Source organism: Notothenia rossii (assembly GCF_949606895.1).
Source record: "Notothenia rossii genome assembly, chromosome: 2".
In the NCBI taxonomy this organism is placed as follows: Eukaryota; Metazoa; Chordata; class Actinopteri; order Perciformes; family Nototheniidae; genus Notothenia; species Notothenia rossii.
The window spans coordinates 72164653-72236741 of NC_136904.1; the positions used below are offsets into that span (position 1 = coordinate 72164653).

The following is a 72089-nucleotide window of genomic DNA, read 5'->3' on the forward strand; positions in this document are numbered from 1 at the left end:
TGGTACAAAACTAATGCCTGACATGCCTAGGCAAAATTGCCAAATACATAACATATCAAGGAAATCTATACAACTCACTTATATCTTAATACATATTCAGTGAAATGCAAGATACCTAACATGTCAACAGTGGGTTTTTAATCAAACATTGGCAAACATAAAAAGCGCTTGTTTTTCTAGTTTCGTTTCTCTGTTTCACAAATAAAATCCTTTATGTAACATTCGCACAGGTCCTTTTCGACACATAACACTTGTCAAGCAAAGGTAACCAGCCATTATTGTTCATTGTCTTCCTACGCACAAAACAGAGCACTTTCAAAACATCAACCTGAAACATTTTCTGTGCTTTCCATGGTAATGGCTGTTGCATAACCCACTCTGACAAGAGTAGAGCATGGCCTTCCCCGTGGCAACCACGCAACCTCCCACAGCCTCTCGTTCAATAGCCCACCAGAGGCAAAATGAGGGGCAGGGGATGGGTGTAAAGGGGAGGAATCTGCAGTGTAAACAAAGTATCATGTATTAATATGTGGTCTCTTGACCAAAACCACAAAGAATATATTTTTTATTTATGCAGATCATTAGGGACTATGGAACATTTTCATCAGAAGTCATTATTTAAATCAGGAAATCACTATAGAAAGAGGGTTTATTAAAAAGATAACGAAAAAGAAAAGGTGTTTCGTCAAACTTCTGATAGGGTTTTTAATAAATGGTACTGTGTCTATCAGCAGAGATCGTTCATATATGCAGGTGCTTTCCGCTTTAACCATGGTAGTTGAAAACTGTTCCTCTGTCTTTTCTTTATTTTGCATTTCTACACCTGCTGTTCTGCTTGCCATCTTTCCAGACACTAACATTAAAGCTGCTTGGATGATATATTACTTGCCAAACAGCTTGATAAATACATATTTGTATTTCTTTATCACTCCGGGTTTTTTTTTTAATCGCAACATTTCAAATCCATCACTAAAGCATGACAGTGGAGGAAACAGTGCACAAGGCAGCATATAAATGGCTTCTGTTACTTCACAAATAGCAGGTTCTGAAGTAAAACATTAGTCGGATAAAGATTGGGTCTGAACAGCTACATATCTGGTGTGAATGAGGAATGGCATTATTGCAATGCGACCAACAATGCAGATAATTAAATAGAGGGCTTTGGGAATTTAATAAAACATGCAAGAAACACTGATTGATTCCTCTTGCTCACAGAAGATGAAGAGTCAGACATAAGAAGTGGGGCATCGGTTAACAGAGCAAGTTTCATTCCCTTTGATATTCCACAGCGTTATTGGATACATGACGTGCTGTCCCGCTGGAAAACAAAGCCATGCTTCTTCTGCTGCGAGCTGTCATATGATAGTTTTGGGGGTGGGGGTTGAGGGCCGTAAGGAATGATGCCTCATGAGGGAAAAATACATTCACATGCGAGGGCTCTACACCACAGATTTATTGGATAAGTATAGGCTTGAGTGCTTCTCCTGGTCATCGCTTTCGAGGTGCGGCTTACGCCACCAAAAAGCTTCCATTATAGACTTTAACCATTTGATTTACCTTTCCATTAAGATGCCATTTCTACTTTTACTTCATAGACAGTACTAAACAAAAAAAGGTGCAATCAGAAGTAAGGTTTTGCACCTCTTGGAGTAGCTTTTATTACCTAAATAATAAAAATAATGATTATTTATCTAGTTCCACAACGTTAAAGTCAGCACCATACAGGAAATAAAAGCTCCAAACTTTTTTGACAGAAAATAAAGGGCATCTGAAATGTGAAAACATTATTTCCTTTCCTCAGCAGGATGTGGGCTCCATCTCGGCAAAATACCCAGCGCGCCGCTAAGGAAATTAGCGCTGTATGAGGTGACATCATCCCTTTAGCCCTGAGCCATGTGAGCCAACAGCAACCAGAGCAGAGCTATAATCATGTTGGCTGACGTAGAGCTCAGCCAACCTGCGGAGAAAAAGAATCCACAGAACAAAGCCCAGAACTGATGCAGGGAGGATGGTTCACCAACCCCGTTTATTCTTCTAGAGATAGCCAGCTATAGCCTGCCAGTCGATTATTTTCCATGACCTCTGCATTATATGCCTCATAAAATAAAAATAAAAGGAATCATCTACATTCCTCTGTGGTGTAATTTATTGATTGGCTGGTTACTGCAGTCTTTGTATCTGCAACACTTCTGTAGCCAATACTTCAATTAGTGGGGGGATGGATCACAATAGAGTTATGAAAAGTATCCGAGTGAGTCCTTAGGGAAGCCATTTGTAATGACAGCCGAGAAGTGCAGAAGAGTCTAACACAACACAAGATTGTTACACTGAGTTCAGGCAAATTGGATCAAATCGATGGTAGACTTACGTAGATCTCATTGTGGTCAAAGCGGTTCCTCAGGTTCGCGATGAACGAGTCTTCAGACAGGGGTTCTAGGAGGACCATGTCTCCAACCCCGATCATGTTGTCTAGAAGTGACGTCTTCACCTCCATTTTGGCTGTAGGTGTGGCCCCCTGCACAGAAACACAAAGAAAGAGATACATTAAACTTTTTGATTTTTAGTTTTCTTACCACCAGTAGTGCATTAGGGCAATTTTGGTATGAGTGGAGTGGACCCCAGATTTGTTTGCATGACACAGAAAAATAAATCAAATGCACCATCACAAGCACTTCTGTGGCAAGATTTTGCACCATCATGCTAAAAAGTGCATGAATGGACCAGAGAAGCAAGTGCAGAAGAAAACCGCCAACAAACAAACATGGTTGTAACAATTATCAAATATCCTTTTAAAATCAGCTTAAAGAATAATCGCATAAAACTCATTTGTCAGACCCCAAAGAAATCCACACTTGAGTAGGTTTTGGTACTAACGCACTGGTTCAAGACACGCATCACCTCTTTACACCCATTGGGCCATTACTTTACGTTTGTTGTCCATTATTTCTGAGTTCTCTGGCAAGATCTGTTAGGAGGCATTCTCTGATCACAAAATAAACAGTCCTAAAGTTAGCCAATGCAAATAAATTCCGGGGGGGACATGTTGTTCAGCAGTGGTTTGACTCCAGCGGAGGAATCGGGGCCTTTTGATTGGCCATTCAGCCCTGTGGCATGTGAGAACGTCCCATAAATTATTACATAACTAAAGAACTTTGCTCTTGACCACATGGTGTCTGCTCCACTGGAATCTGCTCCTGTTTTTGGGGTTTCTTAAAAACTCAAAGAAATAGATCCCCAAAACAAGTAGATCCTTTTATTGCTTTTCTGCAACCCCGAAAATGTAATATTGCTGGATCTGGGCTGGGGTCGCCGTGACAAAGACACTGCTGGGGATGGCAGTTTTCATTCCAGCGTTGCCTCCCGTCTCCCTTTGGGACAGTAATCCCAACGGTATAGGGCAGGAGATAAAAGAGGGGCCTAGGATACATTCAGGGCCTTAATACAGGGCTTTGCCACGCTGAAAACCTCAACGTCTGCTGTCGCCACAACAGGCTAATAGATGAGGCCATCTATTGTTCACTGCTCTCCAAGCAACTATTCCTTTTATTTGCAAACCTAGAAACAGACACTGACTGCTACAGAATCTAATAAAGGCAAATCTACACGTCTCAAAGGCAATATGATGTTTAAGATATGCTTTAAAGTAAATAAAGCAGTGATGCAATGAACTTCTAGAAACCTCCAAACACGACACTCTGCAGGGGAAAATAAAACATTCCGCACAGATTTACATCACAGACATCTCACGATATCTGATAATGCAGCCACAGATGTGGCGTGTGAAGTTTGTGTCTGGGGGATTAAACAACTGGATCAGAGGATAATACAGTATGTGATCTGAAACAATTGGCCGGCAGCCAAAACACGATTTGAAGCTCCAACGTTTCAGCAAAAACCCCTTACTTAACCAAGACATAGCCCTCTATCAGTTGTCAAAATTGACTTTTAGCAGCAACATCAGAGCAGCTTGACATTCCTGGGAGAGAAAAAAAAAAAAAAAGGATTCCCTTAGCAGACTTCCACTCCACTTCACTTCCCCCCGGTTTCTGTTCCCCTGCAGGGCACAATGTTATTGGACTATAAAGAAGTTGCCCAGCTCTTAGTGGGAGGCAAGACTCGAGTTCCACTCTCACACTCCACATGAAAACAAATCTTTGAAAAGGTGGGCCATCACAGAGGGGGAAGAATGTTGAAGAATGATTGATGTCCTTTTTGCAATTAAGACGTTTAAACTACCGGACTTGCTGAAGACCAGCACATCTAAATCTCTCCGGTCAAAATAATTTCCCCTTAGCACAATACCGTATCAGTTGCGCCACTTATGTGACAGAAAAAAAGTGTATGTGACCGACAAGAAGAGTCCATTCTAATGTCTAACACTTAATGTGGAGAAAGAGATGTCCTGTATGGGTTGATTGTGCGTTGATCTGTTGGTAATGCCTCGGGTTCCGGTGGGCATGTAAACAAATGCATAATGCTGCGCTATACTTTGCGGCCTCACCCGGTAGCGACGCATATTGTTTAGGTGTCTTGGTAAGCAGTTAGTCCTACCATTAGCTAGAAGAACTTGCTAGATCTGATCGATATGGACATAAACACGAGTGAAGTCTAATCTGACGGGAGAGAGAGATCAGCTGCTGCTGACGAGTCAACACGCAGCTCTGCATGATCACCTGCAGCGGTGAATAATGTAGTTAATCAACTATAATTTCTTTGTTTAATATCAAATCATATCAATTTGTTTTAAAGCTCAATAAATAACAAAGAAGACCTTTAACCGGCACTTTTCTAATTTTGTCCGGAAGATTTCAACTTTAACGGACATGTTGACCGGCATAAAGAAATTCCAACGGAAAACTCTGATGCAAGTACAAAGCAAGGGGGAAAATATTTGCTTACTTGTCAGCCCACAGTTTCAGTGAGGTCTGGTACTAAGTGCCCGCCGACTAGTGCAATATGCCGGTCTGATGGCGTCGTGCCAAAGCATTCCCCACGACGGCTTATGTCTACCAGCTGCTTTAGTTGTCTGCAGCACAGTTTAGAATCGACTTGTTTCCTTTTCACATAGTTGCAGATTCTCTGGGGGGATGAAACAGCCATCACATGCTCCGTTATCATGTTAAATATAGGACTTCATTGTAGTGCTCTAGCATCCTAGGTTTTTACATTAGTTCAAGAGATTACTAGAGTGGGCCTAGGACGATTTGGAAATGTCAGTATTAACCTGGTCAAAAATAACGATAAGAAAACAATATTATTCAGATAGCCATCAAAAATTTCCCAAAAAGATAATACAAAACATAATCTGACTTCCGTCTGCAAATATTTTCTTTTGCATCCGAAATCTCCTTAAATCGTAATCCCTCAATCATCAATCATAATCCCAGCATGAATAAATATGTTTAGAAAAAGGCAACATTGTGAAGTATGTAACTTTTTTTTATGGAAATCCATGTTTTATTCAAAATCAGGCTCCATCGTTTTCTTCTCTAACAGCTTTTGAAGTATATTGAAGTTATTTTTTGTTATTGTATTCTGATAGTGGAAAATCACCACGATCAACATGTATAGAATTGATCCGATCTGTAAAAAAAAAAATCTTAAAACTAAATGTAACTACATTTAAACGTTTCATGCCCCTCATTGAGTATTGGCCATCCATTGCATGATAATGAATGTCCGCCACAATCAATAATAATCAAACCAATGACTACAAAGTTAACTACCCAGCTACAGCAAACGTACTGCCTGACAGTAAGTACATGCATGCTACAGTGGAAATGCTGAGTCAGGTCTGGTATGAACAAACAGGAGTTAAAAAGGACAAAGCCTCCTCCTCAGTGAAAACAGATGCTGTAGACTCTAATGACCCGGGGGGGAGGAGAACAGTGTGAACTCTGAGTGTCTGTGCCACACTGTCCAAAAAACATATTGCATGTGTCTGCGGCCTGCGTGCCCTCGGCTCCTCTACTGATAACCCACTACCCCAGATTTAAAACTGGCTTCTAGGCAGCCGCTGACACAATCCCATTAATAAGAGTTGGTGCCTGCTGTTAACTGGTGTACTGGATCCAAAGAGGGGGGGGGGGGGGGGGGGAACCTGACAGCCTTGATTAAACTCAGAGGATTATCCTCACCGCTGGGAGATGAGGAATATTACCAGTCTATGTCAGTAAAAGAACAGATTTGCTTCAATGTACGTATGCTAAAAAATAACTCCCAGTTATTATTTTCTCCCAAATAGTCATTTTCTAAATCAATTTGACCCCGGTCTGAACCTTTGACGAATGACTCTCAGAAAATGGATTAGAAGTGTCCCGCTTTATCAATCTCTCTGGTGCATTATGCATCAAAGATATTGATTAAACCTTTGTGATGCATGTTTAGGAGGGAAAGCGTTTGCAAACAAAGTTATGCTATTAATCTCAAATAAAAAAATCTCATTAATCAGTGATGTAGAAAAACGTATGGTCCAATACCATCGTCTGGATGCATGTCACTTGTTTTGAGTCTGCTTTCCAAAACCTGATGTTCGGACAATATGAATCTTAAAAATAAACATATATTTCTAAATGTCTGGATCTAGACGTCTTTCATTAGGATTCCCTTAATAGTTACTCTAGTTACATCTTCCTGGGTAACTTAGTCACCATCTGCCGCCAAAATATATAGTCAACAAATGATCTGCTGCTTGCACTAAACAACCCCCCTCTCCTCAATGTCACGCATGCTGGCGTCATCTAAAAGCAAAACATGAATGTCAAGAGAAGGACGCTACTGACTTGATGTTTTGATCCAACATACATACAGTACAAGTCACCGAATTGGATTGGAAATTAGAGTTGGATTTATAATTCCCACAGATTAAAGTGCTGTATTAAGAAGAGCCAAGTTGCTCAACAGGGAAAATAAAACCCAGAGGGAGAGATTTAATGCAATGGGGACCTGGATTTCAATGCAATATTATGGGACACACTTTGCTTCCTGCCGCTGACACTGACCTAGATTTCCCAGTCAGATCGAGCTCTAAGGGCAACATGAAAAAAATACCATTAAATGTACATACATTATTTACAGACCCTCGACTGAGCCCACGTGAATCTATCTGTCCTTTAGCGAGGAGGAAAAGTCACTGAACCAAAGGTCAACGACCGAGCAGGCGTTTTAAACTCATATTTAGTAGAGAGAATACAAATAAATTAAGCCAATAAACCAGCTGTTGTACTTGACAGGGTGCATATTAAAAAGAAGTCAGCTATTACTTCAAAAGAGATTCTACTGGACCCTAAGCTTTTTCTGTTGGGTTTATACCCGTAAAAAAATAAATACAGTATATAGCAAACATTTATAGACCTCAACTTGAATCCTGACCAAATATGTACTGAATTGTTTGCAAAAAAGCTTCACAGTCCAAACATTGGTTACATCAAGGTTATCAAGCCTTCCATAAGAGAGGATTTCCTACAAAATAAAGGCTGGACAGCATATATTTGAGAATATGGAGGCCATCTATTCATTTATTAAAGATTAGGATTTGACTGCCGATCACAACTAATTACACTGACAATTCTGTTTCAAAGCTTGTATACCTTTCTGGTAAACATGTTTTATTTGTAATCTTTAACAAATAGTATACTCTGCTGCATACTACATACATTTCCACTTGATTTTATTTCCAAAGTTTTTTTTCAAACACTTTAATAAGGCAACCGTGTGGTGTGATATATGTGTAATGCTCTATTATATATAGTAAAATACAAAAAGTATTGAGGGGTAAACAATAGAAGTCAGCTCAAAGTCAATTATGTAATGGTCAATATTGTCATCATCAACAAAGCAAGCTTACATTATATAAAATGTCATGATAAAGCAAATGAGCATTGTGTGAGCTACACGAAATGATGATTAGCGTCATTCTGCCTTGGGAGCCGTTGTTTGAGAACACAGTGTGTATATAGTGCAAACAAATGACAATAAAATGCATTATGCAGTGGAGTGCTCTGCAAAATTCCCTGCGGATCCAGTTTGGCCTTGTCGAATGGGGGCAGGAGTCACAACATCACAGGCTGCTGGCACTGATGGAGATTAAAGTCCCCATAATGGAGCAGCAGCAGGGCATGGGGCTGTGCCAAAGAGCAGGGACAGAGGTTTAGAGGGGCAGAGAGTGAGAGCAAGCTGCCTGACTAAGTGACCTGGAATCTAGAGTTTCTACACTGCTCCAGGTGTGAGCAAAGGCTGGCACACTGACAACTCCACTTGCATGCCAACTAAAAGACTCAACTGACCAAAAAGCCCTTACAACTTGCACTTAATGACTGCTGATTTCTATCTTGTGTCACACAGTTCGCGTGTCGAATGGTCTTTCAATGCCACGCCACCTTTCAGTCTGGTTAAACATAAACCTGTAGCCCAAACAAACACTGCTCTTTATTTACAATACAGCTCAAACAGCAGGTAGGCCGGAACATTTGCAAAACATGAGCCTACAGCCGGCAAACAAAATGACAAAGGGTTCAAACAACCATACCATAATTAATCCAGTTAGCAAACAAATTCTTGATTGAATAGAGACCGAATGACTGATAGGTACAACTCTGTGATGGGTTGGCCTTCAAGCCCCGAACATTTTCCGTCAGCTTCTTTCTATGAGCGTAAGTCAGAACAGTTCCAGTAATGTTAGAGGTTTCTGCATGTGGGGTTTTTTGTCTGTGCTTCTCAATTATTAGATTTATAATGGGCTCAGTTGGACTTTGAATAATAACTTCCAGTAAACAAAAACCAAGGTAAAAATAAACGTGGATACTAGATTGCGCAACACAGCAACTACGATAAAGTTCCTCCTTTTTGAGCTCTTTGGCTTCTATTTGCCAAAGTGGAAAATCGATGCAAGACTTGAGTTCGAATGTTAATCTTAATATTTGTAATTTCCCCCTCCTCTTTTCTACTGCTAATGCTGCATGATATGGCTTTTATTGTCTGTTTTTTTCTCTAAGGAGGTGGGCGTTCAATATATTCTTGAAAAAGGCCTGATCACATCCTGTCTATAACTGTCTACAAACAATTGCTCTTTTGGGGAGTTTACACTCCCACAGTGGAGGTTAAACACATTAAACTGGAGACCGCACAACATAGCTACTAAGCTAGCTTCCTCCATTTTGGATTTTAAATAAATATATAAATATAAATATTGATGGGAAAATGTTCACCATTTATTGAATTCATCCAAATGGAGCAGATATTATTTGTCATTTACCCCCTTCTCTTTATATGCAATGTGTCATGAGTGTGCTAAATTGTCCATAATATGCATTAGCCTTTGTTGTATAAACACATTGCAAAACACAAGAGTGATTTATACATAATACATAGACCAGGTAAAAGTTATAAGTCTTCAGCACTGATTTCAACTGCATCATGAAACAGGGGGCTCGACATTAAGGACTACCCGATGGCCCGGGGCCATCTAGTATTTAGCTTGGGCCATGAAGCCTCACCTGCTGATTGCCCGATCGGGCAATCTATTATACCAGTATCATGCAGCTCGCGGATCCAGTAATGAGTGACCCGACAGTAAAACTAAACATATCTATAACTAGTTTAGGTAGTTTGAGAGGTAATTAAAATAGCTACGTGTGATATTCTAACCTGAAGTGTGTGTTTTGTTCCACTCACCGCTGCATGTGATCATGCAGAGCTGCGTGTCGACTCGTCAGCAGCAGCTGATCTCTCTCTCCCGTCAGATTAGACTTCACTCGCGTTTATGTCCATATCGATCAGATCCAGCTAGTTTTAGCTAATGATATGACTACCTGTTTATTAAAAGACACCGTGACCTAAACAATAAGTGTCGCTATGCAACTGGGTGAGGCCACAAAGTATAGCGCAGCATTATGCATTTGTTTACATGCCCACCGGAACCCCGAGGCATTAGCAACAGATCAACGCACAATCAACCCATACAGCACATCTCTTTCTCCACATTAAGTGTTACACATTAGAATTGACTACTCTTGTCTGTCACATACTCTTCTTGTCTGTCACATAAGTGGCGCAACTGAAGCGGTGTTGCGCTAAAGGGAAATTATTTTGACCGGACATTTTGACCGAAGAGATTTAGATTTGCTTGCTAACGGGAACTCTGACGTCGCCATTGTGTGTGCTTCGCGGATGCACTCGGCTGCTCGGGTCTGCTCGGTCAGCTTCTGGATGAGGAAGCATTCCTTCGACCAATTTACAGTAGACACATTACAAACATTTTTAACAGGGGCCATAATAGCGTAAATAATGTTTGTTTTGGCAGTTATAACTGCATGTAATGTTTTCTACTTTTTTACATCTGGGAAGGCATTTGCCTTCATCAGATGGAAAGTGTCTTGACCAACAACTTAAGTATTTATTATAGCTATGCAGGGCATGCAAGCGAGCAAACACAAACAAGTGAAATGAAGAATACAATTGAAATTGTAATATTGTAGTGGTTTATCTTATAATTCAGTCTATAGAATGCACCAGACAGCATCTAAGACCTGCAAAAATCTAAATGTTCTAAGGGGAGGCCCCCCAAACCCTTCGTGCGTCATTTCGTCCGCGCGCATTTTTCAGGGCAATCTCTATTAGTGATGGGATTTACGGCTCTTTGAAGGGAGCCGGATCTTATGGATCCGTTCCTTTCAAAGAGCCGTTCAAAAGAGCCGTTTTTTTTGGTGGGGTTACTAGGTTTGTCTGTGAAATAATCACCAGGATAATGATTGACTGTATTGCCAGACCTAATGTCAATAATCTGCTTTGTAAACACGACACAAGGTGGCGCCATAATATCCATGTCATTCATGTCCGTGAATGTACTACTTTGAATTTACCCTCCGTATGTGTTAAGTAAATAAAGTTGCCTTGCCTTGAATGAAATTCACGCAACTCTTAATATTAGATACTGTGTTTTTAAGTGGCGATGGAGATCATTTGTTGACCCTGCTTTAAAAGGATATTTTGCCTTTACAAATGGTGCGCTTTTTTGGTTGAAGTGCATCCAAATGCTGCTGCGTTTTCGCGTTTGGCTCATTTTCCAAACGAAAAACGCGTCGTCTACCTGTCCTGTAGCCTACCACTTGTTATGACTTCTCTCTCTCGCGTATTCCGTTAAGACCCACCCCATCTCACTCCTCCTGCTGAAACCTACTAATCAGAGTAGGGGCGGGTCTTCACAGAATACGTTTGGGGAACAAAATCAAGCTTTTTAACAGGCGAGTGGATTTTGGCAGGCAGTGAGTGCGGACTAACAATTGAACGATAACAAGAACGGCTCTCACCAAGTACGACTCGGTTCCCCTCGTTCATACCAAAGAGCCGTTCAAAAGAATCGGCTCGTTCGCGACCGACACATCACTAATCTCTATTGGGCTCAGGGCCATCTGTAAATTAGCTTAGATGGCCCACAGGGCCATCTCCCAACATCCTTAATGTCATGCACTGGAGTTACCTTCGTACTTTTTCACACTTGCAGATGGCAATTTCGTTCGACCATATCTTGTGAAATGCCATGATGCTATTATCTATGCACACAGTCCACTCGTAAGGCTCTAAAAAGAGAGATATGGTGGTGTTTTATCTAAAAACAATAGTATGGTGCACAGTCCTCAGATCCTCAAGGTGCAAGCGTTGGAGTAACAATAGCTCTGAAGTGGCCTATCAGCTATCAAATAAACACACACAGGAGAACCCTGCAAGATTAAAAATGTTCACTCCATTACAGTACATGACTACACTGAAACGTTCCCCAGACTGCTGTGCATTAGCAGCTTTGGCGACTCCGGCACAACAGGCAACGCTTGGTCTGGCTCGGTTTATGAATGGAGAAACCAGCTGTAGTGGACTTAACATAGCAACAGTGAGCTGAATTATAATGTAAAGGGTTATTACTCTAGCTGCACTGGGAGAATAAAGACGTAGAGTTTAATGTGTGGAAAATGTGGAGTCATACAGCACAGGGGGAAGTTTAATGGGGAAGACATTAACGACAATATGCAAGTTAGAACCCTTTGAACTCCAAAAGTAGCATTTACTAGAAGAAAAAAGCTAAGGTGATGAGTAGGGGCTGGACGATCGGGACAACAATACATTATTTTGACCGATATTGCAATTGCAATATTACTTGCGATGGAGGAATTATCTTTTGTATTACATTTCCATTGAAAAAACCTTTAAATTATCATATTTTTTAAGATGATCTGTACCACAAAAAAACCTTTTCATTAAGACTGTAGAATACCATCTGTAGGCAGGAAATTCTCTGCAGCATCACAATACTCCATTAACACACATGCAATATTTGTAATGTACATATTTGGATACTGCACTTGTCCATATTGTGATTTCGACAACATTTTGATTATGTGTGCAGCCCTAGTGATAAGGTACTAAATTGGAGATGCAACTACAAACTACTAATCATTCACAGGACTATGGATGCTTCCTGCGTTAACAGAGGCTGCTGAAGGCTTTTCATGGTCCAGAAAATGGGGGGGGAGGCACCTCTGTTGATGCAGGGCCAACACAAGATGCACGCCTCATACGCTAAGCTGCACGGGCAGACAAGTGCAAACACTATTCATCACCATGGCACTGGCAGAGGGACTTTGGTCTTGTACAAACACCACATTATACCTCTGCATCCAACAAAAATAGGCATTTGGCACATTCAAGGAACTTGGTGTAACTTTTTAAAGAACACCAGCCAACAAGCTCACCCTGAGGAGAGCTACTGTAGAAGCTCTGACGTCTTCCAAGTCTGAGCTAAACGGTTGTTACTTTTTTCCAGGAGATTCTGTGCAATTCAGAAGGCTTACCACAGCGCTGTACCTTTCATAGTCCTCTTACATCACTGTTTGTTTGATCAGCGCGGCCGGGCAATAAAGTTCCCATCTGGCTTCCCAACTGAGACTCTGTGGCCAACAGAGGCGGGACATGTTTGAAGAACACGAATGAGTGCTTTAAAAAAAAAGAAAAAAGGCGGTCTGATCCTCTCTTGGGATTTGAAGTTCACGATTGGAATTAGGAGTTGAAAAACAAAAGTGCCAAGCATGGAAGTAATCTTCCATCAAATGAAAAGCTTGAACATTTTCCACTGAATCCATGTTTTCAAATCGGTTATGGCTCAATACTTAACTGCTATTTTTAGAGTGGAAATTATGGAAAAGTTTGGACTACACTGTTTCAGTCTAAAGTCAAAGTAAACTTGTGTTTAGTCTGAGTACAATCAGCAGTTTCTGAAGACCTTGAGTCACATGTGAACACAGTTGCTGTTTCCAATTACAAAATGCAGACACATTCAAAACCCTTCCATTGGGATTTTACAGCAGCATTTCTCCTTTGGTATAACCATCTATTCTCATCCAATACCAGAGTTTAATAATGTAGTGCGATGTAGCTTTTTCCTACATCTAGAACCGTCTCTCTTCCCATCAAGGCATTCCTCTCCTCCTTTGATTTTACAAGTTCCCACAGGGGATCCCGGCAGAAAGAAAGAAAGCATGCAGGACGACTCCTACAAGAAGGAACTTTTGGGATATTTCTCAGAGGTGAATAGCTGTATTCATGCTGAGCAGTAATTTATTCCATTCAGCTGCATTAACATTTCTGAAAACTATTAAGAAGATTTTGAAACCACCTTCAGTCAGTTTAAATACCTTTTTTTATCCTGCAAGTGTATCCACAGATCATATAGGGTAGGTCTACATGGTTTTACTTGTAAAGATCCCAACATGGGTGTCTAAGTTTACTGTTGGTGCATGTCTTTAAAATTAGAAAAGTGCTTTCTGTTCACTTTTGTGATGATAAGATTATTTCCAGTTATGCAGCCTTACTTTATCATATTGCCATTTGATAAGACTGGATAAGACTAAACTTGCGTGTGTCTGCTACTGTCCTTGTGTCAGGGGTCTGCACGGGTTTGACTCTTGAGTGACAAAAATGGTGCTTAAACCCGCAGATGTATGCAATTAGCGACCGCACTTTACATTTGCATTGCTTAAATGAGCCTTGGTTTGGATCAAAATATTTTTTTTAAACTGCGAAACTAAACTCTGACACACTTTATCTTACTAGGATTATCCTCCAACTATTACAAACCGTTCACAAACAAAAATAAATTTAAACAAAAAATCCCAACCCCCTCCTGCACGAAGTGAGGAGGAATGAATGAGTTGGGGTCTTGGGGAGCATACGGTCTGAAGACAATGCAAAGTTAACTTTGGAGAATACAAAGTTTGAACAATGTCAAGAATATGACCCAAACGATAAGTAAGTAGTGTTACATTTTACAACACTTAAACGATAAGTAAGAGAAGATGTCAAACTTGCCTCTTTATCTCTGCAAGAGTTGCTCCCTCTCGTGCTAAATCCACTCGGCGGGCAAAAGTAGGATCCCAGAAGTGATTCGCCCAGTGTGGAGTGGCTCCTGAAACCCTTCCCGGCGTGCCTTTAGTGGAACTCGGGTCCGCTGTGGTGGATGAGGCTGAACGTGGCTCTCATCCGGATCTCAGCACTATGAATGAAGCTCTGGATGGGCTTGAGCGTGCAGTCTGCCTGGCGTAGGGAGTGGCTGAAGCGGCGTCTCTGGGCTAGTCCAGCGTCCCTAATCACCTCCAGCGCAGGGGGAGGTGGGATGGTGACGCGTTCACATACTGTCGGAAATATTGGTGTTTATTTTATTTTTTATTTTTTTCCACAATTTATCTTCAGTGGAAGAAGTAAACGAATTACTGTGAGTAAAAGTAGCAGTAATTAATTGGAAACATTATCTCTTATAAATAGCAGTCATGAATTACAAATCTGACCTTCGAAAAAGTACAAAAGTACTCGTAAAGGATGATGGTTTACGGGATTGTGATTATTGATGTGTCTATCACAGCTGGTAAAAGTGGAGCTAATTTGAATGACACACTGCTGCCGGATATGATAACCTACACTTATATGTAGCCTAAATATTTATTTGTAAGTCGATGTACATTTTTGTATTAGCTAATAATCTAAATATGTAAAGTAACTGAGGCTGTCAGATAAATGTAAATGAGTAAACAAGTTAAATATTGGCATGCAAAATGTAGTAGAAGAGGGGTATAAAGTAGAATGAACAACTTGATTAAAGTAGGCCTACATAAATGTAAGACTTGTAGGCTTCTATATTACATTGCACAACTGCTGTGTATCTGTTTAACTGCTATATCAAAACCATAGACTGTGATCAAAAAAGGTTTTCTAATAAAAGGTGACACTTTAAAATTACTTTTAGACGGAAGCACTGAGATGATGGGTTTTACTTTGGATGAGTGAACTGATGGTGTAGTTATGCACAGTTCTTATACAGTCATGCCTGACGAAGGCATTTAAGTATGTTCACTAGCTTTTGGCATAATATCAATTATAGGGCAAACATTTAAATGTTTGTTCGGAATTATTGAATTAACCAAACATGTTAATGCAGTTATTGGAATTACAACCAAGATGTACGAGGTGAATGTTAACGCAACATTAAAGTTTCCGTTCATCCCGTAGACAGCTACTCCATCCACCCGACAGCCCAACACCTCCCTCCTGTGTCTTAATGCTAGATAGCAACGACTTGTTGGCCCATTATTTATTAATATTAACTTTAGATCAGTTTGGTGGGTCAACAGATGGTCGATGAAGAAAATAATGCAGCCATAAAAACCCATTTTAAGTTTTCGGGGGAGATGAAACTGTCTCCCATTCATTGACTCTTAAATAATATCCTTTCTAAATGTAGAGGGGGTGTATACACTGATACGTGTTACCATACTCCATTTTAGACTATACAAAAAGAGTAAAATCAACCATATCGCATTAACTACTTTATTTCCCACCTAATTGGTCGTAGTTATTTCATTACAACCGCATTTTATCTATTCTTTTACAGTATGTGAACTTTACACACCCCCACACCAGTGGAATGACCCACGTAGACTCCGTTTTAATGCGCATGTGCTGTTACGTCCACAATTTCCTCTTCCCTGGAACTGATAGTAACGTTATTGGAGTCCAGTTATATTATTCTTTTATTTCACGGTCTGTTTTTGCTCATTTAGAGGATTTCGGTGAGTTTATGTATGTATTTTGCTTAACAAGATGTTAATGTGTTGACGGTCGTACATTTAAGCTTATTAAGGCACTGCGTCATGCCGACTCTTGTTAGCTAACCTAGCTTAGCGGTATCCGGTGTTGTCTGAAGCCAGGCATCCGTGGCTTTAACGTATTCAATTCGGTATTACCACAGTTTTCGCTTTATTTACAGACCATGCTAAACCAATATTTACGTAATGTGTAATGTTAACGCCAAATACCACGTGGTTTGACCGATTCGCATCACAACCTTAAACAATGGTAGACACACGGCGAATCGTGTTGCTGTAGTATCGATGCCGAGTTACTATGGTGTTTTTATTTAAGGCAAGCAACTTAACATCACTACATGGCCCTTAAAATATGTCAGACCATGAAGTAAAAACGATGGCTAACTGCTAGCTTGTTTTTCATTGCATATATGTATGATCGTTACATCCACTTTAAAAACGACAATGTTGTCCCATTGTTTGTTCCCATTACAATTCTCTTTGGATCAACGGCCATTTAAAACGACCCTCACGTTTTAATGTTGTGTCGCACTATGTTAAAACCCGTTGGGGATAACTGGACTAGTTAATTTCAGCCACGTGCATCGCCATGCATCCCTTTTCAATGCACCGTAGATCAATCGAATTTGAAATAAATTGTATTTTATGTCCTAATCTTGTTTTATTTTCCCTATGTGTCTCCTAGAGTGTCTTTTATGAGTAATCAAAGGCAGCAGAAGCCTACGCTAACAGGCCAGCGTTTCAAGACCCGCAAAAGAGGTGAGAAAGTTTAAAGGATCACACTTTTATGCACACTATGATTATAGCCAGCTTGACTTTGTTCTGGATTTTTTTGGTGGTAATTATTTATTGAACAAATAGGTACTTTAACTACTTAAAATCACATACACATAAATGTGATTGTATTTACCGAAAGTCAGTCATCTGTTCACTGAGTAGATATAAAGTATATTTTAAATTGGCACTTTGTATTCTAAACCAAAGTGTCTGTTCCAAAAACTGTGTAAAATCTCCCTATATACTTGAAGATCTAACTTGCAAGGGGGATCAAATGTGACTTTAGATATGGCTTTCGACACGTCTTGTAGAAATGATTTGATCAGCTTTATTCAATGTCTCTTTTTCCACAGATGAAAAGGAGAGATTTGACCCTACCCACTTTCAGGAGAGCATAGTACAAGGTCTGAACCAATCTGGCACTGATTTGGAAGCCGTCGCAAAGTTCCTCGATGCCTCTGGTGCCAAGCTCGACTACCGACGCTATGCTGAGACTCTGTTCGACATCCTGGTGGCTGGTGGAATGCTGGGTAAGAAACGGGACTCTTTTTTTAAATGTAATAAATCGTGAAGATGAAAATGGTTTGGCATGAGACTTGTGGTACCCAGAATATCTTTAATACTAAATAGCAAACACATGACCATGCAAAGTAAAATTTAAAGGTCCCATGTCATGCTTTTCTGGTTATTACCCATCCCCTTGTGTGTTATGAAGGTTTTTATGCATGTAAACGGTCTGCAGAGTCAAAACCCTCAAAGTACACCCTGTAGCGAATAAAACTCTAACACAGAAAATACCTCCCCAAAACGCCTCGTTGGAGATACATCACTGTCCATTGATTCTTCCGGGTACCGCATGATGTCATGCGTTACCCGGAACCAAATGGACCAATCCGTTGAGCTGTTACGTTACGTTAAGCCCCCGCTGATTGGTCCAAATTGACCAATCCACGGACTTCCTCACACACACACTCAGTGCAGGCAGCTCTGCTGATCTCTCCTCCCTGGCTGCAGGCTGATAACAGACAGTTGGGATCGTGGCGAAATTCTCTCTCCAGACCCATTCTCACAGCGTTGCTCAACCTTTTTTCTTAATCAATATCAAGCCACACTTATTGTTTTTACTTCGGCTGTGACTTTGTGTGTGCTCAGGGTGAGTTTGGCTGTGTTTCGCTGTCGCTAAACAAGGAAACCACACCTCCACGGAGCTCAGTGCGATTCACAACGTCCCGACCAATCAGAGCACACTGTGCTCACAGGGAGGGTGGGGGCTGGTGCTATTGGAGCTACAACGAGCCGTTAAAGGCAGAGAGTGAAATTCAGTGAATATACATAGTTTACAGAGATGCTGTATGAGAAACCAAAGTGATTTTGGAAAATTGCGCAATATAAATATATTCTAGTGGACCTCAACAATGGAATTATGATCAGTGGAAATGGCCATGACATGGGACCTTTAACTCATTGGTGCTATGAAGCATCATACTGGCAGAATATAGCAAGTGTCCTTTATTTTCTTTCTTTAGCCCCAGGTGGAACCTTGTCGGACGACCTGACCCGGACAGAGTTTTGCCTCTTCAAAGCACAAGAGGACATGGAGACCATGCAGGCATATGCCCAGGTGAATACCTTCAATTTCCTGCTAATTTTTCACTTTTATCATTGCTTCTTTTATCATTGTATTTTATTTATTTTTTATATATAAATATGTCTTATGCTTCCCGTAGGTCTTTAACAAGCTCATCAGGCGTTACAAATACTTGGAGAAAGGTTTCGAGGAGGAGATTAAAAAGGTTTGTCTATGGTAGTGCATCTTTACAAGAACACAACCTGTCTAGGTCCATTTAAAACCATGTTATTCCAACTCAAATGTAAACAGTTTGCTCATATTTCTGACTCGATTCAGCCTTGAGAATGTCTTTATATATTTGTTTCTCTTCGTCAGCTGCTGCTGTTTCTCAAGGGCTTCACCGAGTCTGAGCGCAACAAGCTAGCCATGCTAACAGGAATTCTGCTTGCCAAAAGCAATCTGTCTGCAGCTATTCTCAGCAGCCTCTTCAATGAGAACCTGGTCAAAGAAGGTACATACTTTTCTTTCTGCAGGCATGCATAGTTTGTTCATTGTTATGTTTTTTTATGAACTGAGATGAAATAATACGATGAGAAGAGGGTCGATTCACATCATTCTGTGTTGCTCTTTTGCCTTTACTTTACCAACATCTTGATGATTTATTCAGTTATAAAACATTTCGAGGTTAAAAGTGAACATCTATGTCAGGTTACACACTTATATGTCTCATCCTAAATCTATTTCAAACATAATCCAGCAATGAAACAACCAACATTCAATTCAAGTTTGAATATAACGGGAGAGAAGTAAATGCTAAGACATGTTTCATTTATTTTTAGTTAACGCTAAACAACATTACCTCAATTGATAGTTATCATTGGAATCCACGCTCCAACACATTGTACGTGATATATTAAGAGTTCGGACAAATCTCTAAGCAGTTGAACAATCATACAGACAGAGGGTGAAAATATGTGCTCCAGCACAGGCAGTATGAGAAATAAAGACATTTTGGAACATTAAAGCATGTGAACATGTCGAAGTAGAGGCACAAGATAAAAATATGAACCTGGAATTTAGCATAAAATATTCTCCTTAAAATGTAAGTTGTACATAATGATGGCTTGATGTTTTAGGGCTTTTTCCTTGAGCTCCCCTTCAGAGTTTCTGTTAGAATTTTCACTTTGTTATGTATTGAGCTTTAAAACAAATGTATATGATTCGATATTAAACAAACTAATTATAGTAGATTACATTATTCAAAAGTGTACAGTGACTTATAACACGGGAATAATAAACGGAGCGCTCTCTCCCTCTCCTGACAGCCCGTCAGTATCATACAGCTCGCGGATCCAGTAATGAGTGACCCGACAGTACAAATGAACATAATATAACTAGTTTAGGTAGTTTGAGAGGTAATTAAAATAGCTACATGTGATATTTTAACCTGAAGTGTGTTTTGCTCCGCTCACTGCTACAGGTGATTATGCATAGCTGCGTGTCGACTCGTCAGCAGCAGCTGATCTCTCTCTCCCGTCAGATTAGACTTCACTCGCGTTTATGTCCATATCGATCAGATCTAGCTAGTTCTAGCTAATGATATGACTACCTGCTTATCAAAAGACACCTAAACAATAAGCTTCGCTATGCAACCGGGTGAGGCTGCAAAGTATAGCGCAGCATTATGCGTTTGTTTACATGCCCACCGGAACCCAGAGGCATTACCAACAGATCAATGCACAATCAACCCATACTTTCGCCATATTAAATGTTAGACATTAGAATTGACTCTTCTCGTCTGTCACATACTATTCCTGTCGGTCACATAAGTCCGGTAATTACCGGCTAATGGAAACTCTGCTCCCCTTATTGTATTTCTCAAACACAATTACAATTATCCTTTGCTATTCCAATGATGACAGCATAACTCCATAAATATACTCTTTGGACGTAATCAGTTGGCAGTGACGAATGCACTCTTTGATTCAATAGACAGACATGCAAAACTGGCTTACAGGCTGACACGCCAAGCTAGCCTCAAAGAATATGTGTCAACGAAGGGAAGCTGATCAAACTATAGTGCAGATTTGAGGCCAATCTTTTTGTTGATATTTGAGTTTCGAATTGTTTTTGTCTTAAATGCAGGACCACACACACATTTTTGATAAGGGACCCCATAACCTGTTAGGCCCCAACAGTGCCGGACTGGGAAAATAAGTCAGGCCGGGAATTATAAACCCAGCCAGGCCACTACCAGTTTTTTTTTGTGCCATTTTCCTGGATTTATTTGTCAATATTTACAGCGTTGCTGCCCATAGTGATAGCCCTAAACTTTAAATCTACTACCCCAGAATAAACATATGGACATGGGTTACTTTTTATTAAAAAAATGCAAATCTATTTAGGAACCTAAATGCTCCCCCGGTAAGATTTTTTTGTTTTTGTTGTTGGACTTGAATGCATCAATCTGGTGCACTTTGAGGGGGAAATAGACCACACCCACATGAAACTGAACTGTATACATTTAAATAATCATAAGAACATGGCCATAACCAATAACATACCATCTCCAATATGAAAAAACATTGAAACTTATTTATTTGTTTTTGGTTCATTTATAGTTGAGTGTCTGGGCTCCTGAACCAACCTCACCCGTCTCCCCCCTGCTCCTCTTTGAGGTAGCAGCAAAGACTAGTTTTAGCTCTCAACAAGTTTTTTAAAAGTTTATCTTACCTTTTTTCACCTAGTTACATTTTGTATTACTCATGCGTATTTTACGAAACACTCCCCCTTCAAAAGGAAATATGTGTTTACATAAATGGTGACCAAACCGTTTGAGACCCACAGAGCACTTAGACTAAGTTAACTATCCAAACACTCAGAGTCCTTTACCTCACCTGAGCTGTAGTTATCAGACTGAAAGGAGAGGACTCTCCTCCACCTTGTTGACAGCTCGTTATATCCGTTAGCGCAGCTAGCTAGCACCAGATGCTAACAACAACAATACACGTAACCGGTGCTCGCGCCACACAGACACTCCCGAGCTTGAATGACACAAGTACAATCAAGGGCATTAGTATGATCTGTATGAAAGTGGCCATGTCGGCAGGCCACATCATGTAGACAGCCAGTCACCCTCTGTGAGGCAGAGTTAGACCCACATTTGTGCAGCGTTGCGTTCACAATACATAAATAAAAATAAATCCTCAGGCCACTTAACAGTCCAAGCCATCAGGAAACCTCCCGGTCCTCCCGATGGCCAGTCTGGGCCTGGGCCCCAAGCCTGTTTTTCAGGTTTCAGGCTCGAAAATGACCATATCTTCCCTTCTAAAAGGGTTAAATTAATAATCTTTTTTCTCAAAGTAATGATAAACCTGTGAGTTGGATGTAGAAAAGTCAGAATCAATATAGATGTCTTTTATTTTAAAGAAAATTCAGATTGAACATGGTAAAAAAAACTGTAAATTATAGTGTCCGTCCAAAATATATTTTGTACTTCTAGTGAAAACTAACCTTGGATGATGGGTTAGTAGACTAAAAGCTTTACAACATATAAGTACCCTGTATCGAGATTGATGCAAAACAAGTGATATTTGACCTTTTTTAGACAGATGTAGCAACAAAAAAAAACCTTCTGGGGCCATTTGGGTGGATTTTCCATATTTCTGTCCCCCCTTGTTCGATTTTGACATGTGACATCTCTTTCTGACCATTAGAGCCAATAGAATCCAAGAGAAATCGTCCAGCACACATATGTTTTAAAACAAAAAGGTGGCGTCTCTGCGCATGCTAGCTTGCAGCAAAGGGGAAAAATATCCCTGCTCTGATAAAAAGCAACGGAAAAGCTACCCGGAGTAATCTGCGGCCGTGAGCTGTTATGTGCCATCATGACACGCATGGTGTTTTTTTAAATATATTATAATGAAGCATGAGCTGTGTGCTCGAGTCTTCCTGCCTGTCGGCTCTGCTCATGGATGTATAATAAGGTTCTGCTGCTCCGACATGATGGTCTAGCTTCAGCAGCTACATTACCTACGGGTGCGTTCGTTAATATTAACTGTGCGTCCGGAGTCACTGTGGCACAGACTGGACCGCTGGTGAACAGCTGTTAGAACGGGGTGTTCAGAGCAGAGCTCCCTGTCTGAGCGGCAGAGCGTGATGTGCACTGAAAAGTTTTTCTTTTGCAATATTATTTAATGAATCGTTGAGCTAGCTAGCTAGCATACATAGTCACTATCTGCTAACTTTAGCTTTCGCCTTCGTTTTCTTATAGTTTTTTTCATAGGCTATAAACGGAGGTGGTATAAGTATATATCTTGTACTTGAGTAAAAGTAGAAGTACTCAGAACGTGTACTTCAGTAAGAGTAGAAGTATCAGAGTGTAGGAATACTCTGTTACAGTAAAAGTCCTGCATTCGAAATGTTAAAGTAGAAAAGTATTATCATCAAAACATAGTTAAAGTAGCGACAGTAAAAGTAGTCATTGTGCAGATTGGTCCATTTCAGAATAATATATATGATATGTTTTATAATGATTGATCATGAAAGTGTTCTCAAAGCTGGTAAAGGTGCAGCTAGTTTGAATGACTTTGTATACTGCAGGGTAGCTTGTGAATTTACTCCAGGTAGAACTAAAGTCTGATTTAACACTTGGTTATATTTCACATCATTCATCCACATCTGTAAAGTAACTAAAGGGATTACATTAGGGCTGTGCATCTTCACTGGTCTCACGATTCGATTACGATTATCCTGTCAACGATTCAATTCGATATCACGATTCATATCAATGCGTTGCATCCTCAATTTTCTATATTACTGCACATGGCTTATTTTTCATCAATGCATATGAACATTTTTCGTAAATACATATGAACTCTCTTTTTATTATTTAGAAAGTGCTTAAGAAATTAATAACATAAATGTCTTGACATTGATTCATAAACCAAAAAAAAATAATTGTATAGGTCTAGCCTCCCTATATCTGTGTGTGAAGTGGTTCCATCCTCAGAAACAAAACAAAAATATTCTTCTGCAGTCTAGCTGCAGCTTCTAGCAACAGTCTTCTGTTAAAAAAAGGACACTGAATGTCCTGAATGTGGCATCACACACAGGACTTGAGTCTGAACACAGCAGACAACAGGAGTATTTACAATAGCATATACAAACAAAAATACTGCATGTGGGTGCACACCTACATTCTCTGTCTTACTGTTACATAAATCTCATGAATGTATGATATTAAGTTAGCTTCATTATATCTCAGTGATTAAGTGAATAATAAAGTTTCTATCAGGTTACTATCAGCCTGTCACTCATTATTTTCAGGGAGGGGGCGGGGCTTGGAGGAACAGAGAGGAGACGTGATCGCGCAAGCTTTTTTCCTCCTGCCTTCACAAACTTTACACACTTATATATCGTCTGAAAATTGCTAGAGGACATTCATACTCTGCAATCCAAGACTTAATTAAATCCACCAAAAACCTGACATGATTGTAATGCGATTATTTTTTGAAAAACATAAATCCCTGTGTCTCTGAGCTGCAGCAACACGGAGTGATTCAGAGCGGGTCTTTCTGCTGTTGGTTCTGGACTGGTGTTCTTGTGTTGGTGGATAAAGCAGACTGCTCCGTGTTTGGTGTTGCTGTGCTGCTGTCACGTCTGTTCCCTGATCTCTGCGTCACCGACTGATTTGATATTAAAGTGACAGGGAAAAAAAACGTTATAGTAAAGCCGCGGCCGGAAAATAAGGAAGCAATGTTACTACGCTATAATCGATTATCTTCCGTCACTGCATCGATACCGAATTGTCCGCATCGCAATGCAGCGTAGAAACGATTATTTTCAACACCCCTAGATTACATACATGTTGTGGAGTAAAAGTACACCATGTACCTCTGAATTGTAGAAGAATAAAGGAGCAAAATACTTAAAAGTACAAGTATCTCAAAATTGTACCCAAGTATAGTACTTGAGTTTATGAGCTTAGTTACTTTACACCACTGGCTATAAAGATAAAAAGACCAAGCCTTGCACAGAGGCATGAAAATCCATTTTCAAAATGCTCAACAGTTCTGCCAACATTATAAACTGACTGCTACACAATTAAAATAAATGCTTTTATACATTTCTATTAGATGTGACTCTTTGACGTTTCTGTTATTAACTGCTTTAGTTGTTCTGACTGCTAAAATCCTCGGTTATTCCTCATTTTAAAGCCGATATTCCGTGGGGTGGGGGGCTCGGATCCTTGTCGCCTTTTTCATACCTGATGAGTTTGCATCCGTGATTATAATCTGTGCAAAAATCGTTTAAATACGGAAGTGAATTAAAACAATGTTTGCATAGATTTGTGAGCAGATGCTTCTTTCGTACTGTCGTATGATGGTAAATCATAGGTAATAGTCTCTATTCCTAATCAAAAAAAGAAACCTGAAGACTTCAGATTGAGAAAAGATAAAAATAGCTAAAATATCACATGTCATTAGTAGGGATGCTCTGATCAGGGTTTTTGGGGCCCATCACCGGAATCAGTATCGGCCGATCCGATCATAGGGTGGGCGGGGCCAATGGGGATCTTCCATTTAAAGTGATGTTTAAAATTCAGTTAAGGGGCTCATTCACTGGCGCTTCCAAAAACAACAACCAACATAATTATTACATTCACATGAAGTACATTATTCAAGTTTACATTCACTTTGGATAATAACACGGGAGAAATGAGCGGAAGCGCTCTCTTTTCTTCTCTCGCTCTCCCTCTCCTGACAGCCCGTCAGTATCGTCTCATGCAGCTCACTGATCCAGTAATGAGTGAAGAATAAACATATTTATAACTAGTATAGCTTGTTCCAGAGGTAGATAAAATAGCTAAGTGTGTTAGGTCTAACTCTTAGTGTGTGTTTTGCTCCGGTCCTTCACAGCGGGCGGAGCTGCAGGATTTCTGCTTCCCACACGTTGCATAACGCTATTTTACGGTCTTTTTCGGACACCTTCAAATACTGCCAGACCGTTGAAGCCATTTTGGCGAGCTTTTTTTGCCGCGTACAGAGAAAAGTGTCATGTATTTTACGTCACCTGATCAGCCTTTATAGAGAGCACCGATCGGCCGATAACGATCGGTGATCGATCGCCCGATAACGATCGGTGATCGATCGCACCATCCCTTGTCATTAGTATGAATAATATATAGACTTGTTAAAGGCTTGGAGTATGGATTGATAAATATCTGAACAATTATGAGATTGGCGCTTTGCTTTGATCTGCTGTCTTCTAAGTCAAATGAAAAAAAGCTGATGGATGGCTTTAAATAAATCAAAATGGAGCCCAATTATCGCCGTTTTGCTAAATCAGGGTTCCCGCGGGGTCTTAAAAAGTCTTACATTTGATAATATGAATTTAAGGCCTTAAAAAGGTCTTTAAATATGACCAAAAAATAAGAAAGGTCTTAAATATGATTTAGAAGGTCTAAAAAATGATCGGATTTGAAAGGAACTTCTGTGTTGCAATCGCGTCTAAATGTATTTTGGGGGAAATGTCCGGGCTGCAAAGTAACCAGTACAGTAATAGCCTTTCAGTTCCCCCCAACAATTTGTATTGAAATAAATCACCATGGAACCAGTAATCACTAACTTTGTTTCCCCCGGCTCCTTGTTGGAGAACACCCAGCTAGTAACCTAGCAGCCAAGCTTCAGCTGGCGGCAGTCAGAAATTCAGGTATCTTCGAATCTACTTGCAAATAAATATGGGGAAGTGTAAGTTCAACCGTATTTGGTTGGAAAACATCGAACTTAGGGCTTAGTCGAAACCAGTGGAGGGGAACGTGTTTGAAGCCCGCTGCACCTTTTGCAAATTAATTAGTGTTTGTTTAGCTAATGTAGCATTAGCTAGTGCAGCGTTATCTAGTGCAGCAGCTCCCGCAACAACACCGGGGGACCTCCGGGCGATGTCAACCCTAAAAGCGGAGGTGCTGTGGACCTATATGGCGACGCTAAATACCGTAGTTAAACACCAACCATACAACAGCAACGATGAAAGATTTTAACCACGGCAGCAGAGCTCTGAATATAGCTCTTGAAACACACGCACGCACGCACACTAGGGCTGCTCGATTATGGCAAATCATGTTAGAAATCACGATTATTTTGGTCAATAATTGATATCACGATTATTAAATAGGATTATTCATTGACTTTGAAAACATCCATTTATTGAACTTTAAAACAAAATAATAATTTGAACAGTATCTTTTTAACTGTTTACCCTGAACGTATAATTCAACGGAAAAACCTATACAAAAATAAATTAAATAAATGATAATATCAAAATAATAAATACCAATAAACAAGATCAATACATATTTTGGAGCGCACTTCCACAAGCTACTAAACATATAAATGATAAATAAAAATAAATTAGACTAAAATTAATTGGATCAAATATGTTTCAGTGCACTGTCACAACCTAGCAAAGCTAAATTATCGTTTTTCGATTATGTTTTCGTATTTGTGGCAGGCCAAAATCGTAATTGCGATTTAAAATACGATTTTAATTGCACAGCCCGAACACAGACACACATACACACTTTGTCTTACGGGCTAACACAGTTCTGTGTACTGTTATGTTCTTATGTTGAACATGAATTAATTTACTTTGTAAGTAATTATGGGACATATTTCATCTTTCATAGCAATTTTCCTTCATACTTTCTTGCCGTGAAATAGGTCCTAAATTCTATTCAAAGTGGTCTTAAAAAGTCTTAAATTTGAATCGACACCCTCAAGATAGATGAAAAGGATTTGTCTTTTTCATATTTGCAACCTGTACTTGAAATGGTTGATTGCTAAACATTTCACTTTAAAAAATATATATTTACTACACCTGTGTTCCAAACAAATTGTTGTTCCTTGTTTTTATTATTGTATAGCTTAAAACCTGTCTGATCGCCTCCTGTGGCGTTGTTTACCGACGCATTACCCAGGCCTAACTTTATCCTGGCAGGTCTGTCGGCAACAGCTGACTCCCATTTTTATGCATTTGTTCAGGTGTTTCTGCGTGCTTCGCGGTGAAACTCTTCAGATCCTGGCTTACTGAGAAGGACATCAACTCCGTTTCTGCCAGTCTCCGAAAGGTTGGCATGGACAGCAGGCTCATGGTGAGAATTATGTCTAGTACAAATTCTTTAACACGGCTCAGGTGGGGGCGTCCCAGAATCATTTAGCATCAGCAGCCTGCCTGTACACTCTTAAGTTGTTTTATGAAAATAAGATTAATAACTAGGGATGGGAACGATTAATCGAATATTCTAAAGTTCTAAGTTTATTCCAAATCAATCAATCAATCAATCAATCAATGTTTATTTATATAGCCCAATATCACAAATGTTACATTTGTCTCAGTGGACTTCACAGTTTGTACAGAATATCAGTATGACAATACGACACCCTCTGTCCTTAGACCCTCACATCGTACAAGGAAAAACTTCCAGAGAAAACCCCACAGTTTAAAGGGAAAAATGGGAGAAACCTCAGGGAGAGCAACAGAGGAGGGATCCCTCTCCCAGGACGGACAGACGTGCAATAGATGCCGTGTGTAAATTGAAAAGATAATACATTTGCAACATAGGTAGTCCAAATGTTTGGAAATGAATGTGTGTATAATAGGAAGATGAATCCACGAGGATATCCATCCAGGACTTATGATCCAGGACCACAGCCACGACTCAAGATCCAGGACTCGCGATCCATGACACAGGACCGCAAGATCATCCATGACTCCGGATCCCGGCGTATATAGACACCAAAAAGAAAGAAATTTGGGGAAGCTGGGTTAATCGGAACATGAGAGTACACAGGTATAGACAGACAGAGAGAAGGAAGAAGTAAGATGTCCCCCGACAAACTAAGCCTATATCAGCAAAACTAGGGGCTGAATCTAATCAGCCCTAACTATAAGCTTTATCAAAAAGGAAGGTCTTAAGCGCACTCTTAAAAACGGATAGGGTGTCTGCCGTCCAAACACAAACTGGAAGCTGATTCCACAAAAGTGGAGCTTGATAAGAAAAGGCTCTGGCTCCCATTGTACTTTTAGAGACTCTAGGAACAACCAACAACCCTGCATTCTTGGAACGCAATGCCCTAGTAGGAGAGTAGGGTATAATGAGTTCTTTAAGGTAAGATGGCGCCTGCCCATTAAGGGCTTTGTAGGCGAGAAGAAGAATTTTAAATTCTATCCTGTGTTCTATATGGAGCCAGTGTAAGGCAGCCAGAACAGGAGTAATGTGGTCCCTTTTCCTAACTCTGGTTAGTACACGAGCTGCAGCATTTTGAATCAACTGAAGCGACTTGACTGACTTCTTGGTACACCCTGATAATAAGGAGTTACAATAATCCAGCCTTGAAGTAACAAATGCATGGACTAGTTTCTCTGCATCGTTTTGAGGCAAGATATGCCTGATTTTTGCAATGTTACGTAGATGAAAGTAGGCGGTCCTTGAAATTGATTTTATGTGGGCGTTAAAGGATAAATCCTGATCAAATATAACACCAAGATTCCTTACAGTCTCACTGGAGGCCAAATTAATGCCATCCATATTTAGTATATCTTTAGATAATTTGTTTCGTAGATTCTTTGGGCCAAGTACAATAACTTCAGTTTTGGTCGTGTTTAACATCAAAAAATGTAAGGTCATCCACGTTTTTAAGTCCTTGAGGCAGTCTTGAATTTTATTTAGATGATTTATTTATATTTATTTATATCATCAAATTGAATAATTCAGTGCGTGTGTATATGTGTGTGTATGTATGTGTATATATATGTGTATATATATATGTATGTATATGTATATATATATATATGTGTATATATATATGTATATATGTATATATGTATATGTGTATATATATGTGTATATATATGTATATGTGTATATGTGTATATATATGTGTATATGTATATGTGTATATATATGTATATATCTTTCTATGTGTATATATATGTATATATCTTTCTATATGTATGTGTATATATATATGTATATATCTTTCTATATATATATATATATGTATGTGTATATATCTTTCTATATATATATATATATGTATATATATGTGTATGTCTATATGTGTATATATATGTATATGTGTATATATATATATATATGTATATGTATATGTATATATATATATATGTATATATATATATATGTATATATATATACACATACACACACACGACAGTGCCATAGCTAAATGTGTTAGTTGACTTCTAAAGGTGTGTTTTGCTCCGCTCACCGGTCCCTCACAGCGGGCAAAGCTGCAGGTGCTGGTCTCTCTCTCGCATCTGGTTATACTTCACTCATGTTTATGTCCAAATCCATCAGATCTATCTAGTTCTAGCCAATGATATGCTGCTGCTCCTCCCTACACGCAGATCACGCAGACTCAAACCTCATCTTAGGCCCAAATGTGGTGCAAATGCGCTCCGCAGACGTTGCGAGGTTCCGGCGCTAACAGTTCATGAGTGTGCTCCCTCGCCCCCTGTCAACACTCGAGACACATGAGTGGCCAGCCTAAACAAGTGCTGCTTGGCAACCGTGTGTGGCGGCAAAGTACATACACATTTTGACTAGAGATTTAATTTTTCTGGTATTCAACATATTTTACCAGTCATAGTCTGGTAATTATTTACACTCTAAGAAGAGTCCTACACAACAGACATGGCGTCAAAAAGGAGTAATGTGTGGAAATATTTGGACCAGGTTAGTGAGTGCGGTGTAGAGGTCAAACTATGCCAAATTAAAGTTATGCATGATGCACTTATGCTCATACATGCTATACCTTGCTATACCCGCAACCTCCGTTCCAGCTGAGAGGGTCTTCTCTACAGCTTGGCTGATTGTGAATCGCACATGAAAGCTATAGGCCTATAACTGTCAAACTGTGATCACCAGTTCAATACATTTGACAAATTCGACTTGGTTTTTACACTTATTTGAACATGTATGTATTTATTTCCAAAAATTAGGTAAAATTTTTTTGGGGAAACAGTTAATTTTTTTAAAGGATATGTACATTTCAGTTAACCGGTTGACTGTTTTTTGGGGGGTCGAATATACATTTGCTTTCAAATTCCCATCCCTATTAGTAACCCACATGATTGACAATGTCCCAAGCTATTGTAGCATCCAGCCCTCTAATAAAGAAAGCTTCTTTAATTCGAGGAGCAGAATTGGTGGAATTGTAAACAAATATTGTATGTATTTGATCAGTCTGCTGTGAGGAAACAAAAGAAATTCCCAAAACATTACCTGGTGCATTCTTAAAGTGTGGTTTCATCTGGGCTTTAAAAATGTGGACAACAATTAGAAATATATATAATTCTTTACCACGGTTTGAATTGAATAAAAAAAGTGGTTTCCGTGAATGTCTGTTGCAGCCTTAAGGACTAGTCTAACTCCTTATTTAAAATGATGGTCCAGTGTATCCCAAGTTAAAGGAACCTTGATGCTCCTTTCATCTGGAGAACTCAAACGAGACTTATCATGGCTAGCACAAATACTTCTAGATCCTTCCACTTCAGTAGGAACCTTCCTAAGCGAAAAAAGACGAGTGCACCGCAAGCAGGTTTTGCCTTAATGTTTGACAATGTGCTTTTCTTTTTCAGGAGCTTTTCCCTGCCAACAAGCGCAGTTGCGAGTACTTCTCCAAGTACTTCTCCGACGTCGGCCTGAAGGAGCTTGCGGACCATGCCAGAAACCAGCAGTCCATTGGTGCTCGCAAGGAGCTTCAGAAGGAGCTTGAGGAGCAGATGTCACGCGGTGACCCCCTCAAAGATGTAAGCCTCATTGAATTTTCCACTAACCGAGTCCCACTTTGTTTACCGACCCCTGAGGATGCAGTTGATCAATGAAAAGTTCTGGAAATCCTTTCAACCCTCTGTGTCCTCCAAGTGTTCCTCAGTCTTATGCAGCATAAGCTGTCCGCAGTTTCCACATTTTCTCCAATAACATGCGTTCCATCTCTGGACTCGTTTCTTGCAGATCATCCTCTACGTCCGAGAGGAAATCAAGAAGAACAACATCTCCGAGCAGACGATGATTGGGCTGATTTGGGCAAGTGTAATGAGCTCTGTGGAGTGGAACAAGAAGGAGGAGCTGGTCACGGAACAAGCCATCAAACTCTTAAAGGTGACAACTTTGATACAAAAATGATTAATACAATCTAGGCTGCTGTAAGATTTTAATTTAGCAGAGAAGATAATTGTCTAACTTAACCACATTGTTACCCTGCTCAAAGAGAAAGAACTCATCAAATTAGATTTCGGTTTCTAATTTTTATTCTCCCCCATTTTACTTACTCAGCAATACAGCCCACTGTTGAAGGCGTTTACCTCCCAGGGCCTCTCTGAGCTCACCCTCCTGCTGAAGATCCAGGAGTACTGCTACGACAACATCCACTTCATGAACTCTTTCCAGAAAATTGTTGTTCTGCTCTACAAAGGTAAGCTCCTTTTTTCCATCTTCGCCTTTTGTAGGAAAAGTTAAGTTTGATAGTGTGAAGCCAGATGGCTACGGATTAGATCCAAAAGTTTGTCTTGATGGATGTTGTCATCCTGCCTGGAGACCACCTGGGCAAATATTTGTGCTTTTGGCATCATGGATTATAATTTCTTCTTTTTCTTGAAACAGCGGATGTCTTGAGTGAGGAGGCAATTCTAAAGTGGTACAACGATGCCCACACTGCTAAAGGAAAAAGCGTTTTCCTTGAGCAGATGAAAAAGTTTGTCGAATGGCTCAAGAACGCAGAGGAAGGTAAGCACCTCAAGGTCTTTTTCCTACCTTGCAGCGATGAATGGTTTTTTACTGGTATCCAACCTGGAAGTTGGCTTAACAATGGTTCCATCTAATAGTAGCAATGGGATTTTCATTGGATTTTGGAAAAGGATAATAAAATGTTTGGCAAACATACGTTTTGAACAGACATACGGCATGATCCCCACATAGTAACAACACTTTACAAAAGTTGAAGCGTAAATGCCACCACTCGAAGAAGAAAACTAGCGTTTGGCTATAAACAAACTACATCACGGTCACATGACTAAGCTAAAGGTCAAGGTTTAAGCTAAATGGTCGACGTGAGGCCGTTAAGTAGTCTCATTTAGCCATTTGTATGCCAGCTTCAGCTACGAGTGGTGTGTTTACTGGCAAATTGTCGTAGAATAACGTGAAAATATCGTAAGCTTGTATTAAAGATGGACCTTATTTCTGGAATGTAACATAAAACCTATTAAAAAAAACAATGTCTTTGAGACATTGGAGGCTGGTTGTGCTAAAATGCTAACTCATTTCTGTGTTTAAGATGTGTAACTCATTCCTGCGCCACTCTATTTGCACCTTCTTTCTGATCCATATCTAAGGGTTGATGGTTATTGTGAGTCATTGTTTTAATCTCGTGCTAACTTTTTTTTCTTCTTTATTCTTCAGAGTCCGAGTCTGAGGAAGAGGAGACAGACTGATGACCTCTGGCTAAAACTACCATCTTGATTTGTATTTTTACATGATCATAGCAGCAGATGCAGTAGACTTATTGCAGAAGTCTTGTCTGTATTTAGTCTTTTCCTTCTTTATTAAATCCCTACCTCCTAATATCTAGTTCAACTGTAATGTAAGGGCTTTATTATTGGTTTCATTTTTTTCCTGTCTCAATCAATACTCTTTAAATTCCTTCAGGAGCCGTGCCGCATTTCGCTAAATTAATCAAAACCCCTTTCCTGTGACAAAAGGGGACTTGTTTTTTTGGACACAGACGGTTCCCTCTAAAATGAGCCAGTTTGGAGGCATATTTCACAGCTATTGTCTTTAGTCATGGAACTCTTACTAGCCAGAGGTCCATCTGTGTAGCCCTGATATTTGAGTCCTCTGAGGCAAACCGTTTTTGTAACCTCACTCTACATTATACTGCCAATTATGTGACTTTTCCCCGGCAGTTTTTAGATTCTGTCTTCCCTTAATGGTGATGGAGGTGTGCCATGTTTAAAAAGCAATGGTCACGGTTGCAATGCCCCATAATATGAACTTCAATTTTGTTTTATACATCTTGTGTAACAACCATGCAAGCGTTGTATTTGTTTGTTTACCTTTACCATACAGTTTGACTTTTTAAATAAAGGGGAATTAATGGTTTTCATTACTGCTGGATATATTCTCACATTCACACCAAATTAGAGCATGACAGAAATATTATCAGCAATTAGAAGACATTTGAATAATATTGAAGTCGTATTCACACGTCTAATGGTATGAAAAGGTTATTGTAGAAATTTAGAAAAATCCATCTGTTTGATTTTCCGATCTCCTCTAGCCTCAGCCTAATCAAGAAAGGCAGCCTAGCATGCGTGACCTGAGGTGCAAACAACAATCTCATTCACCCCACTTCTATCCCACTTTAAATGGTAATTATGGCGCAGTCAAGCATGCAAAAACCGGAGTGAGATGGTGATTCAAGATGTTATGAAAACGCAGGTCCGTGCACATTCATTATGACGAGTCATTTTACATAGTCCTAGAAACAGCCCGCCTTTTTACTGACTTACTGCTGAACTAATTCTGAGTGAAATGTATCTTGTGCGTCGGGCAGCTCAAGTTGTTGGGAAACTTGTATTTCTCCAACCAACGACAGAAAAAACACCCACACGTATAAACTTTTTTTCCCCTACTGGAGCCAATATATAATTCCCTGAAAACATCCATTCATTCTTGAGCATTCGTTTGCATTTTCTTAAGAAAAATTATTCAGTTCGGTAGCAGCCGTCATTCATGCATTTACCCGTGAATGTGTGAAAAGAGTGGTTGTGGTAAGAAGTATAATGGGTAGGTAAAGGGGAAGCTGGAAGACCTTTGTTATATTGCCACAAGTGTCTCTACAATGGCCTTGCTCCATAGAATGCGTAATACAGTTCAAGTCGGCATGCATATCACCAATGAATAAACCGTAGAGTACATAAACAATATTGACTGATTACCAGTTTCCCTCAGTACCAACAGATGGCAGTAAACCCTTTAGAGCTGCGTCCTCCTTCCATTTAGCCTCCCACAGTTTAAAAGAGTCAAGCTCAAATGGAAAAAGCCATTTTGAAGAAACCAGACTAGAAAGCATCACATGCAGGCACAACTACAAAGTATCCCGACACCAGTGTTTTCTCTGGAGGATTTGTTTCCCTTTTGGTTTTTATTTAGTCACTCTGAGAAACATGAAACAATGAGAGTGACATGCGGGAAGGGAGGGAACATGGCTGCTTTTAAGATTACGCTGTGTGTATTCGTGTGTGTAGCTCTGAATGGCAATGATGCTCCCCCATCTCCTTGTGAAAAGCGCTGGCGATGCCATCTTGGTGGGATTATCTGCCTGTCACCAGTGCCTCCACACAGTTATCTCCACCCTTTGCTCTTCATTTGTTGTACAGGCACCGTGTTGAAAATAGACACTGTGCCCCTGACATGTTTGTTTGTTTTGCCCCCGTTTCTAAGAAAGCAGCTGGATATAAAGCAGGTGTCCCCAGGCTTAGCTTTTTCACAGACGTTCCTCCAGAGTATTTTCGTATTCATTTATTTCCAATGACATCAAAATTGTCAGAGGAAAAATAAAAAGAACATTTTTATTTTTGGAAATGTCTGCCTCGCTTTGACTTCCTGCTTGACTTTAGTAGACCAGAACACTGTGCCAGGGGAGTTTTGGGGAGCAATTATTCTGGATTTCACACTGCGGCTTTGGTCAGTAAACATGACTCAGACTGCAATGCACAACTCATCTGAATAATGCTGTCAGAAAACAGAGGGAGACGGGGCAACAGTGCTTTGAATGGAAAAAGAGACTTGCGATGATTACTCGCTTCATGACAAAAAAAATGCAAATCGAGCGGTTGATCACAAAAGATGCACTGTTTTTCGTTTATGGCTAATTGAAAGAGATATCTGTTTGCTTTGCATTTCAAGCAGCATTTTGTTGCAGGCCAGTTTCTTTTTGTTTTTCTTTTGTGTTCATGAGAGACCACTCTAATGCTTGGCTTAGCATCCAGGTGAAATATGGAAATGAGGATCAACATGTTGACTCACTAAATGCTGCAAATACTGTATGTCCCTGGATCAACTGCCAAACATCTGAGCGCAGCACAGCCTCAGTCAAAACCTTAATGTAGTCATACTACGGTCAACTGAGCACCTCTCTGACAGGAAATAGCTGCTAAGCTCTTAAAACCAAGCGGCCTGATTTTTTTTTTTTTTTTTTTTTTGGGGGGCTCTAGGCTGACAGCCTCTGAAAACTGCCACCCTCACCAGCTTGTCTCCTGGCCGCAGGTAGCTGCCTTTTTGTATTGTTGTGGCCTTGAAACGTTATTCCCATGGTTATCATTTATCAGAGGCAGCTCCAAAACTAAGATTATAAACCTTTTTAGAATATTAGTTTTGTGTATTAGTGAAAGTTTATTTGAAAATAATGATCTTTTGGGTTACCAAAGTGAACTGAATCACTTCTAGAAATGAATTTTCTTTTTTTTAGGTAATCTTAACATTTTAACACTTGCCTGAAAACAATCACCAGAACAAAAAAGCTCATGTAATGAACGACTACATCCAGGTCACCCCCACTAAGCTAAAGGCGGACTATTGCTAGCAACTGCCTTATTATTTTTTTAGAGGCGTAAAAGCTTCAGACATTCACCAGCTGATGTTTTTATGTCGTAGAACAAAATGTGAGAATCTCTTAAGCGTCTATTAACCACAGAATGTATTTCATCTAACCAAAAGTCTATTAAAAAAACCTTTAACTATGAGACTAGGGAACCGGAAGTGCTTACATGCTAACTTATTTCCGGGTTTTGGGAATCATTTCTTCAACACTCCACAAACAATGGCTGCTCCATGACTCGAAGCACTATACTGGCCGTTTCTCAATGTCGAGTAAAGCCGCTCCAGAGCCACTATTTCAAGCATACTACGTCATCAAGTGGCGCCGAATCACTGTTTAAATGCCCAGCATACATGTGCTACCAAGCAAGCCTCCTCGACATTGAGAAACGGCCCCAGTGTTTGTGTTTAATCTCTCTATACCTTTTTAAAGGTTGAGGTTATAGTAAGATATGCTTAGCTAACTATCTAATGTACATGCAGTGTAGTAGATAGGGCCCAGGTTTGTGTTTTTTAGTTGATATACCCATGTAGGTTTTTTCATCTGAATTTTCAGGCAATGCTGGCATGATAGATTTTAATCAAATTTTTGGAATAACCTGCTGTGTTCCAATCTGGATGCAACCAGGCAAAAAAGCAATGTGAAAACAACACATATATTGAGCATAAAGGAGATGTAGGAGACATATAGATGCATGCAGCTGTGTGTTTTAATACATTGCAAAAGTTACTATTTATTGCAAATACCTCACCTGAGATAGATTTGATTTTATCAGAAATATAGAAAACATTCAATAAAATCCTACCAAACATGAAGAATATTGACCTTTTTCATAAAATTCAAAACCACCCCAAATGATTTTATCTTTGCTATGCTTTTTGTCTATCAATTTTCTGTCTAAAAAAACCTCTCCGGTCCTGGTAATGCCAAATCTATATTTCTCTTAAAAGGAAATCAACAGGAATCCGAACAGTCAGTGAAAGACAATTTCATGACCCAACTTTGGCTTTTGTGCTCCTCTAATAGGTTGTCCCAATGCTATTCAAACTGATAGAGATGAAGCAGGAAAATTGCTTTTCTATTCTTTAAAAGAATCAAACAAGACAGCTTAACCAACAGTGGAATAATAAAAGGTGAGCACTGCAAAATTGGTTGAAAGAAGATATAATTGAAAGGGTGAAAACGTGCAAGTTGTGGAGACAGGGTTCATTGAACTGGTGCCCACCCCCACAGCCTCAAATAAGAGCATCTTGGCCCCCTTAAAGCCGCTCTCCCGGCTTATGTGGACCACACCGAGTGTGTGTAATGGCCTGCTGGTGGGAGCCAAGGGATTTAGCAGCTAGACTTGAGTCAACACTGAGGCTCATCACAAACATCATTACTTTCTCCTGGCTTGTCATTTTCCCTCTTCGGTGGCCCAGGTTTGAGAGCTGTGTACAAAAGATTGGGAGCAAAAGGAATGGATGGCCTGCTTTGATAAAGAATGATTGACTTGAGGGCTGCTGTTTACTGTGAACGTGCTCGTCTCCGGAATCCGTATCCACTGGAAAAAGCTCTTAAGGGCATCTCGAGGAGCATTTCTGTCTCACCTTCGCCATCTGTCATCGATTACTCAAGAGCTTACTAATGATTCATACATCTCATCATTGTCATCAAGGCTACAAGGCCACTGTTGCAGGTACAGTAAGTGCAGATTGAGATGCGCATGAAGGGAATGGGAAGGAGTTGGCACTTTGATGGAACCCTCATGGGAACACCATAGTTACATCACAACACTTTGGCTGTGACAAACTGCTCTGATAACTTGCAAATGGAATGAAAGTTTGCATCTCCAGAATGTTTTTTAACGAGTCTCCCTGGAGTGTGTGTGTGTGGCCCGTTTATGCACCAGTGGCTCTAGGGACTCAGACAGGCTGTGGATAGACATGAGAAAGCCTCTACAAAACTGTTTGTTTTTGCAAGGAATGGCAGAGTAGGCATGGGAGGGGGAATCCACTTAATATTAAATACAGAAACTACTTTTTTGTTTATCAGAAATGTAGAAAATATTCAATAAAACCAATCCAAACATGAAGAATATTGACTTTTTCAAAACTGTAATTAGCAAAGCCCCTCGAGGGAGAGATAAGGTACCAGGGAAAGCTCTCCACTCACTTTCCTTTGAAGGTTCCGAGTTTTGTTCACTGTACATACAAATATTTTAATTTCTTTGGCTGTTCATATTTATAAAAAAATATTTCTCCTCAATACAAATTTGATGGCAATAACTCTCCAAAGGAGAATCACTCATGTCATCACAAGGTCATTTCTCTTTTTTCATTTTACTACGCTAAAGGTACTTCTTTATTTATTATCACCCATTAAGGCAGGGAAAAATCAATGATTGTTCAAAAGAAAAGTTAAAATAAAACAGATTTAGATGTAGTATGCTGGTACACAACCCAACAGGGATTGTTTGATCCTGCTTAATTTTAGTAGGGATATCATATAAGTTTTTAAGGATATATTACAAATCATTTATACATTTAAAACGTGGTCTGAAAGAGCAGCGGACTTCATGTTTTTGTCATTATGACCATCTGTCACTGGAAACTATCCTAAAATCTAAGTTTGATTTGCTAATTTTAACAATGTGATCACATGATCCCTTCCGATATTATTGCAGATCTGCTGTAAATTAGCAGGAGCATCTTGATTAGTATTATTACAATGCCACATTCTCAACAATGTAACGACATGACTCCCAATATTAATTGAAATACTTTTATCGATTTAAGAAATAGCTGTAGACCGATCATGTATTGAATTCAATTGACATGCATCCGCTAAGAAAAATAGTCAGTTTTTACCGTTTGAAATACGTAGCAACGGCAGGAAGGCGGAGCTTTTTGATTACAGATTTGAAAATATCGTTGCCTGCTTTAAAAGTAGCACAATTCATTATTTCAAACCTTGGAAAGTGTCTAGATATCCCTGCCCTAATGCTAAAGTAACTGGCAACTGAATATGTTTTGCTGTTTGATTTATGTCTGGACCGCTGCGTAAAAAGGAGGGGTCTGTCCGTTACTTCTCCGCGGTTTTCTTGTCGCTCTTGTCTTGTCGATTCGAAAAGCAAACTGCATGCAGTTTCAGCCAAACTGTATGCAGTTAAATCGACCGAACTTCTTTCTGCAGATGTAAACATCCTTAACAACGGTCAATAAATCCATGACAGCGGTCTGTACTACTGCAGAGCTCTCTAGGGCTCTGTAGTTCTACTGGATTTAACAACGTGTCACATGTTCTGAATTGACCAATCAGAATTGAGTATTCAACTAAACCATGGAATAAAAAGGTTATAACACCTCTGCTTTATGCATTTTGAGGCTGTTAATTAGTGGTGGACATTTCGAATCCCTTCGGGGACACAAATCTTTTGATTCAGTTCACTTTAAAGATTCGTTCACTGATTCGTTCACCGGTTCGCGAACGACTTCTGGTGATTTGCACGTTCGCGAACGATTCGTCTTTGTACTTAATTCGTTCAGTGAGTCTTCACTACTGCCGAAGTCCGTACAAGAAGTTTGCTGGCGTAAAATGTATGATATTAAAACACATTTTACACCTCACCTTGTTGCCCCATGAATTATGCTTAAGAAATATAATTGGCCATTGTTAAATCTCATAAATGTGTGCCTGACTATACCATGTATTAAAGCAGGGTAGCACGTTATACTTTCAAACCCATGCACGTACTATGTAGCCTAACTTTAATCCCAAAGCATTAAACTCCATTTAGCCGAGTTCAAAGTGAACAAAAAAATATATCCTCTACATCGGTGACGATTTATTCGTATTCTATGTACCCATCTATGTTTGTTTACCTTTAGCTAGCGGCTAAGCTAGTGGGACGCTACGGAGCCCAGCTATCCGCCCTCTGAAGCTTTTAGGGCCGACAGGGGGAGGAGAATGTCCCGCTAACTGTGTGTGTGTGTGTGTGTGCGTGTGTGTGTGTGTGTGTGTGTGTGTGTGTGTGTGTGTGTGTGTGTGTGTGTGTGTGTGTGTGTGTGTGTGTGTGTGTGTGTGTGTGTGTGTGTGTGTGTGTGTGTGTGTGTGTTGATTACAGTTTTAATCCTCTGTCAAACTGCATGTTTTCTGCCATATTTTATGAGAGATACAATGATTTTCTGCCAGAGGAGTTTGACAGAGAATAACTGAAAAAGTACACAGTCAAATAACTTCATAGTAGCCTACTTGTGGTAGAAGTCCAACTAGTACGGAGTCCAACAATAAAGTACTTCATTGTATTTGTGGTAGTTGTCTAACTGAGTCCAACTCTGTGTAGATGGAACATCCAGTATTTTGGAGGGGCCCTAACGGGACCCTCCTCTTGAAAGAAAGGGATAAGATAAAATAACTGTAGGAAACAGTTCTGAACTGTTTTCTGCTTCTCTTTAGCTTTTGGCGGAAGGCGGCAACTCAAACAAACGAATCGTTTTGTGGGAGGAATCAGTTCATCTCGTTCACTTCAAAGATTCGTTCAAAAAGAGAAATTGAATATGTTGTTTATTTGCTAATATATTTATGTTCCACGTCACGTTTTCAGTTTTGGCGGCAGCTCTTCCTGTTTGTCTAGAAGTCTTCTCATCAGGGCTCTATAAATAGAGAACTACGGCAGATATGTAATGTTTAATGCAGCCGAACCGTGTATTACAATGCCATTATGTGATGACTTTCAAAGAGAAAAGCAAGCACACTCAGAATAAAGTATATATATATTTTTTAAATGTTTTTGGATTTCACATCGCATACACACAATTTCCAAACGTGCATTGCGGCTAAACCATCGAATCACCGAGCTGAGGACGTTGCCTACGCCGTTTTCTGGTATTTTTTATGACTGATGTATTTTGTTATACACACATTCCTTCACATTTAAATTTTAATTTACATTAAAGTATTTTGTGAGGCCTTCTAAAATGTTTTTAAATATAACTACTGTTCTAGTTGAAGAGTTTGTAAATTAACATGAACCGAAGCTGTTGCCTGGCAACGCAATCGCACAACGTCACGTCCGTTAATTCCACATCCACACACATGGATTAACATACATTTAATACATTAATGTAGCCTTTGTTTCTGCTAAAAGAGGTGTCGACCAGCTGGGCCAACAAGAAAATTTGCGAAATCGAGTGTGACTATTAAAAAATAAATCATTATTATATTAATATTGACAATAACAACCGACCGTCGGGGTAACATTTGCGTGGCATTTCCGGGTATATCTCCACTGGTTGGGCCATGTTAACAATACCGTGTAACTGTCACGTTTCAAGGGACGAAATAGTGGCATCTTCACGTCTCCCAGCATGGTAAATCCTCACATGTTCACGTCTTGCCGTGATACCGGGTTGTGCAAGATAGCCTTTTTTTCTAGATCAAAGACAGAATAAATGTAAATAAAATATAGGAATGGTATTGCTGGAGAAGTTCCAACGAGGCTGGCTTATTTCTGATTATATCGTAAAGGCAATGATTACCTTTACCAAGCCTAATCACAAAAGGACCTACCTGCTTTTCTGTTAGATGCACAGGCCATTAAAGTCTTTTCCCTGCAAAACAGAGCTTGTTTTTCAGGTTTCAGGCTCGAAAATGACATTCCTAGAACAAATGACCATATCTTCCCTTCTAAAAGGGTTAAATTAATAATCGTTTTCTCAAAGCAAGGTTACATCTGTGAGTTGGATGTAGAAGTGTCAGAATCAATATAGAGGTTTTTATTTTAAATTAAATGTTGATTTAACACAGTAAAAAATTACATATAGTGAAAACCACACTTGAATGATGGGATGGTAGACTAAAAGCTTTAGGAATCCAAACTAAAACATATAATAAGCGCCCTGTATCAAGATTGATGTAAAACAAGGGAAATTTGACCTTTTTAGAGGGATTTAGCAAAAAAAAAAGTGTCATTTGGGTGGCTTTTCCATATCTCTGGCCCTCCCTTGGTCGATTTTGATGATTGATATCTCTTTCTAATCGTCAGAGCCAATGAAATCGAGGGGAACTCCCACATACACACACACACACATTACTGAATAAGGAGTGAGAGTGACGTATAGCCAAAACCGTAAGCTGCGATAACTCTGGTGGCTACCCAGGCCCGGCTCCAGGATGAAATGACTGAGGGGACTGTTAAAAAATCAGAGGGGGCGATTTTTTTTCTCTCACAACAACGAAAAATATTGGCAATGTAATGAATTGACACACCAAGCTTTTTTCCTTCTCATTGCACAATTTCTTTGCTTCTTTATTTGTATTCCGGATTTACCCCTCTCATTCTGTTCTTTTCCTCTGATCTTTAATAACAGATAGTACATTATTAGATGGCTGCACTTTGGTTAACAGACTAACATTGATTTCCTCCATTTATAAATTGGCTCTGTAATTATACCATAAACTTTTCTCCTCTATCCCTTAACTTGTCTTCCTATACAGATGTTACTTACTTACTATCTATCTAGAAAAATGTATCTGGTTGATTTTTTTATTTCCAGGATTGAATGTTCAGACCAAGACCTAAACCTGGCCTTTCATAAGAAAGTGACTAATATATAAACCAAATGTAATATTGGATAAAACACTACACCAAATGGACAGACACAGATTAAAAGTAAAGTCCCCTGGTGACCTGGTGACCTGGACCTGGATCTGGTGGTCACTAATGGTTTATCTCTAGAGTCGAACTGCCATGAGAAAATCAAATCAATGTTCCACAATCTGCCACTAGATGTCGCTCATTGTACCAATACGGTTTATATAATACAGATTACCACAACAGAGTTGTGCAAATGAATTTCCCCCTGGGGACAATAAATCTAATCTAAACGAATGTAATATTCAATCCCATACTTGCCGATTGAGAACATACGTAACTTACCTCGTTTAAAGTACTTTCGTTGTAATACTATGGATTTAGTTGACACTACTAGCCGAGTTTCTTTTGTCGAAGAAGAAGAAGAAGAAGAAGAAGAAGAAGAAGAAGAAGAAGAAGAAGGCTACACAACAGTGTTACTCTGTTTTTACTGACATGTAACATTATATTTCACCTTGCTCTGTTTTTTTTACACACATTCAAAAACGGGAACATTTTCGGGAGTTTCAACCGGGTACTGGCCACCAAAAACGGGGACTTTGCCTGGAAAATGGGGACGTTTTGGTCACCCATCCGACTGTGTTTACAGCTAAGCCCACACGCTAACATTAAGACTACAAGCTCACTTATTGTTGAGACTTGTTTACACGTTGCTTGACCCACACATCTGATCTAAACATAGTAACGTGTGTTGGGGAAAATAATTATTTAAAGTTATTTAATAATTGTGACATTTATTGTGCTTTTTGATGGATGAATGATGCTCAAGGTGAAGGGGCAAATAAGACAACTGAGGGTGCAATGCCCCCTTTTGCCCCCTCGTGGTGTCGGGCCCGTGGCTACCATTAGCAGCTAACTTTTACTCTCCAATTTTTACAATGGAATCATAGATTATAAATATTTTTTTCAAAGCTACAGACACATTATCAACCTTTGGATTAACCGATTCAGCCACATTTTTTCTCATTTCAATGCCATTGAACACGTCTTTTGATCAGATTGACAGCTACGGTGAGACGATCTCCCATAAAAGCTCCGTAAAGGTATGTGTTGTGATGTCTGTGTTTGCTTCCCCTGTTGCGAGTTCGGATCGCTCAGTGATGATACTTCACCTATATAATCTGTGGAACTTCAGTTTTAATCGGATATCTTGTATGTACAGCTACGATAAGTAATAAGGGTATCTTTATCTTGAGTTCTGTGCCAAAGTGCATTTGCATTTTTCGCTCAGGGGTCATTTAGATGCTTCTTATGAGACTGGTTTTTTGTTTTGGTAAAAATGGTTTGTATCATCAGTTAGCTGAGATTATTCCCGTTAATCTGGTATAACACATTAATAGGTTCTTAAATATTAATATGCCCTGAGAGACACAGTGTCGTGAACAAAACAAAAAAAGACCCGCCGACGGTGTCTTTGGGGCTTAACAGAAGGAACCCGTCAAACGTCATGCAGATTACAGCTCCCTCTCTGTTGATATTTGGATATGTTTTTAAAACAAATAACAAGGATACTCTTTTCTAGGAAGTGCAATTTTGTCAAGGAGGGTGTATTATGCAGGACTCCAGGAAATTTCACTGAAAAGCTGCACGCATCATCCTGTTTTTAAAGAGCACTACTCTACTTGTGAAACTAAACTAAAAAAATCTACATTTTATTATTATACTTCACCAGGGTATCTTTCCCTGCTTTGGAATACCTGATTCGAATTAACAGCAGGCTTCCATGAAAGCCTTAAAAACAACACTCTGTTCTTTGTTGTAGTTTGAACATCATTTTAATTACCTCTCACTGCTAAAGAAAATGATTTTTTTTGTTGTTGTAATCTTTAAATCTGGATAACCATTCATGGAAAGATACCAGGTACATTTTATTTTCCTTGAACCTTTAAAGAGGTGTAGGAAATAGGCTTATTTGAGATGAAAATACTTTCTTTCATCCAACTCTCACCAAGAAAGCAATTAAGGGCTCTTCACAAAATGTCTTTCTTCCTATTTAATGAAAACCCACAAGGACATGATGAATTAAAATGTGTAAAATGATCACTGGTAATATACAGATTCTCTGCTTTTACCTGATGCTGACCTCTGACCTCTTAAGTCCCGGACACACCGGGCCGATTTCGGCCCTCGATAGAAGTCTGGCCATCGATGAGCGTCCAGTCAACCTACTCATTGGCGTGTCCAGCACCGTTGTGTCTTTTCGGCCGTGCCGATACCTTCCGCTGTCGGCAAAATAAATCACTCTGATTGGCTGTTCAGCTTAGCGAATCAGTGCATGAGAAGCAAAATGGAAGTGAAGAAGGCACACACAGACGGCTGTTATTTTTCATTCTCCAGTACCGCACTAAACATGTTTTTGATTATAAGTCGTTTTGTGAAACAGTCTGTGAAACAGACTGTGATGGACGAGAGTGAAAATAGAACGCACTCTATTTATTGTTTGTATATATCACGCAGTCTGTCTTCCGGTTGCCTCTTTTGAATTAAGAATACACACTACCGCCGCTTGCTGGTAAGGAGTTATTGCCACTCATGCATGCGCAGTGCATACGTGCTACTTGGCCGTCGGGTCCGTCAGGACTTGTTCTTTGGTGTCAGTTTGGTGTGTCAGGGCCCTTACCCCTGACCTCCTTGTGAATTATAATAATAATAATAAAGCTTTATTCATATAGCACTTTTCATGCAACACGTGCAGCTCAAAGTGCTTTACAAAATGACACACATCACAAGTTAAAAATAAACAACAAGAAATTCCCCTCAGATCAGATGTTATGACCTTTACAGATACATGCAGCAATATATAACACTTTAACAGGTTAAGAGACACAAGGAGGTAAAAGTATTTTACAAATAAAATACAATAAGATAAATAATGATTTATCTCAACATGGACTTCGCTTAGCACTGACTATTCGAAGTGCAACCAATCAGATAAGAGCTGTATGTCCACACAAGCTAGCAGAGGAGGTAGCCTTAGAAACAAACGAGGGATATGTATTGTAACCCTAGTTCTATAAGCACAGACCGAGCCCTCTACTGGACTCTACGGGTACTACTCTCAATGATACGCGAGTGTTCACACACTGAAGTTGTATGAACGTAGCCGGCCAATCAGGGCGAGCCTACCTGAATGCGCGCGAATATAAGGCAGCTACACCTCCTGACTATCATCTTACACCCTCTTCAGCGAGCGGCATAGGAAAGACAGGGCCCCTAGGTAGAAGGCTCTGCCTGTGCTTATGGAACTAGGGTTACAAGACGTAACCCCCCGTTCTATCTCACACAGGCTCCACCCTCTACCGGACTCAATAGAGAGGCGAAGTCCCTCCCTTTCCGGTGGACCTCCATGGGACCTTATTTCGGAAAAATTATGTATTGAAGTCAATGGCGAGAGAAAGGTTATCTTTCGATCCCGTTTGAATTGTGCCACGAATTACACATATGTGACCCGCTCTATCGAAATCAGTCGGAAGTCGCAATGGCTCATTTCAAAATAACCGTGGATTTGCGTAAAAAACTATTTTTTCGGGGTTCGTCACAGCAGGCATAACAACAGCCGGTGTTTCTCGTGAGGGTTTTCCCCGGGAAATAAACGCAATACATACAAACGCAAAATTACACAAACACACACGCGCATATACACACGCACACACACTCGCGAGCTTCCCCCGGACCAGTAATCCAAACGAAAATATCTTCCCTCCGTAGTATTTTGATCATTTGCTCCGCTAATAATCAATCAGATCGATGGATTCCAGAGAAGAGAAAACATTGAAGGCCTTTTTCTCAAAATGAGGACTCGGTGACAGTCATTATATAATGTGACATATTTCGCTTAATATTTGGAGTACAAAAACAATCCTGATATCATTAGAAAGCTAGGAATATCCTCTTTCCAGCAGTCTATACAACTCAAAATGTGTCTTCGGGTCAATGCGACTGATTTCGATAGAGCAGGTCACATATGATGTTTGTCAATTTAAAAGATAATTTTGCAAGTCAAAAAAATAAAAATGTGTCGTAAAACTGTGAAGTAACACATTTTTTTGTGTGAAACGCTCAATGAACTATATCTCTTGTCTCACACAACAACACACGTCAACAAGATGGCCGTCACTACTGTCTTGCTAAAAAAGGGATTGACTATCCTCACTATCACCACAATGAAAAACGTCCAGAAGAATGTCATGCAAAGCTGCCTGCCTGCCTCCTTTCATTCTCCCTGAACTTCCTGATCTTTTGAATGTTCAATGTTAACCATTTGTGCAGATAGCATGAAGTAGAAAAGATCGCTGATGCTAATGCAGCGTTAGCCTGTCTCCCTCGGGGGCATCCGGGCTCAAACGGTGTATTATAGATTGATCACACCGGTGTGACAGTACTCTTCAAAAGGTTCACGAAGTATGACTACTACTCTTACTGTTTAAGATTTTGGGTTACTTAATGTTACTTCATGTTAAGGCTAATAAAAATGACAAGGCTAAGGCTGTAATGCTAACTAACGTGCTTGCTGCTAGCTAGGTAGCTAACTTGATCCAGCCACTCCTGGTCCTTTCATCAGACGGGAAGCGAAATAACGAGCAAGACCCATTGCTTGTATGATTACAACCTGGTACAAAGCACACAGACATCTTGTTAAAGTTGTCTTATCTTAGCTATCTCTTATATTTAGCGGAGGAAAACAATTATGACATCAGTTATGACCATAGGCGAAGTTTGGGGGGGTTCCCGGGGTGCCCGGCACCCCCTGGTGGCCGGAGTCTTTTTTTAAATTTTTTAGTTATGATGTACAGATAGTAGGTGGCCTAGATAAATATAACTCTGGAACGCTATATCAATAAATGCAAACTCAATAAACATAATAAATGTAAATCCACAAACATATTGTCTCAGTGTGTACTGCTGTCAGAGACAGAACATTACTCAAAAATGAGTCTACACAGACGATCTGTGCAGCTGCTGCGCCCTCACACGCTGCACGCACATGCGCACTTTGAGCACTCAAATTCAGACAAGTCGAGTCTGCCAGCCGCCAAAACCTGACAGGAGAAGACTAAAAAAATGGATATACGCAGGTTCTTCGCAACCAAAACAACTCCAGTTTCGGATTCAAGTTCCAGTGCCACCGTTGCTGCCACCCAAGCTGCACCTGCTCCGGACCCGCCAGTCCCGCCTCGCCCGTCGACCAGCCATCACATCTTGGCGCCGGTCGGCACCGCAGCTCCCGCCGCTTGCAATCCCTGTGAGACAGCCTCTGATGGCGGTCAACTTCCCAGTGACCTAGGAGATAAAAGTGTGGGCCCCAAACAGCCAGTGCTTCCCGTTTTCCCAAGACACAAAATTGGAGATAGAAATCGTTGCTTTTCTGCATTCTTTTATAACAAGCATCCGTGGCTGGAGTACTCTGTTTCAAGGGACGCAGTGTTTTGTTTTTGTTGCCGCCACTTTTCCAAGGAGATTGAAGAGGAGGAAGACACACTAGCTAAACAAGGCGGGCGATATTGGAGTAAGCTAACTGAGAGGCTGATAAAGCATAGCTCTTGTGAAAAACACAAGGCCTGCATGAGACTGTGGGAGGGCTACAAGGAAACTGAAAAGCATGGATCTGTCAGAGTCCACTTGTCAACCAGTCACCAGAACACAGTGGATACAAACAGGGAGTATTTGACAAAGGTCGTGGATGTCGTTAAGCTGCTGTCTCAACTGGGCCTCCCTTTCCGTGGACATCTGGAAATACAATGGAGAAAAAAGGAAATACAAGAAAATAAAAATGAAAAAAAGCACACAAATACAGTCGATACAGAAACAGATAAAAGCAAGCCGGATGATGATGATGAAACAAAGGGAAACTTTTTGAGTCTGTGCGACTTCCTCGGCAAGTATGACCCAAGTTTCCGCAAAATGCAGGATGAGAAGTACTTTAATTGTACAAGTCCAGATTTTCAAAACGAGGTCATCTCTTTGTGTGCAGAGCTAGTCAGAGAGGAAATAGCAAATGCAGTGCGTGAGACTGGTTTTTTCACGGTTATTGCGGATGAGGCCAAATCATCAAAGTCTGAACAACTGTCTGTGTGTATCAGATATGCAGAAAAGCTACAGGTTAAGGAGCGATTAATCTGCTTCATTGACTGCTCTGCCTCCCGAGATGCTGCTGGGATTGTTGAGGGTATCAAGAAGGGGTTGGAGTCATGTGGACTGCAGGACGTCCCAATAGTCGCACAGTCGTATGATGGGGCCTCAGTTATGTCTGGGCATTTAACTGGAGTGCAGCAGCGTATCAAGGAAGATTACCCCTTTGCCATCTACGTACACTGCATGGCCCATAAACTTAATCTGGTCCTGGTGGAATCATGCACAGTCAGCAGAGACATCAAAATGACGTTAAATGTTATTGATAAGCTGTACTCCGTGTTTTCAGAACCAAGCAACCACCACAGGTTTCTGGTGATGCAGAAAACACTCGAGATGAAGGCAAAGGAAATTGGGCAACCCAGTGACACGCGTTGGGCGAGCAAATGGCGATGCGTCTTTGCGGTTAAATCACATTATGTGCCTATCACACGCTGTCTGAAGGAGATGGTGGATGAAGGAGAGAAATGGTCAGTGGAAGCAAGTGGGTTGTATAATCACATGACCACACCTGGCTTCATCGCCTGCCTCATTATCCTTGAGGACCTACTGCGGGTTGTGCACGTTGTTCACAAGAAACTTCAGTCCAAATCCACAACACTTGCAGATGCTACCTCCACGATCAACAGTCTGAGAGCACACTTGAGGGAACGCAGAGGAGAGGAGGAAGGTGCGCAAGACATATGGAGCCAGATCAAGCAGTTTGGCGAGGACGTCGGCATGCCAGTTGCCACTGCAGAAAGTGACCCCCCCTCCATGGCAAAGCGAAAAAGAAGTTCAAGACCCCCTTTGTCGCTTTACCAGTATGTAGTGGGGGCCACACGTGGGCAGCGCCAACGAGATGAAAGGAATGAGGAAATAGACGGACAATTTGAGGCTCACGCCATCTACTGTCATTTATATCTCCCTGTGCTGGACAATATGATGGCCGAGTTGGACAGACGGTTTTCAGGTGAAGCCATGGAGCTTGCAGCGGCATGTGATGCTGTGATAAAGTGTGAGAAGAAAGGCATTGAACCACTTCTGAGAAAATATGCAAGCCTCAAGATCGTCCATCCACAGCTGGTGACAGCAGAAATGGACCTGATAAAATGTGCTGTCCAATCTCCCATTAACCTGAAGGACCTGCAAAACGAAGTGAGCAAGGAGAGCTATCCAAACTTCTTCCCATTACTCCAGCTTGCACTGACACTGCCCATTGGATCAGCGACATCAGAGAGAAGTTTCTCAGCAATGAGGAGGATCAGAAACTGGCTGAGAACTACAATGATCCAGGAGAGATTTTCTGATCTGGCCCTGCTGCACATTGAGGGAGATTTGACTGCAAAACTGTCAGTTGAGAAGATAGTGGACATCTATGCCAAAAAGAGGCGCCTGATGCTGCACTAGGTAAGCCATTCATTCAAATTATTTCGTTTTGTTGAGCTTAAATGCGTAATTGCGCAGCATCTGCATCCGGGGATAGCCAGCTGCAGTAAGCAGCAGACACCGCTCCACGCTCAAACCAAAATCCTCCAAATTCTCCCGTTTGCGTTGTGCTCACATGCTTCGGTCCTGCTAGCGGCCGCTGCTGACAGTTGTGGGGCAGAGACGCTGAATGCATGGAGATCATAATCACTAGATGACGGTGAACAAAAGTCATTACTTTGTTGGTTGGCTTTGTTTTCATCGCTGAAATTAGGTCAAAATGTGATAAAACTGCTGTGCTTATATCCTACAGTTATTAGTTAGTATGCCTATACAGTTCATTAAAAAGTGTGTGAGCATTGGGGAACATTGATCCTACAGACCTCTGTGTTATAGCCTAATTATAGCAGCAGTATGTGCCGCAGCAGCCGTTTTATTTTGCGGCGAGTTCCGCTGCCATAGTAATTTCATCTATTGGGCATATTAGTTATGAAAACACACCTGCAGTAGCCTGTAGGCTATTCTGATCAATTTTCATGTATGAATCCTTGTGTTGCAGCCTATAGCTATACAACACATTTGTAGTTATTTTTTGGCACCCCCGACCTTAAAGTTCCAACTTCGCCCATGGTTATGACATCACCTATGCGACTCTGGGATTTGTAGTCTTTCTAGTTGCGTATTTTTCATAGTCTTATATTTCAACAGTTATACGACAAACTGACTTTTTTGACATGGAAATCATTTTTAAGATTGACAAACATCATATGTGTAATTCATGGCACAATTCAAACGGGATCGAAAGATAAGTTTTCTCTCCCCATTGACTTCAATACATAATCTTTCCAAAATAAGGTCCCATGGGTCGGAAGTAGATGGGCGGGACTTCGCCTCTCTATGGGTACAGTGGGTGGAGCCCCGATGGATAAACGCCCTGTTGCCCTACAACATCGACCCACCACACTGCCCCTGACCGGCCATTGGTTAACAGCCACCGCACCCCTACTTCCTATCATCCAGTTGTGACCGTGGAGAAGTCGGGGCCGCAGCTTACTTGGCTGGGTAGAGCCTAATTGGTCTGAATAAGCCCATAGCTCCACCCTGCAGGTGCCAACGCAAATGACTATACCAGGGTTCCTGCAGGTTTCGCCAACTCAAATTTAAGACTTTTTAAGACCTTTTTAAGACCACATTGAATAGAATTTAAGACCTATTTCACAGCAATGAAGTATGAAGGAAAATTGCTATGAAAGAAGAAATACGTCCCATAATTACTTACAAAGTAAATGTATTCATGTTCAATATAAGAACAATGACTGTTAAAAAGATACTGTTCAAATTATTATTTGTTTTAAAGTTCAATAAATGGATGTTTTCAAAGTCAATGAATTTAATAATCATCGTATTTAATAATCATGATATTAATTATTGACCAACATAATCGTGATTATAGCCATAATCGAGCAGCCCTAGTGTGTGTGTGGGTGTGAGAGAGAGAGAGAGAGAGAGAGAGAGAGAGAGAGAGAGAGAGAGAGAGAGAGAGAGAGAGAGAGAGAGAGAGAGAGAGAGAGAGAGGTGTGGCGGCTTGTGCATGTGTGTGTATGATGAAGTTCACATTTGACATTGTGCATGTGCCAGTCAAGTGCCTAATAACAGCAGACACCTTATCAAGAGCACCTGTAAAACACACACTCACACAGGATGAAAAGGACAAGGAAGCAGAGGTCAAGGTGTTTGTGGATGCAGTAATGCAAAGCCTTCCTGCCACAGATGCCAGATTGAGAGTAATAACAGAGAAACAGAAAACTGATCCTGTGTGTGAAAAACTAAGCAAGGACTGCAAGAGAGCGTGGCCTGAGAAACATGCCCTTCCTCCAGAGCTGGGGCCGTTCTGGCCTGAAAGAGAGACACTCACACTGGCTGGAGATCTGCTCCTCAGAGGCCAAATAATCGTCATTCCCCAGAGCATGAGACAAGAGATCCTCAACGACCTTCACCGTGGTCATCAAGGTATTGTCAAGTGCAGAGCAAGAGCCCGCCAGTCTGTCTGGTGGCCGGGTCTGTCGGTACACATCGCCAAGCTGGTGGAGAGCTGTAACACATGTTCACAACACAGAGCAGATCACAGAGAGCCTTTGCTGACAACCCCAGTACAGGAGAAACCCTGGCAACGTGTGGGTACAGACTTATTCTTCTGGGAAAAGAAGACTTATCTACTAATAGCAGTGGCGAACCGTGTCTATCACAACTGGACCTTCTGTAGACAGCCCCCTCCGCGGCATTATAATGTCCGTCTTTTCGCTGAATTGTCGTCTTGAAAAGGGTACTCACAACAATTCCGCAAAACAGAAAAACTAATTAACCTTTATTTAAACATTAAAGAATACTTTAGGTTAAGGTCTTCTTATAAATAATAAAAAGCTTTTGGGGGTATCTACAGATAAATATTAAGCCTGACAAAGTACTTAACGTCTAATATATTGCTTTCCTGCAATGTTAACTCTGTTGAATCACTTACTTTAACTGATATTATACATAATTAATTATAGTCTTATAAGATGTATGTAGATAGAATAATAAATGTGCAGAATATGACAGTTTAATGGTGGAGGTATACACATATTGATAGATGTCTTGTCTTGTAATGCACTGTTGAGGAACCTGCAACAATTCTGCAACAGCATCATCTTCACCTGTTGCACTTGACATTTCAACGTTAAAAACAATAAAACGGCATGAATTGCTTCGTTGCATTCATCTAGATCCTCTGTCTCGAGCCAGTTAACTAGCGGGCCTTCTAGAGTACCCTGGAACCGAGTGAAACTCTGAAAGAATACGCCCATTGGCTACAAATCAATATACTGTCTGATTGGTTGATCAAACTGTCAGTCCAAACGTACGATCTCATTCAGTGCAACGGCAAGGGCATTCGATCAAGGATGTAGAATACCTTGGTTGAAGGATATTCCACCCAGAGACCCAGAACAAGATCTGATTGGTTGCTTTCTTTTCTAACACAAAACCACTGAAATGCGTAGTGCATGGTCCGAGAAGGACAAACAAATCAACGTAACACTGTAATATTACAGATCGACAACACAAATACGATTCTCATTTATTCATTTTATATACATTTTATTACACTTTATTACATTTTATTTATATAATTAAATCGATTTTTTTGTTTGTTTTATCTGAGTGTTCCAGGGTATTCTCTGAATACCTTGAAGGCCCTGACGGTTCGCCACTGACTAATGGTGGATAATTTCTGACGCTACATTGAAGTAGCACAGCTCAACATTGCCACGGGATACCTGAAATGGTTGTCTCTGATAACGGACCTCAATACAGCAGTAGAGACTTTTCCAAAGAGTACGGATTTACACACACTACCAGTAGCCCCAGATACCCACAGGCAAATGGAGAGGCGGAGCATACAGTGGCAACAGTAAAAGGTCTGTGAAAAGGATGTGGAGAGAAACTGAAAGCTCTTATGACATATCGAGCCACACCTCTTGAGAGTGGTTATTCCCCTGCACAACTCCTCATGGGGAGACAGTTACGCACCACCATACCGCAGCTTCCAGCAACCCTGCGTCCCCGATGGCCAAACTTGGGAGAATTCAGGAAGACAGAGAAGCGGGCAAAGGAGAACCAAAAACGCAACTACAACCTGCGTCACAGAGCCCGTCCTCTGCCACCACTGCAGTCTGGTCAAAATGTGTGGCTTCCACGAGAGGAAAAACAAGGGACAGTGATTCAGCAGGCTACGACTCCCAGATCTTACGTCGTTCAAACAGATGAAGGAAAGTTCAGGAGAAACCGTGCACACCTGCGCCCTATGCACCATACACAACCTCAGGTGCCACCGGATGAGACTGTTACAACTACAGAGCAAAGCAACACTGCCTGCTGCCTGTAATGAAGAGAGTTGCAGGCATACAGTCACAAACGACAACCCATATGTGACAACCTCAGGAAGAGTTTCTCGACCCCCAGAGCGTTTAGATCTATAAGAGACTGTTAGTAACAATAATAATGCAGTCCGAAATGTTCTGCTTTATATGAATATGCCTATAAGAGTTGCAGTGACGATCAGTGAGGTTCATGGCTGGTGAGGCACTGACTCTTTCAGAGTCAGATTTACAAATATTATATTTTGACCTTAATCGAAATATTCGGCTATTTTCAAAAGCTTTTTTAGTCTGATGCTTCAATTCATTTTAAACAGACCGTTCAACAAAAGGATACCCAACATCTAAATATTGGATTGTTCTTTCTTAGTAAGATCCCATTTTCATTACAATTGTGGTCTTACCTTGACTTGAAGATGAAGTCCATGCTATCCTTCTGGACAACAATCTCAATTACTTTTTTGTAAAAGTCCTCCTTATCTTCCTGTAATTTTAAAAGTCGAGTTTGTTGTTTTTGTCTACCGTCTCTGCGTAGAATAACAGTAGCGACAAGAACCTGTGGGCTCATGTGCGCCCCCTTCAGTGCGGCAGAGGTTATGGCTGCCTCCCCTGGTGCTTTTTTCATTGCCGTTGTATGATGAGACCAGCGAGCCTAAATATCATATATACGTGAAATAAGTTATTTAGAGACTATGGATGGCGAGGATAAATGTAATAAAGGGATCTACAAACATTACATTGGTGACATACAGTGAGATGGTAACAGGCATGCGCTTAGTGCCCGCGCTCCAGCCAGTTTCTGTGGGGTGACGCATTCTGAGGTGAGGCAGAGCTCATCTGTGCCTCACCTCACCCCACAGTAACTGGCTTGAGCGCGCTCACAAAATAAGTGCCTGCGTTAAATTAGTGCCCGCGCTCCAGCAAATTACTATTGGCTTACGAGAGGCAGAGCTCGTCCCTGCCTCACTTCTCATCGCTACCCGTAGTTGTAGCGGAGCTCGGCAAATTTGCTGATTTTGACATTAAAAAAGCGATTGGAATCATACATAAAGCACATTTACAACACAGATCAGTGGAGACATTTTATTATTTTTATTATTATTACTATTTAGTTTTTCTTTAGTTGTTTTTCCGTTACATTGGAGTATGACAGGTGAGGCTCTGCCTCCCCCTGACCGCACGTCGCTGAAGAGTTGTGCTAAAGAGGGTGGTTCCTACTTAAGAGGGGAGGTGTTCTGTAAAAGGAACTACTGTTTAAAGGTTGTTCCTACACGGACCGTGGGTTGTGTTACACCCAACCCGGTATCACAGCAAGACGTGAACATGTGACGATTTACCATGCTGGGAAACGTGAAGATGTCACGATTTCGTCCCTTCAAACGTGACAGTTACACGGTATTGTTAACCAGTGGAGAAATACCCGGAAATGCTAAGCAAATGCTACCCCGACGGTCGGTTTTTATTGTCAATATTAATATAATAATGATTTATTTTTTAATAGTCACACTCGATTACGCCGATTTTCTTGTTGCCCCAGCTGGTCGACACCTCTTTTAGCAGAAACAAAGGCTATATTAATGTATTCAATTGATGTTAATCCATGTGTGTGGATGTGGAATTAACGGACGTGACGTTGTGCGATTGCGTTGCCAGGCAACAGCTTCGGTTCATGTTAATTTACAAACTCTTCAACTACAACCGTAGTTATAGTTAGAAGGCCTCACGAAATACTTTAAAGTACATTTAAATGTAAATGTGAAGGAGTGTGTGTATAACAAAATACATCAGTCATAAACGAAACCGGAAATAGACGTAGGCAAGATCCTCAGCTCGATGATTGGATGGTTTAGCCGCAATGCACGCTGGGATTTGGTGTTTATGCGATGTGAAATCTGAAAGCATTTTTTAAAAATAAAATAATACTTTATTCCGATTGTGCTTGCTTTTCTCTTTGAAAGTCATCACATAACGGCATTGTAATACACGGTTCGGCTTCATTAAATATTACATATCTGCCGTAGTTCTCTATTTATAGAGCCCTGCTGAGAAGACTTCTAGACAAACAGGAAGAACTGTCGCCAAAACTGAAAACGTGACGTGGATCATAAATATATAAGCAATTAAACAACATCTTACATTTCTTTTCACACAATACGTCTCTTTGCAGTATCAACACTAATTCGGCTGACTTTTATATTTCATCCAATTGGTAGATTGGCTGTATTTACACCATAACGGTGCACAGGTGATAGAAAGGGACACCTGGTGGTTAATGCACGTTATTGAATTTTATTATTTTATTATTATTATTAGTGTTACCCCAACGCAGACTTCCCTGCTCTGTTGCTGTTCCCCCGGGCCGTCCGCCCGAATCCCCCTTCTCGTCCTCTGCTTTGTCGCCGGGCCGTTCGCCCGAGTCCCCCTTCTCGGCTTCTGCTTTGCCCCCGGGCTGTCCGCTCGAGTCCCTCCTCCGGTCCCGCTCCACCATACTTTCATAATTTCAATGCAAAATGGGGGGGGGGGGGGGTACTAGTGGACCGCCGGAGCTGTTAGATTAACATTAACACGCTTATTCTAGTTGTAAGTGCACTGCCTTGCGGCCTGTAGCACCGTCTTTGATGGAGCATATGTGTGGGCTGGACCTGTATTTTACAGGAAAGGATTGAGCAGAGAGTAGAGTAGTTGTCGATTCTTGTTCTGTTTTCCGTGAATATCTGCCCTCACCCTCTCAGACTTTGAGTTGCGCGTGCTACTAAAGAGACGTGTTACCATGGAAACCAAACAATGGTGTAGCTGTATTAAAGTCCGAGTGGAAACAGTCGTGTGTAAATCTGATTTTGTCAGAAATCGGGAGAAATGCGGGAGAAATGCGGGAGAAATATGACCCTGGGAGGAAACCGGGAGAGGTCAATGAAATCGGGAGTCTCCCGCGAAAATCGGGAGGGTTGACAAGCATACCCTCCACCCACCCTGCTGGATGTTTTGGACTTTTTGTTTTTAGGGAGGTCTGGGATCCGTCCCTTGAGGGGGGGGGTAATGTCACGATCTGTTTGTGTTGTGTTTTGTCTTGTCTAGATCTGTCTTTGGTTTCCTGTGTGTGTGTTCCCTCCTACCTGATTACCTGATTGTGTTCACCTTGTGCCCCTGTGTTTTCTCCTCCCTCCTCACCTATGTCTTGTTTGTTTCATTAGTCTTGTGTGTGCATTTAGGTTCTGCGTTTTCTTTTAGTCTTTGTTAGATCCTTGTTTGTTTTTTGACTGTGTTCACGGGAAGAGCTCTGTATTTTTCTTGTGGCCTTGAAATAAAGGTATTTTCTGTTGAACCTGCGTTTGGATCCTGCCTGCTTCGCTCAGCCCTGACAGAAACTATACAAAAATAAGTTACAAGGCACTTAATGATCTCATACATGCAAGTGTAACATACACAGATTAACACATAGGACCGCTAAGTGTAAACAAGGCAAATATAGCTAATGCTAGCTGTGCAATAAGCATGTATAATATGTTGTACAGGCTAGTATGGCTAACGCTAGCATGTATGCTAACGCTACCGCGTATGCTAACGCAAATGATAGCGCGAATGCTAACGCATTCTCTCATTGTGTTTAAACCGTTTAAACATCTCCAAATGTCATCACATAAACACAATACATGTTACTAATCCTTACAGTGTAAGTGTAAACCATTGCTTTCTGACGGACTTGACCCTTTACTCTTCAGGTTGCAAAGGGACAATTAGTAGCAGTCTACACATGGATGTCTACTGTCATGCTATTCAGTTCACTTTCTCCTACTTCCTGTACCCGGTTTCCTGTCTAACCTTCAGTACAAATTTTACAAATATTTAAATGTGAAAATATGAAACATCAGGGCTGCCAACATTCACGCATTGAGCGTGAGAGTCACGCAATTAACCCATATCTCACGTACTCACGCCACACATGCCTTTCCTCACGCTAAGTTTTCGTCCAAAATAAATGTATATAAAAATAAAGTGAAGGAACCGCAAATCGGGCGGTCTACGAAATGAGACGGTTCAGTAAAGTTGGAACGATATTGGGAGATTCAGATTTCACGGATCAATAACTCATGAACAAAACGTTATTCAGACACAAATGACATCTCCTAAGTACTGTGGTAAGGTTGACAACAAACTACAACCACATTTTGATTAAAAAAAAGCCAATACGCGCCGTCCTCCGAGCTGGGCACATTACATTGGTCTCTATTAGTGATTTGTCGGTCGCGAATGAGCCGATTCTTTTGAAAGGCTCTTTGATACGAACGGGGGGAACCGAGTCGTGCTGGTTGAGAGCCGTTCTTTTTATCGTTCAATCGTTGGAGTAAATTAAGGTAAACCAGTACCCCCTTCCTCTCATCTCGTCAGCCTTTGAGCAGCTTCAGGATGCCAAGGTTTTCACCAAGTTAGGCCTGCGTAGGGCTTATCATTTGGTCAGGATCAGGGAGGGCGATGAATGGAAGACGGGTTTTAACACCCATTCAGGCCACTATGAATAGCTTGTAATGCCATTTGGATGATCAAACACTCCTGCTGTTTTCCAGGCTATGATCAACAACGTGTTGAGGGAGTTTCTGAACCGTTTCGTTTTTGTCTATCTTGACGACATTCTGATCTAATCCCCCTGACCTTGACACCCATAAACAACATGTCCGCCAGTTCCTACAAGAGCTGCTCCAGAATAGGTTGTTTGTCAAAGCAGAAAAATGCGAATTCCATGCAGAGACAGTCACTTTTTTGGGCTTCATTATTTCTCCAGGTCAGGTTAGGATGGACCCAGAGAAGACTAGCGCAGTAGCTTGTTGGCCTACCCCTGACTCTCGTAAGAAAGTGCAGCAGTTTTTAGGTTTTGCACATTTTTACAGACGTTTTGTGCGGGGTTTTAGTGCTATTGCAGCCCCTCTTCATGTCCTCACGTCCCCTCAAGTGCCTTTTTTGTGGTCTCCTCAGGCTGAGGAGGCTTTTTCTCGGCTTAAAGGAATGTTCACCTCTGCTCCCATACTCACCCTGCCGGACACCACTCGTCAGTTTGTGGTAAAAGTGGATGCCTCCAACGAAGGGGTGGGAACGGTCCTCTCCCAGCGACTACAGAAGGACAACAAACTTCACCCCTGCGCTTTCCTGTCCAGGAAGCTCTCCCCAGCAGAGAGAAATTACGACGTGTGAAACCGTGAGTTGCTGGCCGTGAAGCTGGCACTGGAAGAGTGGAGGCATTGGTTGGAGGGAGCCGAGCATCCTTTTGTGGTCTGGACCGATCACAAAAACCTGGAGTATATAAGAAAAGCCAAAAGACTGAACTCTCGCCAGGCTAGGTGGACCTTGTTTTTTAACCATTTTGACTTTGTTCTTTCCTAGAGGCCGGGGTCTCAGAATGTCAAGCCTGACGCTCTGTCCCGTCTGTTTGACCCTGTGCCTGCAGTCAAGGAGCCGGAACCCATAATCCCATTAAACCGGATGGTAGGAGCGCTGACTTGGTCAGTAGAGAAGGAGGTAATACGAGCCAATGCTGGAGCTCCTGCACCAAGGGGTTGCCCGCCTAACGGGCTTTTCGTTCAGGAGGCCGAGCGACCACAGGTGATCCACTGGGCTCACACTTCGCTGCTCACCTGTCATCCCGGAGTCAAGAGAACTATGTTCATTATAAAACAACGTTTCTGGTGGACATCCATGGAGAAGGAGGTGAAGGAGTATGTGGAGGCGTGCCCTGTCTGCGCTCGAAACAAGACCTCTTCCAGGGCGCGAATAGGACCACTCCCTATTCCCAACAGACCCTGGTCAGAGATCTCCATGGACTTCGTCACTGGCCTGCCCCTCTCTAGAGGTAAAACCACAGTTCTCACGGTAGTGGACCGGTTTTCTAAAATGACACATTTCATTGCTCTGCCCAAGATGCCCTCAGCTAAGGAAACGGCTGAGGTCATGATGCATAATGTGTTTCGGCTTCATGGTTTCCCAAAGGATATTGTCTCCGATCGGGGCCCCCAGTTTGTGTCACGCTTCTGGAAGGAGTTCTGCAGCCTCATCGGTGCCACGGTCAGTCTCTCGTCTAGATACCATCCGGAGTCTAACGGCCAGACAGAGCACCTAAATCAAGAACTGGAGACCTGCCTGCGCTGCCTGGTGTCCCAGAATCCATCCTTCTGGAGCGAGCACCTCACCTGGGTTGAGTATGCGCACAACATCCTCCCTACTTCGGCCACGGGCCTGTCCCTGTTTCACTGTGTTTATGGCTACCAGCTGCCACTTTTCCCAGCCACGGAGAGAGAGGTCACGGTCCCGTCTACCCACGCTCTGGTCAGGCGTTGTCGGCGCGTGTGGGCTGCGGCTAAGAAGATCCTCTGCAGGAATTCACAACTGGTTAAAAGAGCAGCAGACCGAAAACGCCGACCAGCCCCTGTATACCAGCCAGGCCAAAAAGTCTGGCTCTCTACACGAGACCTTCCCCTCCACGTACTCTCCCGAAAATTGGCTCCCCGGTTTGTGGGTCCTTTTCCCATCACCAAGGTCATCAACCCGGTTTCAGTGAGACTACGGCTCCCCAAGGCCATGAAGGTACATCCCACCTTCCACGTAGGGAAACTAAAACCATTGAAGGAGAGCGCTATGGTTCCCCCCGCCCCCCGGATGATCGATGGAGGTCCGGTTTACACAGTCAAGACACTATTGGCTATTCGGAAAAGGGGTAGAGGGCGACAGCTACTGGTTGACTGGAAGGGTAATGGTCCTGAGGAGCGGCAATGGATTCCTTCCCGCTTCGTCATAGATAAAAGCCTCATTGAGGATTTTGACCACCACAACTCAGAGGAGCCTGGGCCGTCAGGAGCCGTCCCTAGAAGGGGGGGTACTGTCATGTCTAAGAAACTTAAAGTGAAAGTTTATTCTTTATGTTAGTTTTGTCATGTCCCTTTGTCCTGTGCTTTATGTTTATTCCCTTAATTAATTATCCGTCTCATTTCAGGCCTCCACGCTCCCCGCCCCCTTCTGTCTCCTGCGTCCTTAATTATTTTTCCCGCCCTGATTGTTTCCACCTGTGTCCCCTTTACCTGTGTATATATTGTGTTAGCTCCCTCCTGTTCATTGTCAGTTTGTTGTCTTTCTATGACCTACGTTCCTGCTTACCTCAAAGACTTCTCACGGATCTATGTTATTGATCACTGTTCTAGTTTTCCTCGAAAGAGTGTTTTCGTTTTCCTTGTTTTCATTACTGTGCAAATCCCAGTAAAGTCTTTATTTTGAAACACTATCCGAGTCTGAGTTTGAGTCGTGCAATTGAGTTCATGCCTCAGAGTTCACTCCTGACAAACAGGTCATGGTGGTGGGCTGTTACAGACCCCCTTCAGCTGGCAAGGACTCCTTGTCTTCGATAGCAAATCTTTTATCGCAACTAGACTACAAGGAAATAGTGCTACTTGGAGATTTTAACTGGGACTGGTTAACTGCAGTGTCAGAGGATTTTAAAAACCTTTGTATCTCTTTGAATGTTGCTCAGATTGTTGACAGTCCTACTTGCCCTAACATTAAGTCCCCTAATAAATCCTCCCTAATTGATCTCATTTGAACTAATGCTCCCTATAAATACTTATCTGCGGGAGTATTTGCGAATGATCCGAGTGATCACTGTGTTGTAGCCACAATTAGGGACACTAAGTTTCAAAAGGTTAAACTTCGTATTATTATTAAGAGAGACATAAAACATTTTGTGGAGCAGGGTTTTGTACATCATCTTTTTGGGTTTGATTGGGGAAAAATCGATCTGTGTGCTGATGTAGAAACTGCATGGTCTTATTTTTATCTTGGTTTTATGGAGATCATTGATAGACATGCAACCCTGCGTACATTTAGAGTGAAGGGACGAGCCAATCCTTGGTTTTCTGCTGAACTGTCCAGTCTCCTTCATGAGAGAAACAAGGCCTGGGCAAAGGCTAGGCAATCAGGCTCAGAGGTAGAATGGCTGCATTTTAGGCAGCTAAGGAATAGCTTCACTTCAAATGTCAAAAGTGCAAAGTCGTAGTACTATTTGTCAGTTACCACAGAAAACCTAAATAATCCTAGGAAATTTTGGAAAGCCATAAAATCGATATCCACCGGTGAGATCCGTAATGAGCTACCTCCGTGCCTTACCACAGCATCTGGCTCCATATTGGACAGGGCTACTATGCTAAATTGCTTTAATGAGCATTTTGTGTCCTGTGGCTCTCTGTTTGATTCTGTGACTAACTTTGCTGCTATGAACACCCCAATCCATGACTCTGAACAATGTGGTCTGGAAAACCCTTTCAGTTTTACTCCTTTTACTGTCAATGTTGTTCATGAAGCCTTATCTAAGTTAGATCCTAAGAAACCGGCTGGGCCGGACAACGTAGAACCTTTATTTTTAAAGATAGCTGCAGAATTTATTGCTCTTCCTCTTACTACTCCTTTTTAACCTTTCCCTCAGCACAAATGCAATTCCAAATGTATGGAAGTCAGCTTATGTCTTGCCTTTGCTAAAAGGAGGGGAGGCAACTATTTTAAATAACTATAGGCCAATCTCAAAATGGTCAGTTCTGGCGAAGGTGCTCGAATGCCTAGTGAGTGAACAGGTAAAGGAGTTTTTATGTAAAAATTATATCCTGTCTAAACATAAGTCAGGCTTCAGAAAGCAACATAGCACCATCACTGCAACAATGAAAGTGGTGAATGACATTACGAGTTTTTTAGATAATAAGCAGAGTTGTGCAGCTCTGTTTATTGACCTTTCCAAAGCGTTTGATCATCGCATTTTGAAGCAGAGGCTACTCAGTGCAGTGGGGTGGTTTGTGAACTACCTCTCTGAAAGGTCCCAATGTGTTCATTTTGATGGGCTGTTTTCTGAGTGGTTAAACATTGCTAATGGTGTTCCTAAAGGTTCTGTTTTAGGTCCACTTTTATTCTCTATATATATCAACAGTTTAGGTGAAAATGTGAATGAAGCTACTTTACATTGTTATGCGGATGATACCGCTATGTACTGTGCAGGTCCCTCCATTAAGGAGGCTGGTGTTAAATTATAGTTTTTAACATTATTCAGACTCAGCTCGCTGAGCTTAAACTTATTTTAAATGTTGATAAAACCAAGGTAATGCTCTTTTCTAAAGCTAAAAAGACTACAGACACTGCTTTGGATATTGTTACTATGCAAGGACAAGTACTCAAAGTGGTTACCTGTTATAAATACCTAGGTATCTGGCTTGATGATTGTCTTACCTTTAACTTTTAAACTTCAGGTCATTAAGCGGCTTAAAAAGCTGTGGGTTAGACTAGGTTTCTTTTTCAGAAACAATTCCTGTTTCTCATTTGAAGCCAGGAAAAGGCTAGTCACTGTGATCTTTTTACCTGTGCTGGACTATGGTGATTTGATCTCTATGAATGCACCTGCCCATTCCCTGGAAAAGTTAATCACAGTGCTCTGAGATTTGTTACTAACTGTAAAGCACTTACTCATCACTGTACCCTGTATGCCAGGGCAGATCTGCCTTGTTCATTTACAAAGCCATGTTGGGTAAACTACCTTTTTATATCTGCTCTATGATCTCTCTACGAATTGAAACTACTTATTGCCTGAGATCTCATGATGTTGTTTTATTAAATGTGCCAAGTGATAGGAATGTCTTAGGGAAGAAAGCTTTTAGTTGTGCAGCTCCACTAAATTGGAACAGTCTGCAAACATGTTTAAAACTGAGCACTTTGGTTCCCCTGCATCATTTAAAAACTTGGCTGGGTTACATGCTGCTTGATACTCATGGTACCTGTCACTGTAAATAGAGTTTGTAAACTTTACCCTGTACATTATGTTGTATGTCATCCTTATTGTTTTTCTGTTGTGTTTATGTTACATGTTAAACTAATGTCCTGCAGGTCACCCTTGAAAAAGAGATCTTTTGATCTCAAGGGGCTTTTACCTGGTTAAATAAAGGCTACAAACAAACCTCTTTGCCATTTTGAGCTGTAGGCCATATTTTTGCAGATGTGTTTATGTTTAGCCTGCAGGACCTAGTAGTCCAGTTTTTGCAGCTTTATTTTGTTTCCCACAGGGTTTATATTTTATTTCTGGTTAGGGGGCGGAAGGTCTACAGCCAAACATTTGACAGTGTACATTGTAGTGACAAACGTAATTGCGTCCATTCGGGTCGCAACATCTGAAATCCAAAAAGATCATCTGGGTTTTGAAATCTAGATCCTGTAACCAGTCGACTGCAGATGTTTTGGAGGAAAGTAATTTAGGATTGTCCGACACGATGGAAGCATAGTTGCCACTGTACTCTTCATTTCTCCTTTTGAGTTAAGCTTGCATTATAAAACATGCAGGCGGAGTTCATTCTCATGTTTATTACTGATATTGCCTTTCCCCGTTTACTTTATCATGTCTTCCTGTCCTGGGTTATTCTAAAATCTATATTAAATGTTTCTCCTTAATAAAAGACCTGGTGAAAAATAAATAGTCAAGAGGTGGGGTCGTGTATGAAATTGATTGATGAACTATATGTTTCACACGTAATGTATGAATAAAAATCCATTTCCATCCCTCTGCCATTATCTGCTTTCATATGATGCTTCAGAATTGTGATATTTTACAGCATGTACACAATGAGGAAATGTTGTCTTTGTTACTGATGAGATGAAAGAGATGTGAAAGCCATCATGCCTTATTGATTTAGCCTTTCAAAGAAGGAGATGAAGAGGAATAAAGCGGAGTAAGACTTTTAAGAGATGGAACGAGATTGTGCGGCTGCAGCTCTACAGCAGGAGCACGGCCATAATTGTACATACGGCGTATTTTATCACAGGCGGTTTTGTGCAGCACATTAAATTCAGTGTGTGCTTCCTCAGCCGGATCCAATGAGACCTTCTATAGTTTTATTAGATAACATTACACACTTTTCCTAATTTTATTTTCAAAGTCATGGCCGTATAACCTGTATAACAGCCCATGGAATCAAACTGAATTGTGTGAGGTGTTCGCTTCATTACTCAATAAAAAAAAAAACATGTTTGCATAGGCTTCTCTCTGCAGTACATATGAAATATACAGTGTATGCCCTTACCATGCATCATTGCACAGCACTGGGCAAGCAGTTCAAAAGCGTCCCAATTAAAGCAGCTTCATGCTGACATCTTCTGTCTGAGACAAGTTTTTATGACCGAGAAGTAATTAATCATGCAGTAAAATATACTGTAGCATGGAACAGTCAGCATGCTTTTTTTGTAGCTTTTCATTCTACCAAAGAAGAAAAAGCATGTTTGAAACGTTAGATCTTGACCTAACACACCCCAGTTTTACAATTTGTTTATCCCAAGGTTATTCAAAGTAGATTTGCACCAACAATGCAAAGCACTGTAGTCACAGCCAGCACTCATGCAGTGGCGAGCTGTGACTTTTATACCTAGGCCCTCTGACCCCCACCCCTTCCCTCGAGTTATTACGTCACAGCGTATACTTCAGCGGAATATCAAAACAATGGCCCGGGGTGCAAAACGCATCAATGAAAGCGACCCTCTACCACAAAAAACAACACCTGTACCTAACCCGGTAACACTTTACGGTAAGGGTACATGAATCATCATGAATTCATGCATGACTTAATGCATGAAAAAGCATGAATTAATTCATGTAGTACTCATGTAGTACTTCATGAACTATCAGTAATGTACAAGTATTAATGGTATCTAATGCATGACTTCATGCAGGAACAATACCTTAATTAATGCATCAACTAAGGTATCTCAATCATCATGACTTCTGAGTTATTAATGATGTTCATGTCTTCTTCATATAGATCTGCAGTTAAAGTGTCAGGCCAAAAAACGGACCAGTCACAGCAATTCCAAGTGTTGTAATCATGAGCAACTAAGCATGACTTTGTCATTACTTCATCATGTTTGTGCCCCTTCAAATAAAGTGGTGACCCGGTCGGTCGGTCATAGCAGTGCATGTATTCTGTTGAATTCAAAGTGTTGTAATCATGATTGACTAAGCATGACTTTGTCATTACTTCATCATGTTTGTGCCCCTTCAAATAAAGTGGTGACCTGTTCCATCGTTTACACTGATAAATAACATACGATTAATGGTGGTATGAAATAGAATGTATTAAGCAATTCATGGGGTGGGTTGGAGAAATGGTACTAAGGTCACTGAATTTACACAAAATGTACTGCAGATTTTACAATTTTGTTTATTCACCAAAAAATAATTTTATTTTGTAAAACAGAATATTAATTGAGTGCCCCAGGGAGAGATGGGTGACACCAGAATCACTGGAGTGGGCTCTTATGCACTGGCAGGCCTGCCAAGCACAATTAGCACCATGTGATACAGAACAACAACAGTTTAACCCATCTAGGAATATGGATTTTCATAACACAGAGCTTCGGTTCAAACAAGGAGTTGGGTACTTAAGTGTGAATTCCGTGAATGTCAAGTAAAGATCCATTGTCCTTGTTTTGGAGGATTGCTGAAGCTGTAGGCTCCTGCTCGCAAAACATCCATCTTCTTCATATCTGAAGTCAGTGAGCTCTTGGTGGTTCAATCAGGGAAACATGACCCGAATGTCCTTCAGTAAACGGCCGAGAGGTCCTTCCTTATGCCTGTTTCCAAGCCAGTAAGTCCACTCTATAACTGCAAGATGTTCTTTCAAAAGTTTCTCAGTTCGGCTTCCCCTAAGCCGCCAAATTATTGATTTGTATGTTAACCATGCCCTCTCTATATGCTGAGTGTGAGCTCCAGTAACAGGATCAACAAACCACTTTGAATGGTTCACAGTGAAGTGTGAATAGCCCAAATTGGTGAGAGCACCCCTATACGCCCCCCACTCATCACTAATCATTACTGTCCCAGGGCGCACATGCTTCACCACCAACGGAAGTAGATGGTTGCGGGACCTCCTCTTCACCAGCTTCAATATAGGTCTTCAAACTTTTCCTTTCACTCCAAGCATTCCAAAAACCCACTTTCTGCGCCTCCAAGTGTTGGCTATTCTCCCACGACCATACTGTAAATACAAAAAGTCTCATTAAAACTTCACCATTAAGATGTCTGTTTTAGTTACACAGCTTGTTGTCATGAGTACACTATTTTTATTTATCACTAATTTGGCGACGGAAAAGTATCACTTGCATGTAAATTCCTAACACAAAGAGTAGCTAATCACTTGCCTTTGAAATTTAGATCTTTTTTATACCAGGCAAGGATGAAAATCTTATTTTTTCCGTCATTGCCTCTCCATTTTCTCTGTAATGGTAATATAGTTTAGTTTACTAACAATTGATTCATATTCCTTAGCTTCTTACCTTTAAAGTGAGACCAGATATATGCATATCATCCTTATCGTTGAGGAGATATTCCTGATTCATTTTGGGTTCTTTTGTGCGTTTTTCCCAAGGGATAGGGTTAAAAAGTAGGACTTTAAGCCTCACAAGCACTACTACAAACACCTGCTAGCTTGAACCAAAATGTAGAATTATAAGTTTCAGTTTGGGCTTGGGTGAAATGCTACTGTTCCAAGATGACAGATTTTCATGGCATACTATACTATGCCTTTCTCATAAAATGTATGGAAAAATATACTATGACTTTTTAATGACATACCAGATACTTTAGCCTTAATTTTTAGCCGAACTGTCTACCTTTCGTTTATGGCGAAAGTTGCTCTCGTCAATGACAACAATCTCCCTTTCATCTCCTCGGCGTTGTCCAGTCATTTTTTTGTGTCGCCTCATTGCATGTCCGCAGACTTTTCTTGCACAGGATGCCATCTTTGAGAGAGTTGTTGAGCTTTTCGCTATGCCATCTGTCTTCATATCAACCTGCCTCATTCGCAAGCCTTGTGAAAACCTGACAAGGAAGACAATCTACCTTTTTATTAAATCTTTCGTGTAATCACAACATAGGAATTATACAGACTAAAAAAAATGCAGTGGTTGGTTACAACCTTCACTCATTAAATAAACAGAAAGCACTATAGGGGTTCTTGTGCACCCTCCACTCACCGCTATCACATCTTAGAGCCATAAAGCCTCCTAAATGCAGTCATGATACAGACTTTTTAATATTGGATTGCAGTACAATCCCAGTAAAATCTATGATGATATGGCTGATCTGAATGTTTGATCTGGATTACCTGTAGAAGAATTTCATCCATGAAATTAAACTGCATCTTGAGTTCTCAAAGATAGATCCAGTTCTGATTGTTTTGGTTGTTTTTCTTCCCCTGTGGCTTAAAAGTTGTAAAATTTCTTTTTTTTGGCCATCAATCTATAACCATTGTGTGACTAAGCAAAAAAATATTTAATCGATTTCAAATACTTTATGAAATCTGAACTGACTGCATGTCAAAAATGTGCCTGAACTCATCAGTTAATTATACGCATGGACTTGTGTGGGGATGTGTGGGCGCCATTAGTAAGAACGTTGCCTACTGGACTCTCAAAACCATGTAACCATGGAAAATGTTCAATAACCTTTTGTAATGATCGGGCTTTATGCATAGCTACGATATGTTACCACTAGGCGGCAGTATAACATCCATTGACATAGAAGGAAAAGCACTGTTAGTATATATATAGAGAGAGGCGAAGTCCCTCCCCTTCCGGGGGAGCTCCATGGGACCTTATTTCGGAAAAGTTATGCATTGAAGTCAATGGAGAGAGAAAGGTTATCTTTCGATCCCGTTTGAATTGTGCCACGAATTACACATATGATGTTTGTCAATTTAAAAGATGATTTTACAATTTAAAAAAAAATGTTCACCGGTGTGATCATTCTATAATACACAATTTAAAAAATAGTGCGAGATGGTTGCTATGCAACAACAATAACAGCTAGCGAACATATTAGACAGACAGCATTCTCGTCGTTTAGGTTTTTTTTTTTTTTGGAGATAGGCACTTCTCAATCCACTCCTCCATAGTTAGGCCATCCCGGAGGTCGAAGTTAACCTTAAATGTTTTCATCTTAAGCTTTGTTAGTTAGTTATTTTCATAACGGACGTAATTGTTGTAGCTTTTCTCATACGCGGAGGATACTGACTTGTGAAAAGTAACTACAATTATACCCGGGATATACGCTCATTATCACGGCTAAGAAACATCAGATTGCTTGATTTAACTTCTCCCTTTTATAAATATATACTAACTGTGCATGCCCCCCCCCAAAAAAAAAATTGTAAATTAAACAAGTGAACCAAATAGTAACAGCCCTTATGGGACGCTTTAATAAGTAAAGCCAACGCACCCGCAAGGACACCTGGCCTCCTATTATCCAAGCGCGCACAGAAGAAATCTGAGAGCAGACATTTCACGAGCAGCAGCCTGAGTGCGAGGAGAAGGTTTTCAACTGGAACACAGGAGATCTGTCCAAGCAGCAATATATCTGAGTGCAAGCGTACAGTTTGAGCAGAAGCAGAGCCAATCTAAGTGCAAGCAGGCATTATTTGAGTGTGAGGACAATGTTTGAGGGAAAGAAATCAATAAAGTATGCTTTCAAATTTAAATATCACGCTTGTAGTGCCGATTAAAGGGAGTCGGAGGTGGTGTGTTTAGAATGGAGTTCCATTCTTTATTATCCATTAAACAACAACAACAGAGAATATACACGTCTGCTCTATCTGACAAGCTAGCAGGAATGACGAGCTAGAGCTAAGTGTCCCCACTAAAGGGTCCGTGTGGCAACACAATACAAAGGTATTTTGAATAAAGATAGTGAATACCTCTGTGACTTCATAGGGACGTCCATCAGCTCCTGTCTTCACTGTGGTTGTTTCTCAATCGCGAGTGAAGCTGCTACCGAGCCACTATTTCAAGCATACTACGTCATCGAGTGCCGCCGAAGTACTGTTCCAATCTCCAGCGTACTTGGAAATCTACCGAGCCCAGCACACTCCGTTTGGAGAAATATCGAGGCTGCACATGAGTAGACTCCGCGGTCTTAAAATCCCCAGAATGCTTTGCGCACGGACACATTTCCCGAAATCTGTGGCGGAAGATGTAAGGCGGGGCCTCTCATATGACGCAAACCTGCACACTTGCTAGTCTGTTCCACTCTTTTTTTCTGAATGCCAGGAAGTATCCTTGACTCGCTTCTGAAGCAAGATGCTCGGCAGAAATGTGCTACCAAGCAAGCGTACTCGCGATTGAGAAACACCCAGTAACTCGCAGAGACTAGCTTCTTTAATTTAACCCTTCACATTCAAACAGAAACTGAATAGGCAGATTTAGAAGGATTTATTTATTTGGAAATGTTATTTTGACACATTAAATCAAGTTATTTTGGTAAAACTAATGAAAAATATAACAAGAAACATATTTAACAAAAAAAAAAAATATTTTTTAATGTTTTCAAATATTATTTTGTAAAATATCTTACCCCTGACGGCTCGCCACTGGTTAATACATACCATGTCACGATTCTCATGTTATGTCACGTTTATAGTTTTGTAGGTTTGGGTGTTTTTGCTGTTTTCCATGTCATGATTTCCTTTGGTTTATTGTCTGGTCCTTTCCCCTGTGTTTTTCCTCTTGTCATTAGTTTCCCTGGTGTGTCTAATTGTCTGATTATGTTCACCTGGGCCCCTGTGTTTTCTCCTCCCTCCTCACCTGTGTCTTGTTGTGTGATTGAATCTTGTGTGTATTTAAGTTCTGGGTTGTCTGTCTGTGTTGGTCGGTTCGTCTTGTTCCCTGATTAGTTCTGCGGTGAGTGTTCTGTTTGTCATTGTATAGAAATATCATAGCCTTGAAATAAAGGAAGTTTCAGTTTAAATCTGCATTTGGGTCCTGCTTGTTTCACAAACCGTGACAGTACGAACCGACCTTAAAATGGACCCAGCAGATCTTTTGAAGCTACAGGCGGAACATCTTGGATATTCTCTGGAGTATATTTTGTATACGTGGAAAGGCGCCTCATCTAGACGGGGTAGAGAGGCTGCGTTGAAGGAGGCACGTCAGGAGGTTGCTCGCAAGCCCTGGCTCTGGAGCTTGTTGCCCGAGTGGCTTAGGATTTTTTCACGTAGCCCTGAGAGACAGTCCTCATTTTCTGACCCTTTCTTGGGGTCTGATCTGGAGTTTGGGGGTCCACGAAGCCTCCAAAAAACTCCTAAGAGACGCAAGGCCAGGGTTCCGCGCCCAACAGCCATGGTTCCGGCTCCAGCGCCAGACCCAGCAGCCGTTGCTCCGTGCTCCAGTGCCGGCCCATGCAGCTTTCTTTCCATACTCCATTACCTGGCTTACACAGCCAGGGTCCAGGCTTCTGCTCCGCGCCCAGCAGCCAGGGTTCCGGCTCCAGAACCGGACCTTACAGCCATGTTTCCGGCTCCAGAACCGGACCTTGCAGCCATGTTTCCGGCTCCAGAACCGAACCTTGCAGCCATGTTTCCAGCTCCAGAACCGGACCTTACAGCCATGGTCCCGGCTTCAGTGCCGGCTCCAGTAACCATGGCCCCGACTCCGGCTCCTCGTCACCTGCTGACTCATCGGCCGACGCCAGCTCCTCGAGTCCTGTCGGCGTACCGGCCGACTCCAGCACCTCGTCTCCGGTTGGCTGTCCGTCCGACGCCAGCTCCCCGTGTCCTGATGGCTGTCCGTCCTACGCCAGCTCCCCGTGTCCTGTCAGCATACCGGCCGACTCCAGCACCTCGTCTCCGGTTGGCTGTCCGTCCGACGCCAGCTCCCCGTGTCCTGATGGCTGTCCGCCCGACGCCAACTCCATGTCTTGTCACGTTGGAGGTCCCGCAGACTACTCTTCTGCCGGGGGTCCTGCCAACCCCATGTCCTGAGCCGTAGGGGGTCCCGCAGACTGCTCTTCTG

At 41.1% G+C, this 72089-nt stretch overlaps 2 protein-coding genes and 1 long non-coding RNA gene across 12 annotated transcripts in view; 1 reads left to right on the top strand and 2 right to left on the bottom strand.

Moving 5' to 3' along the window:
- The window catches only part of myo1b (myosin IB), a 75206-nt gene extending 60528 nt beyond the window's left edge, over window positions 1–14678 (bottom strand). For 2 of the 6 annotated variants that reach the window (XM_079663943.1, XM_079663941.1), the window contains exons 1-2: window positions 14356–14674; window positions 2369–2515 (exon numbers count right to left, since the gene is read on the bottom strand). In XM_079663943.1, the coding sequence (XP_079520069.1) occupies window positions 2369–2494 (126 nt within the window). In that variant the 5' untranslated portion in view covers window positions 2495–2515; window positions 14356–14674. Of the gene's footprint in view, window positions 1–2368; window positions 2516–9672; window positions 9817–14355 lie in introns of those variants that run through there. The other 4 variants (XM_079663944.1, XM_079663942.1, XM_079663939.1 and 1 more) reach the window with 3 other exon arrangements.
- Window positions 14679–15970: 1292 nt separating this feature from the next.
- LOC307030194 (eIF5-mimic protein 2-A-like) lies at window positions 15971–33670 on the top strand (the record flags this gene model as incomplete). Of its 2 annotated transcripts, none has more annotated exons than XM_079666480.1 (12): window positions 15971–16109; window positions 16831–16904; window positions 17276–17452; window positions 18449–18543; window positions 18650–18715; window positions 18868–19003; window positions 27534–27643; window positions 31153–31323; window positions 31529–31675; window positions 31850–31988; window positions 32177–32299; window positions 32972–33670. In XM_079666480.1, 11 exons carry the CDS (start codon window positions 16841–16843, stop codon window positions 33001–33003), a joined length of 1260 nt encoding a protein of 419 aa, XP_079522606.1. In that variant the 3' UTR covers window positions 33004–33670. The 2 variants fall into 2 exon arrangements, with proteins under 2 accessions (XP_079522606.1, XP_079522605.1); XM_079666479.1 differs by having other exon boundaries at window positions 15995–16119.
- Window positions 33671–66452: 32782 nt separating this feature from the next.
- Window positions 66453–70348, bottom strand: LOC307028696. Of its 4 annotated transcripts, none has more exons than XR_013805075.1 (4): window positions 69998–70348; window positions 69523–69640; window positions 67917–68124; window positions 66453–67282 (listed from the first exon to the last, which is right to left on the bottom strand). It is a non-coding gene; the product is annotated as an uncharacterized lncRNA (long non-coding RNA). The 4 variants fall into 4 exon arrangements; XR_013805076.1 differs by lacking the exon at window positions 69523–69640 and adding an exon at window positions 68411–68506 and having other exon boundaries at window positions 69998–70343; XR_013805077.1 differs by lacking the exon at window positions 69523–69640 and having other exon boundaries at window positions 69998–70321.
- Between the last annotated feature and the right edge of the window lie 1741 nt (window positions 70349–72089).